The sequence below is a fragment of the Neophocaena asiaeorientalis genome, unplaced genomic scaffold, assembly GCF_003031525.2.
Source record: "Neophocaena asiaeorientalis asiaeorientalis breed wild unplaced genomic scaffold, Neophocaena_asiaeorientalis_V1.1 scaffold417, whole genome shotgun sequence".
NCBI lineage: Eukaryota > Metazoa > Chordata > Mammalia > Artiodactyla > Phocoenidae > Neophocaena > Neophocaena asiaeorientalis.
In genome coordinates, this window is record NW_020175387.1 from 2,633,358 (window position 1) to 2,705,446 (window position 72,089).

Below are 72,089 nucleotides of genomic sequence, written 5' to 3' on the forward strand. Positions count from 1 at the left end.
ATTTTAATATTTTCTCTTTGCCCCTTTTAGCAAATTTATCAATTACATATTCCCTCCTTCCTCAACAAAGCCTTTGAATTTTGTGAACTGTTGTATTTATATTTATAAGGATGTGCTATTAATAATTTATAATTGAAAGATGTATGAAATACCATGGGAAAAAGAACATACTATCAAAACTAACATGTAAAGTCTGTTACTTCTTCAAAAATAATCTTATATTTAAATCTATTTTTAATATTATAATTATATGCAGAAAATTTGGAAAGTACCGAAAATTATTACAAGATAAAACAAAATCTACAATAAAATCTACTTTTTTTTTTTTCGGTAAAATCTACTTTTTAAAGGTAATTAATATTTTAAAAATATTATTCTGGTCACTGTAAGTCTTTAATCTTTTGCTTTTTTTGTCATGAACTCTACCTGATGTCTATTGGCAGCTTTCTGATAGCTTCTTGAATATATTTTAATATTCTAATTTTTTCAACTTTGTAGATATTACATTACCTTCATAACACTTGAGATATTTTTATTTATATTTCCTGCAGCCTTCAACTTTTAGTTATTCAAACAAAAGTTTGATATTACTATAGTTTTTCTTAGGACATTTTTCAACATCCTAATTATTTTGGGCAGCCTGCACTAGAATTCTCTACCTCATAACATGGGATTTACTCTCAAATGTTAGGATTCTTAAAGACTCCTGGACTTTTTCTTACCACTTAATTTTTATAGGGACCTCTTCTGCAAAATTCAAAAACATGTAACTGGTTTTCTTGAAAGAGTTCACATAAATTTTGGCTTTTGTTCCATGAAAATCAATTGGACTGATGTTACTACAACCAGAAAAGTGGAAAAAAGATGTAGAAAACATAGAAATGATGTCATAGGTGGAAATTATACTACAGTGGAGCAGCATCAGATACATTATTGCTATATGTGTGAACAGCATTAAAATAAGTTTTAATAAAAAGGTTTTGCTATATCTCAGATGACCAACATAAAAATTTTGTGATTATAAGAATTGCAGTTTTAGAGAAAATCAAATGCAGCAGTGTTTACTAGATTTGGAAACATTACTTTATCGACCAAGTATAAATTTTACTGTAGAAAGTGCATGTTCTCAGTTCCATTGACCTGTGATTCAGAAGAGCTTAGTTAAGAAGTTGTCCACAGTCGCTTGCTTCCCACTAGATTTGACTGGGTATATAAATGTTGTGTAGAGAAGTGTTTAATGACTGAGAACCTAACAGAGCTGTGTATTTGTATTTGAATTTACTTTAAAGGCCTTAAGTACATAAACAGCTGTTTTAAAACAGAGTCTGGTCTCTCTGTTGGCAGAAGGAAATGTGTTTGTGTTTGTGCATTGTTAAAGCAAATGTAACTTCATTAAGCAAAGGATATCACATCTGATTCCTTGCCGAAGGGATTCCTAACTGCTGGACATAATAAAGAAATTAAAAGAGATGTAAATCCCAGTAAATTATATATCTAATAAATAACTCACAGAAAAAAAGATAACATTGTTTCCTATAGCTATTGAAGAGGAGCACATCATTATAAATTCAGAGCAGAAAATCTTTATTTCATCTTAAATCTTATTATCAAATCTATTTTCTTCCTGGTTGCTCCCTAATCTTTCCTAGCTGTCTTTGTTTTCTTTACAGTAATGAAAGAAACTCTCTAGATATTTCTGTGTTCCAAGCTTTTGTTACTCTATGAATTTATTCATAGGGTTCCTTGGAATTTTTTTTTTTTAATTAAAAGAAAAGTCTTATGCCATGATATGCCAAATCAATTTAGAAGCTAAACTTAAATTGCATTTAATATTATCTTGGTGTCTCAGTTTTCAGTCATAAAAATTTCAAAAATATGTACAGACACTTTAAAAGTATACCATGCTATTATTAATATAATATACATGTTAATAGAAACCTCACTGAGAATTTTAAAAGAAAATTAAAGTATTTATATTGTAGGCAAACACTGAGACATTTGGGAGCCACATAAAATCCTGTGCTTTCACTGCTGAGGGCCTGGGTTTGATCCCTGGTTGGGGAACTGACATCCCACAAGCCACGTGGCATGGCTAATAAATAAATAAATAAATAATAAATAGATAAATAAAATTTAAGAAAAAGAAGCAATATTAAAAAAAAAAAAGATGTGTTGGAGGACCCATTCTTCTTGACTTCAAAACTTACTACAACTTTTTACAAAGCTGCAGTAATTAAAAATATATGGTACTGGAATAAAAACAGATACATAGAACTGAGAGTCCAGATATAAATCCACACATTTATAATCAACTAATTTTGACAAGAGTACTAAGACTATTCAATATGAAAAGAATGGTCTCTACAACAGATGGTGCTGGGTCATCTGGAAATTCATATGAAAGAGGCTGAAGTTGGACCCCTACCTAACACAATATACAAAAATATACTCAAAATGATCAATGGCCTAAATCTAAGAGCTAAAATTATAAAATCCTTAGAAGAAAACATAGTTTTACATCTTCATGACCTTGGATTAAGCAATGGACTTTTAGATACGATACTAAAAGCACAACTAAGAAAAGGAAAAAACAATTGGACTTATCAAAATTGAAAATTTTTGTGCTTCAAAGGACAATATCAAGAAATTGAAGAGACAGCGAACATAATGGGAGATAATATTTGCAAATCATATATCTGTTAAGGGCCTAGTATCCAGACTATAAAAAGAACTCTAACACTGCAACAATAATATGATATAACCCAATTACAAATGGACAAAGGATTTGAATAGGTGCTTTCATAAAGAAGATACATAAATGGGAAATGCAATTTAGAATGACAATGAAATAAGATTTAACACATCCTATGATGGGTATCATGAAAAAGAGACACAGAAACAAATATTGGCCGGGACACTGAAAAATCGAAACCTCATATACATTATCACAGCTGCTTTGGGAAAATTTTTTGCAGTTTCTCAAAAAGTTAAACATAGAGTAACCATATGATCCAACAATTCTACTTCTAAGTGTATACCTAAGAGAATTTAAAATATATTTTCATACAAAAAACTAGTATACCAATGTTCATAGCAGCGTTATTCATAATAGACAAAAAGTGGAAACAATCCACAATTCCATCAACTGATGAATGGATAAACAAAATGGGGTAGATCTATACAATAGAATATTATTCAAACATAAAAAATGAAGTCCTGATACATGCTATAAGATAGATGAATCATGACAACATTATGTTAAGTGAAAAGAACAAGACAAACTCACACACACACAAAATATCATACAATTCCATTTATATGAAATGTCCAGAATGGGGAAACCTACTAGAGAAAAAACATAGAGTAGTGGTTACTAAGGGCTAGTAATGAGTGGTTTTGGGGCGGGGGCGGAGGGGGGTGATGAAAATGTTCTGGAATTAGAGGTAGCGATGCTGGTTGCACAACCTTTGGAATATTATTAAACAGCTGAATTATAAATAAATATACATACATAAATATATATGTACTCTAAATGTCTATAGTTATATATGTTTATTGTTTGTGTGTGTGTATATAAAACATATATATATATACATATATATAAATGTGTATATATGTATATGTATATTCTGGGAGTAATAGATAACACCAGATTTTAAAACACACTATAAAACCACAGTAATTCTTAAAAAATGGTACATGATAGATCAATAAGATAAAACAGAGTCCAAATGTATTCCTGAATACACTCACACACACACAGCTCTTTTTTGTTTATGTGGAGACTATATCACATGATTGCTAAAAGATGTTTTATTCAATAAACGTGTGTAGACAACAGGCCAGAATTCAATCAGGGAAAAATAAATTACAACTGCATCCCTACTTCATATATCATGACAAAATATATTCCAGATGCATTTTTTTTTTAACCAAACAAATAGTCTCATTTTTTAAATGCAGGTTTTGACTAATAAAAGAAAAAAATGGAGGAAATGGGTTTTGGACAAATTAAGAATTTCATAGTAATAAAAAAAAGTGCTGACAGGATCCATGGGTACATGGAGTCACACTAGCTTTGCTCAAATGTGTGAGTGACAGAGCCTCAGTAACCATGAAGAGAGCACTTGGGGGACTTGTAAACTCTCAAACGGACATAGGCTTTGAGGCTGGGAACTACACATTTTACCGAAGTGTAGTTGATTTACAAAGTTGTGTTAATTTCTGCTATACCCACAAAGTGATTCAGTTATACATATATATATTCTTTTTTTTAAATATTCTTTTCCATTATGGTATATCATAGGATATTGAATATAGTTCTCTGTGCTATAAAATAAGACCTTGTTGTTTATCTCAGATGAAATAAATGTTTAAATGTAAAATATTAGCTGTAAAATTTGTAAGAATATTTTTTCTCTAATTCTAGTGAAAATACCTCTATACAGTAAACACACTAAAGTATACAATACAACAAATAATAAAATTTGACTATGTGAAATTTTTTTAAAAATCTGCATGACAGAAATGGTAGTTTATAACATATTTTAGATGAATATTAATTTTAATATTTAAAGAGCATTTATTAATCAAGAAAGTAGCAACCAGCTTTATAGGCAAAAGGATATTTGCATGTAGCTCAAAGAAAAAAATAAACTTTTAAACATATGGTAAAGTGCCTGGTCTATACAAATAATTAAAGAAATGGAAGTATAAACAACAATGTAATATTTCTACTCTTCATTTTAGCCAAAATAAAAATTTCTTTTAATATTTGGTCTTGATGAGGTTGTGGGAAAACAGGCATTTTATTGCCATATAGTGTTGGTGTATATGTAAATTATTACAATAACTTTGAAGTAATTTGACCCTATCTCTCAAAAAGAAAAAAATATTCATACCTTTTGACTCAGGGATACTGTCTCTAGAAAGACTCATACACTGTTGGCAAAGATGTTTGCAGACTATTCATAATATTGTCTGTAAGAGCAAATGCCTGTAGACAACTTAACTGTCTATTGAGAGAGTGATTGCCCAATATATATGATGATATGGAAACATTTCCTGGGTAGATTCTCAAGCAAACAAAGACATTTGAAGGACATAATGTAGATTTTGATTTATTTGTATTTAAAAAGTACACAAACACACTTACACACATACAGTTTTTTCATGTATAGACTTTCTCTGCACAAACTCGTAATAACTCCAAAATAGTCGTGGTGCCACTAGGAAGGGCAATTTGGAATCTGGAGGGAGAAGGAGATTACTTTCCATATAGAAGACTTCTTAGGCAAATAATTCTCAATATCTGAAGAAATTTCCTGTGGTTAAAAAAAAAAAAAAAAGCGCTGGTTATGAGAACATTAGTTAGCCCTATATTTGTGTTTGATTTTATCGCTTACTGTATTTTGGGCAATTACTTATGCTCTCTAAGCACCATTTTCCTCTCTATAAAATAAAGATTAAAATGGTGGTCACCTACAGAGCTATTGTAAGTGTTAAATAAGATAAAGTATGTAAACTAACATAGGGCCTGACAAAGAGTAATCATCTAATAAATGCCATATATTATTTTTGTTATAATAGAATAGTAGGTCAAGAAAATTCAGCGTACAGTTTTTGGCTTCCAATGATAGATGTTGTCAAGATATTCTTACAATTGCTGCTGGTCTAGATCAGAGGAGCTTCCAGTACACGGTGCCATGACAAGCTGATGTGTGACAATCAATGTTATGTATATTGTGATCTGTTTCTTATAATACTTTATCAAAGTGTGAGGATTGTTTCTTTTATGTTAGAATTGAATCAGCGCTATGCCTATAAAAACTCTCTCTCTCGAATTATGAAATGATTTTTTGAGTAGGAAAAGGATGGAGTTACTCTCAGCCATAATGCAGAGAATTATTGACAACTCTGGACGTGCCAGTGGGAGTGTGCCACATATGAGAAAATTATGTCATCATAAGTTATAATCCTTTGCTATAGATGGGAACTAGTTTAAAGTCAGTAAACACAAAGTTCTAGATGTTCTAAGGACCTAGGAATCATTGTAGACTATTTTGGGAATACACAAGCCTAAAGTTGCCTTCATAATCCTAAAAGCCAGTAAAATTCTGGGCATGATCAGGAAAGAAAACAGAGTTTTACCATTTATATTAAACAATAATACTTCTGCTTTTAATACCAAGTGCCTCTCTGCTTATTAAATCTCAAGAAAGATACCTTCTTAGAAGTAGTATTACTAGGCCAAATGTTATAAGCATTTTAATATCTCTTGATTTATACATATTCATATACATATATACACTTAGGGGAGGGCAGTTTATATTGTTATCAGCATTGTATGAGTGATGTAAGTTATCTGCAGCATATAATGTCATTTACAAAATAAACCAATTTGCTAGGCATAACAGTATGTTTTAAGATTAATGTCCTTTGATTATTACCAAATTTGGATATTTTCTCATAGGTTGTTATTCTATTTTTATTTCCCTTTGTCTAAATTGTATATTTATGTTCCACTTATGATGATTTATTAGATTCTTGATGGTTTTAGTACAAATTAAAATGATCTCTTATTACTTATATATAGGTACTCTGGGATCTTATAACGTGAATTATTAATTGTGGAAACTAGTTCTATCTTCTTACCTGTCTGACTCTAGAATTTGTGATTTTGAATTATACCTATTATATTTGGTGGTCCATGAGTGGAAAGGAGGGTAGATATTTCTTAATTCCCCTCACTCACGTAGGTAATTATAGAAATTTCTACCAGAATCTGGGATGTAGTCACCTCTTAACACTTCTTATGACTATCATTAAGAAATTTTTTTTTCTTTTCAGAAGATTTTATCAGTAGTTTATTAGTGTTTAGAGAGAAGAAGGTCTCTGTTTTTCTATGCTGACATTCTCTAAAAATATGTTAGTTTTTGAGTGTGGGTACGGATTTTTACCCGCTAAATATTTGATTTAGTTACTGATTTGTAAACCCAATTCTTCTGCTGACTTGTTGGTGAACCTTTGACAAGTCATTTAACCTCTTTGCTTCCTCAACCGCAAATGAAGCGTTAGCCTGAGACATCTCTAAATTCCATACTGGCTGTGCCTACTCATTCATTAATACGATGCATTTCTTGCCTGAAAGTACACCTTTGGAATTCCCAGATTCATGTAAGATTGTCTGTGGTCTACACTGAGTTGGATTTTCTCCCAATCTCATTCTTTAATCCTTTTCCAGCACAAGATAAACAGTACAAAGTTTTCAAAAGTTTGAAACTCAAAACCCCAATGTTTTGAAATTATATTCACTTACTAAAATATGGACAAAGATAAGGCAAAATATGTAAGAACATTTGTCTTGTAGTCTTTTTGAGTCAGTTTCACTGTCCTGTCTCATAAACAAATACAAATGTGCTTTATGCTAGAGATAGTTATATTGCAAGCTCCTTAATACAAGTTATAAAAAGTACATAATACAAGAGTTGCAAATATATATATTTGTGAATTCTTGCCACTTTTCCATCTAGTTTAAAAAATCATCTAAGAAAGAATGTGATGAATCCATTTAACTCGCGGTTGCATTTTAAATATTTTGTACATACATGGACTCTGAATAATTAACTCTGCTTACTACTCAGTGATTTAAGTGGAATGACCCTTGACATCTGTTTGTAATAACTAACACATCCACTCTAATTAATTTTTTTAATTAGGAAAGACATCTCCAGATTTTAAGATCCTTGGTGGTAAAATTGCCCTTTTAAAATTGGTTAGTTTAGTGATTTTTCTCTCTTAATGAAAATGAAAGTGTTTTGCATTTTAAAAACCTGGATGTGCTTTTAAAAGTGATTATGTAAGTAATTTAAGATCAGACATTTATCACAGAGAATTGTACGTTTTCTTTCTACCACTGCATACCAATCTTCTAGTGTATTAGAAACTGTGTAGCCTAAAATTTAAGTAACAGAGGTCTGAGAGTAAAAGATTTAGTGATTTTTATAAGAATTTGAGTCTGAAAGCCAAACACTAAACTAATTTTACTAACATAAAAGTTCAGTTTGTGAGATAGCAAAAATGAAATCGATCATAAAATTTACAAGCAGCTTTCATAATTATTAAATTCTAAGCTTAGTAAGCAGGTAACTCTTATCTCCGTTTAAATGGCTGTTTATCTTATACTTGAACTCTTCCCTCATTTTATCCTTTTGAATAATCTTGTGCTAAAGTGAATCTCTGATTAATATTTAAATGCACATGAGGAGAAATAGGTAACCTAATCAGAGAAAATAATTAACAAACAACCTCATTCTCGTATTCCTTAATTCCTACAAGGTAGTGTATATCTTGATTATTAGAATATCATTCTCTTTAACCTTCTTTGTAATTCAAAGCTGTAGATTCCATGATTGAACTGGCTCACTACCACTTCATTATAGTTCCTAAATATTTTTTGAATATGCTGTTTATGCACTGGCTTCTCCTAAATTCCATTTTTCTTCTCCCATATAAAACCAAAATGTACTCTGTAAGGATTACTTTCCCCTTCCAAATTCTTGTGACCTAGGTGGAAACCACTGAAATGTCTTTTGACAAAAAAATAATAATAATAAAAAAAATCCTTTTATGCAGTGACTAGAAATGAGACCTATCTCCATGTATAAAGGTAGAATAATATTCATGTCCTGATGGTTGAACACTACAATTTTATTTGGGCTGAAAATTTCTATAGCCATTTGAAAAGGTTATGTGTATAGAAAATTTTACATGTATATGTGTATATGTGTGAGCATTTATGAAACATATATTTTGTGTATTTATACATAGATTATATATAGGAATTATAGATAGATAATTATCTATTTTTTATATAACCTATCTACTTACCTTCCTACCTATTTTATTACAATCTCTATCTCTATATCCCTATCTCTGGGGAGTGACACTGGGAAGAGGGAGAATTGACTTTCAAATTGTCATTTATTTACTCTGTAAATTTTGTTTTTTTTCAATCAAGCTTACATGACTTTTATAATTAAGTGTGCAAGAGAAATGGTGATGATAAGCATCATTATTCTTTTTACAAAGAACATATTTTGCAAAACTAATATTTATAATAAAGTTACAAAACTGACTCAAAAAGTATTAACTAATTCCATCAAAATTTAGTCATGTGTTTTTAAAAATACATGGTGTTTGGAAAAAAATGTATGCAGAGGCGTGTCAAGTTTAAGACAATTATAAGCTTATTAAGTGATCTGAAGAAAACATAAAAAGGAATAAATGGCATTACCAGGTTCCTGAGTAAGAAAACTAACATATGTTAATAATTCAGAAGCTTTTGAATTAATTTATAGTTTGGGCAAAACTTGTCAAAATGATTCTAAAGTTAATTTTAACATGGTAAAGAGAATAAAGTCCTCATTTTGAAAAAGGATAAAAGTGAAGTCAGTGTGGCAGGAATTGATTATTGTGTAGATGGGAGAGAGGGAGAATTTAATAAAGTTTAGGATTTTATGTTGGTTTTCTGGGCTGGTGATGTTGGTCTTCTGGGCTGGTGATGTTGGTCTTCTGGGCTTATGATGGTGCCAATATAGAGTAAGAGAGTGCTGGAGAATTAGATTTGACTCAGGGGTGTAGTAGGAAGGTTATGAAGGAGATAATTTCCATTTAGGACATGTTAAGTTTGAGATACAAAGATAGTGGTAGATGAGTGGGTCTGGGTTAGCCTAGCAATATCTCTGTTTCTCCCTATCTGTCTCTCTCTTTCTCTATACCTAACACTATTCTATATCTATACATATTTCTGGATGTTTATATATGTGTGTGTATATATATATATATATACATACATGGAAATTATTCATATATACATAATTGTAATTATGTGAGAGAAGATGAGATTGCCAAACTTATGAGTGTAAGAATTGACAGCTAAAAAGCAAAAATCTCACAAAGAGAACTCAGTAGAAGTGACTATAGGGCTAAAAGTCCAGTTGAGAAGATACACAAATAGAAAATTCATAAAGAGTATATTGTCTCATTAGAGAGTGATTACAAGGTACCATGGAGGCAGACATACTTACAGGAATCTACTCAACATAAATCAGCTGAGAGGGCATCACAAGAGAAGCAGAATGAGATATTTGTAGCTAGCATTTTAGGATCTTATTCCCAGTTCTAGTGAGTTCTGTGTAATGAGGAAGTTTTCACTGTGAAGAGCCAAGGACTGAACCAACATGAGAAAGTGGTAAAAAGTGCAAAAGTTTGGGAGTCACACTGGGATCCACATCTGGTGCTGTGGCTCTAAGATTTGACTGAGAGGGGACCTGAGGTTAAGTGGAGGTATTAAGTCAGGATTGGGTAGACTAAAAGGAATTCAGCAATTGAGGGTAAGGGTGAGAAATCTGAGCATTCTAATGCCTATCATATAGTGATATCATAGGACACTGATATATTGACAGGCATTATCATGATTCATTTGGAAATGGTGGCAAGATAAAAGTTATAGATATGGCCCATCGATGAATCTCTCTCTCTTTCTATGTCTCTGTTTCTCTCTTTTCCTCTTTCTCATCTGACTACAGATCTATCATCTATCTATGTGTGTGTATTTGTGTGTGTGTTTTATATAGTTGAAGGCTATGTAACTAAAAATAATTTTGAAATTAAAATTTTATCACAGTATTCTTACATTTTCTTGTAATCACCATTTTATATTGCTGCTTAATGTTTCATCCAGTTAGCACTTCGTCTTTTCATTTTGCTTATGGTATCTTTTTTTGTTTGTTTGCTTTTTTTTTTTTTTTTTTGCGGTACGCGGGCCTCTCACTGTTGTGGCCTCTCCCATTGCGGAGCACAGGCTCCGGACGCGCAGGCTCAGCGGCCATGGCTCACGGGCCCAGCCGCTCCGCGGCATGTGGGATCTTCCCGGACCGGGGCACGAACCCGTGTCCCCTGCATCGGCAGGCGGACTCTCAACCACTGTGCCACCAGGGAAGCCGCTTATGGTATCTTTTGATATTACAAAACAAAAACAAATCAAAAGTTTTTTTTATTTAATGTAATCAGATGTATTTATATTTCCTTCATGCTTTTTTAATCTTTTATTATGATTCCATTTCCTATACTGACACAGTAAATATATTTGATATAATTGATTATTATTTTTTCTAAAAGATTTACTTTTTATATTTAAATCATTTATCTACTTTATGTATCTTTTGTGTTAAGGATTTGACTGTATGATTTCTATAGGTATAATCAGTTGTCTTAGGATCATTTATTAAATAATCCATCATTTATCCATTGGCCTAGAATGGCATTCAGATATCAACTTCTCATCCAGATATAGCTCTATTTTCAGTGCTTTATTCTGTTCTACTTGTCTATTGACGATCTCTATAATGATATCACACTCCCTTCATAATATGCAAGTGTGCCTTTATGTCTAATTGGAGAAGTCCTTTCTGCTGTTCTTCTTCAGAATTATCTGGGATTGCATGGGCTTTTTCCTCTTCTACATCTATTATGCAATCACTTGTTCAAATACAATGAAAACACCACTGGCTATGGGTTAAAGGTTGAGTTAAAGTTGTAGATTAACTTGAGCAGTGTTGATATCCAAGAACATGGTATATGTCTCCATTTATTTAAGTTGATGTTAATGAGTTTCAATAAAGTTTTATAATGTTCTTCATCATTTCTATGTACATTAACTTTTTTGTTCCTCTGGTGCATGGGAGTTTTTTTTTTTCTTTCTTTTAAAAAAAACTCAGTATTTTTTATCAGTTTGTTGCCAGTATAGCATATACAATTGATACTTGTATATGCAGACTGTTTGAATGATTGTATTAATAGTAATAATGTACTTGTAAATTCTTTTGCATTTTCTATTTGAACAATTAACTTGATTGGAATTTTTTATGGAATTTTTACTTATACTCCTCTTCTGGTTAGGGCCTCTAGTACAAGATTGAATAAAAGCAATGCTAGTTGACATCTCATCTCTTTCTTGAGTTTAAAAGCAATGATATTAATCAGTAACTGTTAAGAATAATGTTTGATGTGATTTTTTATTTTAAAAGGTCACTAGCATTTGTAGTTTGCTAAAAGTTTTTATTGTGAATGGATATTGAATATTGTCAAATGACTCCACTTTACATTAACATCTTTATTAATTTAATCTTTAAGTTAAATTAGGATTACATCAATAGAGTTTTAAATATTAAACCATCCAAACATTCCTACAATGTATCCAACTTGATCATATTTTATTATATTTTTATACATTGCTGGATTTAATTTGCTAATTTTTATTTAAGAATTGTAGCTTCTAACCTGTCCTTGCCTGATTTCAGAATTAAGAACGTATTAGTAGAGATTTTTGGTTTATGCTGTAAAATAGTGTATAAAAGATTGAGTTTGTGTGCTTTGTAAGTGTCTGATATAATTTGCTTATAAAACTTGCTGGGCCTGAAATTTTGTTATTGGTAGATTTTAATAAATCAATATAATTTTTAAGATAGTAATGACTTCATTCAGATTTTCTATTTCTTCTGATCAAATTTAGTAAGTTAAATTTGTCTAGGAAAATGCCCATATGGTCTAGATTTTGTAATCAATGCCATCAAGTTGTTCATAATATTCACATATTATTTTAAAATATCTGATGTAACTGCTTTGTTGGTTTTGTAATTCCTAATATTCATTGTGTGTTTTCTCTTTTTTCTTCATAAGACTTGCCAGATGTTTATTTCCAACTTATTATCTACTCAAAAAACAATTGATGACATAGAACCTCTTTGTTTAACCTTTGCTTTATTTCAATAATGGATGTTTCTTTTCACTATTTCATATTTATTATATATTTTTTTCTGCTGCTTGTTTTCTGACTTTTTAAATTGGACACCAAAAGTCTAAACTTTCCTCTGACTATAGCTTAGTTTCACACAAAGTAGGTTTTCCCCCCTACTTTGCTTCATAGTATCAAACTCAAATCCTGAGTTATTTAGAATATTTTTAAAATTTCTGAAATAAAGTGTGTTTTTTATTATTTCTATGATTCTTATATCTAATTTTATTACATATTTTTCAGGGAATATGATCTATTTAATATTACTTTTTATTTTTATTTTGATACTTTTTCTGTGGTCAGATTTTATAAACATTCATGAATGATTGACAAGAACACATATTTTTAATTGTTGGATGATAACATCTGTATATGTTAAAATTTTCCTGCTTCATCTATCAGTTGCAAAAAGATATGCATAAAATATTTTAATAATAGCATTGATTTGTCTTTTTATCGATTTTTGCTCCTTTTTGCCTTATATGTTCAAGTCTATGCCATTAACTCTATGTAAGCTTAGAAATTTTACATATTCCTGTTGAATTGTAGCATTTTTGTATTACATACTGTCCTCGTTCATCTTCATAATGCTTTTTTTTCTTGAAGTTCCTTTTATCTAATATTAGCATAGCCCTCTCTTTTGTTTATGTTGGCTTAGTCTATTTTTTTCATTCTTGCACTTTCAAATTTTCTATGATTAGTGTTTCCTCTTTTAAATAGCCTAAAGCAAGATGTTGTTACTATTGTTTTACTTTAGAAAATTTATCAACTTCTGGATTTTCTCTAAATGACTGTGACATTTATAATGATTACATATATCAATCAGTACATGTCATTGTATTTTGTGATTTGTTTATTCTTTTTTTCCAAATTATTTCTGCGTTCTTTTTACACTTGATCTTAGCCAAAAGGCCGAGAAGCGATATTTCTGCTTTCTTTTTGATCAGTTACTTTCTCTTCTATTTTTTATCCACTTTTTTAGCCTTTGCTATCTTTAAATTAAATATTATATTTATATTATTTTACTTACTAAATTAAAATGTTAACTTGTTTACTGTACTTAAGCTTGAAATTAATATCTACATCTGTCATCTAAATAACATAAGCCTTTAAAATTCTTTAAGAATCACTTCCTCCTTAATTTAAATGTTATTTTTGATTATTACTTTAGTTATTTATCTTAGTTCATGCTTATCAATGTCTATATATTACTTTGCTTACTAGTCTTTTCAGTGTTCCAGTCCTAGTTAAGCATGTCAATTCTGGAGACATACTGACTGAATCTATTAGCTTATTAGCTGAATGAATGACTTCACGCACACTTCTTATTTCACTGCTTTTTTTGTTTGGACTTTGGTCTTTTTTCTATGGTTTTCAGTTTCTACCTAAATGGAGACTTAGGTTACTGATTTTAAATTTTTCTTCTTTTCTAATATATGCACTTAATATTATATAATTTCCTCTAAGTTCTGCTTTAGTTTCATCCCACAGTTTTGATATGTTGTATTTATTTAGCTCAAAAAAATTTCTTTCATAAAGTCTTCTTCTTGGACCTATGGGTTATTTAGGGGTGTTGCTTAATTTCCAACATTAAAGGATTCTTTCTGAGTATCTTTCTATTATTGATTTCTAGTTTAATTCTGTTATGTTTCTAAAGCATACTTTGTATGATTTCTACTCTCTACATGTGTTAAAGTTTATTTTGTGATCCAGAATATTGTCCATCTTGGTGAATATTCCATGTGCACTTGAAAAGAATGTGTTTTCCACTGGGGTTGGATGGAGTATTCAATAAATTCAATTAGGTAGAGTTTGTTGATTGTGTTGTTTAAGTCATCTGTGTTTTATTAAGTTGATGCCCTTTGTTCAACCAATTACAGAGAGAGGAGTGCTGTTGTGGATTTAGCTATTGCTTTATTCAGATTTATGAATTTTGCCTTACGTTTTTGGAGATTTTTAAGTGCATATATATTTAAGATTGTTATGTCTTAGTAAGAATGACCCTTTTATTGTTATATAAAGGCCTTCTTTATCCCTGGTAATATTCCTTGTTCTGAAGTCTCTTTGTCTGAAATTAATACAGTTTTATTTTACTTAGTAATTGCATAATATACCATTTGTCTTTTTTTAACCTCTAACCTATTTATGTTATTATATTTTAAGTAGGTTTCCTGTAGACAGCATATAGTTGTATTTTACTTTCTTATTCAATCCGACAGTCTCTGTATTATAGCTGGTATGTTTAGGCCATTTGTATTTAAAGTGATTATTGATACAACTGTATTAAAATCTACCATTTTTCTAGTTATTTTCTATTTGTTCCATTTATATTTTGTGTCTTTTATTTTCTCTTCCTGTCTTCTCTGTGCTAAATTGGCCATCTTTTATGATTTCATTTTACTTCCTCTATTGGCTTATTTTTTATTCCTCCTTAGATATCAATGTGTCTTTCCATTTTTTTGTTGTTGAATAAATGAATCAATGAGATAATTTAATGTCTCTGGTCTCCATTTTTGTGAAACATGAAAAGTAATAGTACCTACATTTTATAGTTGTTTGGATAGTTTAAAGACTTAGTAAATAGTATAATAAAATAAATAACAAATAGTATAAGTAAAGATATAGTAAGTAGTACAATAATATAATAATCTAGTAATAGTATAATAAGGATTATAATGGTAGTATGATAAATAGTATTAAATATTTGTAATTGATAGATATAAATAAATAGTATAATAGGATAGTAAATAGGGTAATAAACAGCTTAGCAGAGTGCCTGGAATATATAAAGAGCTCAGTTAGTACTAGTTATATAAGAAATAGTCAAAGTCAAATTATGTAAGAAACTCCTTCCACCATTATGATTTCAGGACTATCTATTCCTCTAATGGAAGTCACACAAATATAATAGTAGAAGTTTTTAAGTCTTAGTAAATTTTTAAATGATGACTTTACTTTCACTTAGTGCTCTAAATTTGTGTTCCTTTTTCCTCTTCTACTGTGTCTTTTTGCTTATTTTGTCTGCCAAATATCTTTTCTTGTTTATTTTTCTGCATAACAGAATTTATTTTCCTATAAAAGTAGCTGACTTTTACAAATAACATAAAGTGAGTCTTTTTAATAAAGATTGTAATTAAAAAAATATTTTGATAGTATCTTAGGTAAATTGTTGTATAAATAATTTGGAACAGGAGTGAAGTACTAACATATGGAATGTTAAATGTAAAGAATGCTGAGTTTGCTTCATTTAAATTTACTGTTATCTAACTCTTAAAGTATTATCTCAAGCAGGATGTAATATAAATAAAATATTTTATATATGGATAATTTTCAATGGAAAATAACATAAGAAATAACAGTAAAACATACTCAAATCCAAAAGTATAAATATTTGGTAATGATCAGATCAAATTTTAAAGCTGTTGAAATAACAAATATTTCTTAAGTTTTATAGCTATTAAAATTAAGTTTGGAGTTATTAAAATGAAGTCTTTTCCAAAAAATGCTATATTTTATAAGCTTCATTTCCATGAAAAATAGATTGATTACCATACAGTTTTACCATATAGTTTTTTTATACTTGGTATTCATTTTTACTCATTTCATTTTAAACCTGGGTAGAAGATTCTGCCCAGGAATTGCAATTGTTATGCTAGTATATTAGTTCATTAATTAAACAAACTTTTTTTAATGTGCATAACACTACTTGACTGTGGAGATGCTGGGGTTATGATGAAGTATATAAGAGCTTGTGTCTATGGAGCTTAGATTATATCAGAATATATTTGTAAGAACATTTATTTTATAATATTTCAATAAATAAAGGTTTAAGTAAATAAATAGAGATTAATCCTTTCTTTATAATATCCAAAAGGCTGAAGCATGTTATCACAGTTGAGCCTTACAATTTTCAAAAAGCATGAACATATTTTCACAATTGATTCTCATTTAAAATATGTTGAATTTTAAATGAGGACACATGACCTAGGTCTACCATACGTAGGTCAAGTTTTCTCAACCTGAGCATTATTAACATTTGACATATTTAATTCTTTGCTGTGAGCAATCACTCTGTTGTTGTAAGATGTTTGCAGCAATCCTGGCCTGTACTCACTGTATATCAGCATCACTGCTGTCTCTAAGTTGTCACAACCTAAACGGTCTCCAGACATTTGCAAATTTCTGCCCTGAGGGGAAATTACCCTTCACTGAGAACCACTGCTATAGCTTGATGATTTTCTTAATATGCCACTTAAATTTTGGTGAAGTGATATTTCATACAAGTTAATATAAAGCTGGAATTATGTCATGCCTATATAATGGAAATACTTTCACTAGAATTCGGTTACTTGTCTTTCAGTATCTTGACAAAGTGAGTTGAAGCATACCAGCAAATAGAGGGCATAAGAGAAGAAGCAAAGACTTTGGAACCAGAAAGGCTTGTTTTGAATCTCAGCTCTCTGTAGATAACACAAAGGAATAGTCCTTGAAGCCACAGGATAATGAATTTCTTCTCCTTCATGCTTTTCCTAGATGCTAATTCGACTTCTAGAATCAAGGCATTTGTACATTATATCTCTATCATTATCACATAAGCTCTCTAAGTAGCCCCCATTGCTGCAATGAGGTCTTTATGTAGAAAAAATTTTAATCCTTTATTTCATTTTCTTCTTTCCTCATTCATACAAACACATTGACCTCCCTGCTAGATGTATGATAAACTAATTGTTCCAATATTTTGGACTATAACAATGAACAGTAAATGAAAAAGTGGAGAGTATCTATGTGAGTCTTCTTAGTTTGGGCATGTTGAATGTACCAGGAAGCTGGTATACAGTAGAATGTAAGCATGCGGATGTAATTAGTGAACTATTGCAAATATTTTAGGGTAAAGAGATTCAATGAGTTTTTAAAAAATCTTTCTAAAGTCCATAATAAAAAGAGAGTGTGAAATTTAGTAAAAAAGATTACCAAGACATTTCATTAACACTTAGTTTGATTATAACTGATCAGAAACAAATAATTCTGTATATTTTTGGTCCCTACTTACATTATTGCAGCAAAGTTTTACTGTATGACAAAAATGCATTCCAGAGAGAAAAGGATTAATCAAAAATTGGGGATATAAAATTATATTTTGCAATGGAGTAATCACTACAATAAAAATTTGGATTCATATTTCTAAATAGTGATAGTAATTTTAAATGCATGAGATTCCAAAGGAAAAGAAAATAGCAGCAAGCTAAAGAATGAACATCTATGAGAAGAATGAGGAAAAATGGGGAGGGTGTCACAGAGGTAAAGATGAAATCAGGATTATATAATTTTAAATAAAACCAGTTACTATATTTGGTAAGTCAGAGGTAGATTTCAAGTGAAGCTAATGAAACTTAAATTTCAAGACTCATCAGTTGTCTGAGCCTCTCCTAAGGTCCTGGTTAGGGCAATGTGTTTCTAGTAATTTGTTCCTCTTCAAGAGCCCTCAAAATTGTATAAGCTTCATTTCCATGAAAAATAGATTGGCTACCATACTGTTTTTTTTTCTACTTGGTATTAATTTTTACTCATTTCATTTTGTAAATAGTAGTAATGCTATAAAATTATTCTGATAAGCTCTTAACACTTAAGTAAAACATTTTTGCATTTTGATACAAATACATATTGAATTTATTTAAATTCTGCATATTCATGGCTTACCTAAACTTTTCCAGAGGTTCATGTTTCCGACCTAAGTTGTCATTCTTTTCTTTTCTTTTCTTTTCTTTGCTTTTCTTTTCTCTTTCTTCTATAACTGAAAGGAGAACAGTTAGAAAAACATGATATCTGTTATAATGCATATTTATCACTGAAAAATTAAATTGCCCTAATTGATGTGAATGTGACAGTGCTTGGCTGAACAAGCATTTCATTTACTATCATAACCTAAAATCATAGTGAAATTACCAGCTGAAGCGTTTTTTGGTTTTGTTTTGTTTTTTAATAAAAGATTTGGAAATAGAGTTTTTACTTTTAGGGCCCTGGAACTGAAAACTTATTTAGTTTCCTGTAACAAAAAATAAAGGTAAACATTTAGAGGCTGGTTCAACATAAATGGACAGACTTAAAAGGAATGGGTTTATTAATATATATCAATGTTTTTCTTTACATTTAAAACAAATATTAGGCACAAAAATATATTCACATAACTTTTTTAAAGGTTGGTAACGCCTTAGCAGGTTGATACAGGAATTTAAAAAATAGACTACAAAGGACTTTGTAATTCTCCAAAAGATTTTATTTTGCCTCAAAATAAAATTAACGTTATACAGCCAATGAATAACTTTCTGTTTATTGCATATTGGAAACCTCAGTAATAATGCATATATGTATATACAGTGGATCCTCATTATTCGCAGATTCCATGTTTGTGAATTTGACTACTTGCTAAAATTTATTTCTAACCCCAATATCAATACTTGAAACACTTTTGCAGTGCTGAGTAATGAAAAGTTTGAATTGCTAGATGATGGCGTTCCCAGTTGAGGTCAAATAAGACAACACAGCCTTTTTGTTTCAGTTCTGTTCTGTAAACAAGTGTTCTTTTCACAACATATTTAGTGCCATGTTTCCCTCATTGTTGTGCTTTTTGTTGATTTTTCTGTTTAAAATGACCCCAAAGGTAGTACTGTCTAGTGTTCCTAATTGCTGAAGGCTATGATTTGCCTTACAGAGAAACTATGTGTGTTAGATAAGTGTCATTCAGGCATGAGTTATAATGTTGTTGACAATGAGTTCAATGGTAATGAATCAACAATATAGATATTAAATAAGGGGTCTTTAAACAGAAACCCACGTAAAACAAATTTATGAATTGATCCATTGATGACAATGTTGTGACCAGAAGCTCACAGGAAGGTTACCCTGTGTTTCCCCTAGGAGCAAAAGTTCCATATTTGTTAACACAGTGTTTGCAGCAACTTCCTACTTAAATACCTAAAAATAAAGAACAATGTGAATTAAAGCAGGCATTGAGGAATCAGAGACTAAGGAGGGTTTACACCTCTTTCTATCTACCTACATACCAGTAAGTTTGCTGTTTCAAGGTCTAAATGTATAAGACAGTGAAGTTCTCAATTCAGCTTTGTGAATCCAATGGAAACACAATGGTTCAATTATCCACCTCCTTATAGAGAAATAAATTATTATTATTATTTTATTGTAAGTTTCATGAGGGCAGGAAATTTCTCTATTTGTTCATTTAGAAATACTCAGTCACTGGAAAAGTACGTTACATACAAAATTTACTTCTGTGCTCAATATTAATGCTATACTCTGTCAAAGATAATTATTTGCATATATATTTTATTCACACATTCAATAAGTATCTGTGGAGTGTTTACCATGTGGAAGACACTATTCTAGGCCCTAAAGATATAATAATAAATAGAAAATATAAAATCTTTGCCTTTCTAGAACTTAGCAGCTTAAAGCAATGGTTTCCCAAATTTTCAGCACTTTGGAATCTCCTAAAGAATTTTAAAAACACTGATACCTGACTTCCACCACAGACATTCTAATGTAATTGGTATCTGATGCAACTTGGGCCTTGGGATCTTTAAAAGTTCTCCAGATGATTCTAATGTGCAGCAGAATTTGTGAATCACTGACCTAATGTATGTTACACATTAAGCAATTCCAAATTGCTTACTTGATAGTGGTGATAGCTTCTGATACTTTAATTTTGAAACTTAGCACATTGGCAAAAGCCATGACCTTACCTGTGACATTTGGCTCAAATTAAATTAATATTTGTTTGCTATTAATATCATTTTAATCGTCTATATTCTTAATCCAAAAGACATACTTCATTATGGTATTTTCAAAAAACCAACCAATATTGCGTTTTTCAAAAAGAAATTTACATAAATTGTGATGAAATATTTAACATTTCAGTTGAGTTGACCAAATACCTAACTATATTAAATAGAGATGCAAATCTTAATTAGTTTCATCTAAATCAGTTATCACAGAGACTTCCCTGGTGGCACAGTGGTTAAGAATCCACCTGCCACTGCAGGGGACACGGGTTCAATCCATGGTCCGGGAAGATCCCACATGCTGCAGAGCAACTAAGCCCGTGAGCTACAACTACTGAGACTGCGCTCTAGGACCCGCGTGCCGCAACAACTGAGCCACGTGCTGCAACTACTGAAGCCCGCGCGCCTAGAGCCCGTGCTCCACAACAAGAGAAGCCACCGCAATGAAAAGCCCGTGCACCGCAAGGAAGAGTAGCCCCCGCTTGCCGCAACTAGAGAAAGCCCACGCGCAGCAAGGAAGACCCAACTCAGCCAAATAAATAAAATAATAAAATAAATCAATTATCACATTATTACATACACAGGGAGAACAACAATTATTTTGTTCTCCCTGTGTATGTAAGAAAGCTTTAAGGAGGAATGTTGAGCTATTCTTGACGATATGACTGTGTGTATAATCTACTACTACATTTTTAAAATGAAGAAATCGTAACTCTTATGTGTGTATATGTGTATGTATGTATGCATTGGTCTCCCAGATGCAAAAGTTTATGGTCATTATAATACATTTATTCAAAATGTTCAAGTCAGTGCACTCAGCATAGTAGAACTGCTGCTATTTTTATTAAACATTATACCACTTTAGAACATATTTGAGATAGGTACTGGCTCAAACTGATAACTTTCTTCCCTTCATTTTGCATAATACAGCATCTTTGGTATCAGAGTGCCACAACAGTCTTAAATATTCTGACTAACTTTGCTGAGTTTGCAGTGGCAGCAATGATAATACTGATTGTAAAAACCAAATGCAGAAATAGTGACTGTCGAATCCTAACATGTTGCTTATATCCAGACTCTTTTTAATTTTCCTTACCAGTATAATCTATATTCCAGTTAATAATTTAGTACTAATCAGCTCCTTATCTTCTGGAAAGGAGAGTCTGTTTTGAATCATGAGGCAACTGACCTTGAAGGTAGGTTTAATATATGCAGATTTCTCATATCACCTCTAAGCTTTTACTCAAAGTGTTTTCTTGGTTACATTTAGGTCTCAGCTGCTCAGTCCTCCTTTTGTCTATCTTAACAGTAACTGATTTAATTATGATACCATTTTCACTCTTCTTTAGTTCAGGGTTTTACACTTATTTTATAACCAGTTTTAAATAACAATCTGATGTTTTAATGAGCATATAGAAAGAAATGAGTAGCTGAGGTAAACCATAAATATAAAAAATAGTAACATTTCTAAACTAATTCAGGTATTTCACAAGATGCTGTGTATCTCTGTCCAATTTATTTATTTAGCAATTTTTAGTAGTGATGTGAATTGTTTGCATTGATCAGATAAAAGGTGGATCTAAAATAGGGATGTAAAATTGTTTCCTTAGGGTATAGTCATGAATTGAAAGACAATATGAACTGAGCAATAAGCTATTGAATAATTATAATTATTTCAAAGGAATTAGAAAACTTTGTAAGTAAAATTTATGAACGTGCAGTTTAATTTTAATTTTTTTCCACCAGTTGTAAAACGAGTATATTTCAATAAAAATAATACTGTATATTTTTTAATGTAGGTAATTACTTTAGTTTAAATGACCTAATGAGTTTTGTGGTTCTGCTGGTCATTGCATGATCATCAGCTAGATTGAAGAAGGAAAAAAAGACAAGGAAAAATTATTTTTGTTTATCTAAAAATGATATATAATCCGTGCTTTAAGAAAGAATCTATGAACCACTTTGAAAATAGAATCCTATCATTAGATCCAATTTCAGACTTCTTTCTTTGCATGTCGGTGATAGCAACTTACTTTGAAGATTAAAATGCCTATTTTGATTTGTTTTAATTTTTAAATATGTTTGTTTTCCCTCATCGAAAGTAGAAAGGATAAGAGACAAGATTTCTATTTCGAAAAAGGGCTGATGATTAAGACAGTGGCAGCCAGGAAAATAATGATTTTTTAAATTAACTCTTTTTTTTTTGAGAAATGAAAGGTGTCTTTGCTTTGAATTAATAATCCATTTTATTAGGTGGAGTTCTCCTCTTATTGGTTTCCAGTTTACATTGAAAAATATACTGGGTTGCAGAGATAAACCCATGCACATATGGTCACCTTATCTTTGATAAAGGAGATAAGAATATACAATAGAGAAAAGACAGCCTCTTCAATAAGTGGTGTTGGAAAAACTGGACAGCTACATGTAAAAGAATGAAATTAGAATAATCCCTAAACATAAAGTCACAGACCTACTAGAGAATGGACTTGCGGACATGAGGAGGGGGAAGGGTAAGCTGGGACAAAGTGAGAGAGTGGTAGTGTATATATGTCCGTATATACACTACCAAGTGTAAAATAGACAGCTAGTGGGAAGCAGCCGCATAGCACAGGAAGATCAGCTCAGTGCTTTGTTACCACTTAGAGGGGTGGGATTGGGCAGGTGGGAGGGAGGGAGACACAAGAGGGAAGAGATATGGGGATATATGTATATGTATAACTGATTCACTTTGTTATAAAGCAGAAACTAACACACCATTGTAAAGCAATTATACTCCAATAAAAATGTTAAGGAAAAGCATATATATACTGGGTTGATTTGGATTGCTATTCTTCTTCATCAAACTTTTAGTGGTCACATTTGTGTAATCTTCAGAGTTGAAAAAGTGGAACATGGAAACAAAATAAACTACTTTTGGGATTAGTATAGTACTTTTGGTACTTTTGGTAATGAAAAGTAATCTCAAAGTAATACATTTACAGAACAAATTTTGTTAACTAAAACTTTAAAATAAAATGTTTTAATGTTAATATTCCAAATTATTTTCATGAAAATTCTTTTATGAAAATAACATTGATTTTTACTAGCCTGTTTTCTATTTTGAATCATGCTCTGAAGGAATGATTTAATTAAAGTATAGAACTATTTAACAGGCTTAATAGTCTTACAGATAAGATAGCAATGTTTCTGCTATTATCTTGAATAGTCAGTCAATAGTGAACTGAGTTGTTTTCTTTAAATCCTATGTTGTTTTCATCTCTTGTTATGTTGCTCTAAAGAAATTTAAATATCATATTTCACATGCCAGTTTAAGGAACCATTGCTTTAACATTTTTCAAGAACATTAGTTATGTTATTTAAAACTGACATTTTATCTACAAATAATGTTGTCTTTCTTTCTGAGGTATATGACCTAACTAGGAGTAAGAAGGTATATCTTAGCCTACAAGCCATGAGATCACACTAAAAAACAATAACATTTTGTTCAGCGTACAGAACAGATACTGCAAAGTGACCTCTGTTTAAGGAGCTTTCAGTAGATCATAGTTTACGATGTATATTTATAAATGTAGATTAAGTTTATATATCTCTATTTTAGAAAATGTATGTTAATTTTTACAAATTGCTGTGTTAGGAAGTAGCATGAATATTTGATGATTCTCCCAATTAAACAGTAAGAAGTAAATTTAAAATTACTCATAAGTTTATTATGTTGAAGGTAGGGTTTAACAACATAAGTCCCATTTATTTAAGGACAATCATTTCTGTATTACCTAGGCATAAAATTAATACATTTTTACATAAATTAATAAATTTTTTCTTATGACTACTTAAGCTTTTAATCTAATGTAGCCTTCATGAATTTATCCATAAGAAGTACTTGATGAAGCAATTATGAAAAGCTCCCTGGACTTTTCATCTGTCCCTTTACTGGAAATACCTGAATTTTAATATGAAAATACATAAACAAATACCATAACTGTTTTACACATCTACATTTTATACTGTACAATTAAATGGTATAATTTTCTTTTGTTCAATTGTGCCAAGTTCAAAGTTACTAAGTTATGAAAATGTCACAATCATTATTGAAAGGGAAAACACAAAACACTAAAGAGTGATACTTGCTTGATTATGATATGCATTATTAAAAATCCAAAGTAACCATGACTAAAATTATTTCTCTGTGACATTTTCTTTTTTTGTTATCTCTTTATTTCCTTTCTTTCTCATCCTCCTCATTGTCCTTCCTTACTCCTCTTTAAGCGAACAAAAATATTCTGAATGAAGCCTAATTAATTTTAAAAGTAGAGAGGAGGGATTTGTCTTATGGAGGAATACACGTTAATTTTAAAAAACAAGTTATCTCATGTTAAAATCAATTCAAGAGAAAAATCTAATCTCTACTTAGCCAGCTCCCTGCATTGACTCAGGTTCTCAACTTCCTTTGTAGAAGATACTAATTTAGTTTCCAGGGTAGGCTACTTTCCTTAAGTAGAAGGCATCTTTTTTTTTTTTAACAACATTGTTTTGTTTTACATTTCTCTGATTACTAATAAGGTTGATAATTTTCCCATACTGTAATTCAGTTCATCATAAATCTTTTGATTTTATTGTGCTAAGAACATCTAACACAAGTGCTGCCTTTTTAATAAATTTTTAAGTTGTGTTATACATTATTGTTGGCTGGTACAATGTTGTATGGCAGATCTTTAGAACTTACTCATCTTGCTTCAATAAAATTTTAAACCTTTTAATTAGTAACTTCCCCTTTCTCCCTCCCCCTGGACCCTGGCAACCACCATTCCTCTCTTTGAATCTATAAGGATGACTATTTTAGATTTCTCATATTAGTGCAATCTTGCAGTATTTGTATTTCTGTGATGGGCTTATTCTATTTATCATAATGTTTTTAAGGCTCATCTGTGTTGTAGTATGTATCACTAGTTCATTCCTTTTTAAAGCTGAATAGTTTTCCATTATATATCACATTTTTTTTAATCCATTCATCCATTATGGACATTTGTATTGTTTCCACCTTGGCTATTGTTATTAGTGCCGCAGTGTCCTCTGACCATCTCATCAACTCTATATAGTTACCAAGGATCACTTGTATTTTTTTACCTAGCATGTTAATGCCATTTATTCTTGTTATTTTACTCTATAATTTAGTTAAATATTGCATAATCTAATGAAATATGAGTGTTAAAAGAAAAAAATTTCCCTATAAAAACCAAGGAAAGTACTTTGGAAGTGAATAAAAGCAAGTTGATTAAAATATATTTCAAAAAGTATAAAATTCTAGAAGGCTTCTGTATTCCAGTTGCTTTACAGATACCTTTGACTTTTTTCTCCACTTAAAAAAAAATACAAGAAATCAAAGGTAGTGTATGGGATTTATAAAAATAATAATAAAGAATCCCCAATGTAAATTGGTGTGGCTGCCATGGAGAGCTGTATGGAAGTCCCTTAAAAAACTAAAAATAGTTACCATGTGATCCAGCAATCCCACTCCTGGGCATATATCCAGAGAAAACTCTAATTCAAAAGATACATGCACCCTAATGTTCATAGCAACACTATTTACAATAGCCAAGACATGGAAGAAAACTAAGTGCCCATCGACAGATGAATGGATAAAAAAGATGTGGTACATATATACAATGGAATATTACTCAGCCATAACAAAGAATGAAATAATGCCATTTGCAGCAACATGGATAGACCTAGAGATTATCATACTAAGTGAAGCAAGCCAGACAAAGACAAACATCCTATGATATCACTTACATATGGAATCTTAAAAAAATGATACAAGTGAACTTATTTACAAAACAGAAACAGACTCACAGACATAGAAAAAAAATGTATGGTTACCAAAGGGGAAAGCAGGGTGGGGTGGGAAAGGATAACTTAAGAGTTTGGGATTAACAGGTACATACTACTTTATACAACATAGGTAAGTAACAAGGTTCTACTGTATAGCACAGGAAATTATAGTCAATATCTTACAATAACCTATAATGGAAAAGAATCTGAAAAAGAATATATGTATGTATATTTGATATATACTTCAATTTAAAAAGAAAAAATCCATTTATTTGGATTCTTACTCAAATAAAAGGTCTTGGTTATCCAACAAAACAGTAACAATTATACATATTAAGTATAGATATACCATTTTTATGACTCTTTGTTTCAATTATTTTATTTGCTTAACTAGTTCAGTAAATTACCAGTTCTAGAATTTAAGAAAAGAGGACTTCTACTCTACTTTGTAATGTCTTAGAAGATTAAAAACAAAACAAAAACAAAGAGAATCTTTCCTTCACTAGAGTGAGGCTGACTGAATTCTGTAGGAGTTTCCACATCTGAAGATCATTAAGACAGACTGCCCCCTTTGAAGAGATAGGCCTGCTATTTCAATCCTCTGTATCTTCTGGAAATTCTCAAGTTTTTACTTGATAAAGTGAAGAAAATAATTTACAATAATGTGTTTCATCTTGAAAACCAGCTCTAATTGCCAGTGGCTACTTGAGGATCTGTGCTGAGATGAATTTAAAGCTCCTTCCACTTTTGAGTGCAGTGCCCTGATCCATGGTGATGCCACCCATGGACACAGGATGGAGTAGACCAATAAAACTATGACAGCATTGTTCTCCTGACCTATATCCACATTTCTCTTTTTATCACATTTCTCTTAAGTGTTTTGCAGTCTTATAAATGAATGGTTCTCGACCTTTTTCTTTGCTTCTTTTCCTTCTGTTGGTACACTCCCATTGGTGACATACCTCAGCATCGGTTCATCACTACGTGCATGTGAAAGACCGTGGGCAATGCACAGTGCACTCTTTGTGTTCACACAGGAAACACAACAGGTCTGTGCTACTTCACCACAAATGAGGACCACTTCATGTAAATGAAAACCACAGGATTTTCATGTTGTGCCCTTCAAAAACAACTACTACAGTTAACCTTCTAAACAAAATCAGTCCCTGAAATTTATCCCCCCAATATTATCCTCACAATTAAGAATCCTACAGAATATAAAGGCAAGAGGACTATTCCAGTGATCCCTGTTTGATTTAGTGACACTGGCTGCTGAAATGACTCTGCTATTTTCTTCATATGGCTTTGAGTTTAAGAGGCCAGTCTTCCCTGATGAAAAATATAATAATTTCTAAGATACAGTAGTCACAAAGTCTATGGTGTTAAGAAATTGAATAAGAAATATTACTTTGCAGTAATCGTTAACAAATGTGGAAAATGAAATTCTGACTTTATAATGTAAATGTGGCTGGAATTCTTTCTTGGAAGATAAAATCAATAAACATATTCTCAGAAATAAAATATAATCTTTGAATATTATCTTCTAAATTTCCCCACACTCTAAATGCTTCTTGTCACACATACACATAAAAGATATAGTATGCTTTATAAATGTTATGTATGAGAAAGTTGATGATGGGAATGTGTAAATCTACACATGTTCAGTTTAATGTCTAGAATGTAACTGACATCAGAAGTAAAAATATATGAAACCTTATTCATGTAACATTTATTTATTTATTATTATTTTTGCCTTTTTTGTTGTTTTTATTTTTATTAAAGTTATAAAAGCACATAGATTTAAGAATTAGATAATTCTACAAAGTTGCTCCCAAGAATTCTACAAAACAAAAATCAAACAAAAAAGGTAAACGGACATCGTTCTCAGAAGCACTTATTTTAGCCTTCTTTTTTCTTTCTTTTTTCCCCCCACTATTATCCCATGACTTTAAGTGACATGCTGCTTCTTGTACTTTCGGTTTTAGTGTTCTCCATTGACTCTCCACTATGGAGAATGAGGATTTAGCTTTCTTTCCTACCCTGTCTTCAATGCACACTGGTATTCAGCCTCCTGCACATCTTTTCCAAGGGGCCTCCCTGAAGCAGTTTTTAAGGGCTCTCAGGCTGCATGCCATGGCAAGCTTCCCAGCATCTCACCGTGGTTGTCTAACAATTACTTATTGAATGCCTACAAGATACTAGCAACTGCACTGGTTCTGCCCTTGGAACATTTACAAACATGCAAGGGACACTGACTCATAGATTGATAACTAAAGAGAATGTGTTTCAGGCCATATTAGGGCTATGCCCAGGCTTCTACTGGAATATATCATAAATCCCTGTCATTTCAAATTAAAAATTTGTTTTTCCTCAGCATAAAGTTAGCTAAGGAAACTTGAAATTATTAAGTGCTTATGTTAAGTGTTAGCTTACAGTCTTGACTTAAAGTGATTCTCATTTTTTTAGAACATGGGGCATGAGATTTCAGCCGCTTAAATGGGAGAAATGATGCTATAATGACAGTTCAAAATCAGAGGTATTCTCTTTTCTATTTTTAATCCTCTTAATGACATCATTTATTGTCTACTGGAAATCCATTTAGGAAATCACGTTAGTCCACTAAGCACTTCAGATAAGGTGATTTCATGAAGCATTCCAACATTATCACAATGAATTGCTTTCGTACACCATAAAAGAAAAAGAAGTAAGCAGAATATGGCCTGCTGAAGGAGTTTACAGTTTTACAGCTCCTCCCACTGTAGCACATAAGTCACTCAGTTACAGTTAACTTTGGATTATCCCTCACAGATTGAAAGCCCAACAGCCATCACACACTCTGGGCCTGTGGTGCCACTCGTATGTGTGTATCTAAATCAATGATGAGGGTATCGGAACCGATACTGGACATGGAGATGGCAAATTACAGTGAAGTTTTGGACCCAACTTACACAACTTTGGAGTTTGAAACTATGCAGATTCTGTATAATTCAAATGGTGAGTTCTCATCTGCTTGTAGATAAAAAAGAAAAGTAAGTATAATGAGAGCAGGAAAACTGAGCTTCCCAGGTGGTGGTTCTGTGTGTTTTATTGCTGGAGAATTTGGGGCTTGTTTTTTAAGGCCACAAATCTGAGGCTTTTGCACTTCATCACAAAATTTAAATTAATAATGCTATGGCTATCTTATGTTTGAGATAGAAAAAGCTTAGCTATGCATAATAAAGTAACCTCGGAATTCTGTCATGGGCCACTTAGATACAAAGAGTAGTTTCAGCAGTTATTTTATTTACTGTAAATCACAGTAATGAGTAATATTGGCAGGTTGGCTGTAAAGTATATTTTCTATGCAACATTTAAAATGACATATGGAAAATTGTCCTGAGAACACTGGAGATTTTTACTGGTTGCCTTCTTTCATTATTCCAGTTCTCAACTGCTGCTGATGAGAAACTGTGTTTAACATTACTATCAAGTTTTTGCATTGAACACAAATATGAAAAGAAATAAGGGTTTATATTATAACTGCACTTGACAAGCTAATGTTTAGCCTCACAAAGCTCTTGGTATTTATCTACTGTAACATTTTAACTTTAAATAAGACATGACATGTTTAGGGCTCATGTCTTTATAGAATACAGTTTACTACTGACTTTGAATTTAGATACTTTTTCATGTAAAAATTTTGTCCAAGATCAGTTATAATTGTTAGAACTCATAAAATCTGCAAATTATGTATGCTTTGGAAAATTCTGTGTGTGTGTGTGTGTGTGTGTGTGTGTGTGTGTGTGTTTAGCTCAGGACTGAGAATATATCTTGTACTCAGGATATCTTAACGTTCTACTATGCTGTACAATTTCAGTGACTGCTATAGCTGTAATATTTGCAATAAACAACAATAATTTATTAGTGGGAAGATTTCTAAACATTTTCAGAAGATGAATTCTGAAATTTTAACACAAAGGGGTTAAAATCAATTGACAGTGCCTCTATCAGGAAGTCACTATTTTTAATCCTTATGTTTAGATTTGACTAAGGTATTTAATAAAGTATTTACCTCAATAGACTCATGAATTTTTTAAAGGCTATAGATTACTAAATAGTAGGGACAGATTTATCATAAATATTTACTAAAACAACTGACTTATATGGCTATTTCCAAAGTGTTGTCTAACTTGTTTTCTTGTAATAATATGTAAATTCTTGTTAATAATATGTAAGTATGACATTAAACTGGAAGCAAGAGTTGAATATTTTTTTTGTTTCCATATAATCTTCCAGAACACAGTCAATCCTTAACACTTCTGCCATATTTCTAATATCTATTTTGTTTATGTTATCAAAAGAAAAATTACTAGCATTTAAATTCTAAAATGTCACATGATTACCCTTAAGCATATTCTCACTGAAGATTTTTGTAACTTTATGAAGTTATATATGACAATATTTGTCAACTCAGAAGTATTAGTAAGTAGAATACATATATTGTCACAGAATGTAATTTGGACATAACAGTCTTTGATTTTATCCTTTTTATATTGGAAATATAATTAATTGTTATTATATTTACATTATTATATAATTTATTATTAATTAAAGTGTATAATATATTCTTATTTATTTAATATCTTTTGAGTACATAGATAATTGTAAAGGTGTAGTAAACAATATTAACTAATTTAAGAAATATTTAAGTAAAAATATCGATGTGGATTTTTTGAAGCGTCTTTCTTCAAAACAATTACTTCTCACTTTATGGAAGGCGTAGTTCTAAGAGCTGGAAGGCAGAGGGGTGACTAAGACAGATAAATCCTCTGACATCATGAAGTTTTTATTCTATGTGGAAAGATGGATAATAAATGAACAGACCAAAGCATATTATAATTTTAGAAAATGAAGTGGTTAGTTTAAAATATAAGCAGGGTACTAGGTTCTACTTGAAGGGCAAATGAGAGATGACTCTTTTGGATGTGTGTTTACAGAATGTTTCACAGAAAATGTGAGATTTGAGCAGAAACTGGGTAGCCAGCTCATAGAAATTCTTGAGGAAGAGCTTCCCTTCCAGGCAGAAGGGTTAGCAAGTATAAAGGCTCTGAGATGGGAACAGAATTCAAGGAGAAAAAAAAAAAAAAAAGAGGCAACATTACTAGAGACTAGTGAACAGGATGAAAAGTAGTGCCAGATAATGGGATCAGAGAGATGGGAGGGGAACCTTTTCACTCTGGGCTCTACAGGCCATGGGAATATGTGTAGGCTTTATTTTGTATCTAAGGGTTGGATGCAGAAGGCTAATGTGATGTGAATTTCTTATGCCAAGAGCACATTGCCGGCTTTCTGATAATAAACAGTAGGGGAACCAGGGTGGAAGTATTCGAGAAATTAGGTAGGAAGCTATTGCAATAATCCAGGGAAAAGATTATGTTCGATTGGATAAGGGTGGCCATGGTAAAAGGCTGAAAAGGTGTGGATTCGTTATGTATTTTAAATACAACTCGTGGATTGGATGTGAGCAACGAAGGCGAGAATTCAGTAAAGGCCAGATTATTGGCCTTAGGTACCAGATGGTACCACTGACTGACTAGGGAAGACTGAAGGAAGAACAAGTTCTAGGAGAAAAAAAAAAAAAAATCAGAGTTCTATTTTTGATACATTAATTTGAAATTCTTATTAAACTCCAAAGTGAAGTTGTTCAGTAGGTATTTGGGCATTTCAGACTGATACCCGTGGGAGACATCGGGCCTAGAAATATATGTATTTTAAATACAACTCGTGGATGGGATGTGAGCAACGAAGGCGAGAATTCAGTGAAGGCCAGATTATTGGCCTTAGGTACCAGATGGTACCACTGACTGACTAGGGAAGACTGAAGGAAGAACAAGTTCTAGGAGAAAAAAAAAAAAATCAGAGTTCTATTTTTGATACATTAATTTGAAATTCTTATTAAACTCCAAAGTGAAGTTGTTCAGTAGGTATTTGGGCATTTCAGACTGATACCCGTGGGAGACATCGGGCCTAGAAATAAAATGTGGGGATTTTTCATTATACAGATGATATTTAATATCATGGGACTGGATGAGCTTCCCTAGGGAAAGGGTATAGTTGAGGGACTGAGCCCTATGGTATACCAAATTTTAATCCTCCAAAATACGAGTGGGGAGTTTGGAACGGAGACTGGCAGAAACAGCCAGTGGATAAAAAGAGAGCACTGGTGTGGAGCTTCCAAGAAGCTGAGGAAGGGACTATTTCCCTCCCATGAATAATTAGTAGGCCAATTTATGTAAGAAATACTCCGTACTAACTTGCACTCTACCACTTTGTCTTTCTTTAACAGATAGTTCTGTCCCAGAGACAACAAGTATGAATACCACAGATAATGGTGTCAACTGTCTATGTGCTATATGTGGGGACAGAGCGACAGGAAAGCACTATGGCGCCTCCAGCTGTGACGGGTGCAAGGGCTTCTTCAGACGCAGTATCCGCAAGAGTCACGTTTATTCCTGCAGGTACTTGAAATGCTCCTTCCCAGAAGGAGATCTTTAGAGGTGTTTCAAAATGCCATGCAAGAAGTACGGGCGTAAAATTCAGAGCTTTCAAATTTCTGTAACTCTAAGAACAAAATTTATAAGCGACATGAAAAGTGAGGATGTGTGGGTGTGTATACACATGCAGTCACACGGGTGGTTCTTTTTTATGAAACATCTTAGACTTATAAAATGTATACTAAAAAATCCCCATGCTTACCACCCTGTTTAGACCAATATAATTGAAGCCTCCAGTGAACACCTCCCCTATCACTTTCTCTTTCTCCCCTCTCTCCCAGAGGTAAATACCATCTGAAATTTGGTGTTTGTCTTTTCCTTGTGTTTCTTTATCGTTTCTCCACGTGTTCATATACCAAGAGCCATATGTAAATCTGTATTTAAATGGTTTCACAATGCGTTTACGTTTCTGCATATTGCTTATCTTTTTAGCGTCATCACATCCTGAGTCTTGGAACAAAATTATAAAAAGGCAGATGATTTTGGTAGCTTGTTGATGTTACTGAATAAAATGAAATTTTCAGCTCTAAAGTTTTAGATGTATTTCTCGTGCCACAATTTTGTAATTGAATTTAATGTTTGTCTAAAATGTATTTATATTTTATGTATCACACGTTTCTAGTAGGCTTTTTAAAAAAAAAGTCAACATCATAGCATGATTTAGGGTTAGATATTTCCCTTTGAGTGTTCAGAATGACAGTTCTTGAATACAGATTATATCTGTGTTAAATATGGGTTATTAAAAAATGGCTGACTTTAACAGAAAAATATCTGTGTGTGCTCTGTCTCTGAAAGTCATGTGTAGGATTGTTAAGGTGTTTTAGGTACAAGATGGATGTTTGGGAAGAAGTTAACTCTCTTACAATATGATGCCATTTGACTTCTAGGGATGTGGGAAAAGTTAAGCTAGTGTTCTCTAGTAATTTTTTTAGGAGAGCTTAAAGTAGGTATAAAAATCTAAATCATCCACTTTAAAACCTTCTTGGTAAACGAAAAAGAGCATGTTCTTGCTTTTATATACAGCCAGACTTGAGAGGTGTAAAGTAATCAAGCAGATTTCCTTCATCCAAAGCATTTTCTCTATGATTACATCAAATATTGAGTGCTTCTAAAAGATTAATAACTAAAATACATACAAAATAACACGTAAACAATACTTTTTACAATTTTTAAGTTATGTGAAGTAAAACTTATATGTATATGAAAAATGACCATCCAAGCAACTAAATCCAACAGCAACTTTTTTTTAATTTAATTTTTTACTTTATGTTGGACCATAGTCGATTTACAATGTTGTGTTAGTTTCAGGTGTACAGAAAAGTGAATCAGTTATACATATACATATACCTATTCTTTTTCAGATTCTTTTTCCATAGAGGTTATTACAGAATATTGAGTTGAACACCCCAAGAAGAACTTTTAAGAGTCAGAGAATGTCAGCACACAGAGCTTTCAAGATTTCCACCCTTCCTGTATGAGAAAAGTGGGAAAGAAACGTTCCCATAACAAATTTTGGAAATGTAAAAACTATTCCAACGACATGTATGGCTTTACTCCTCCCACCTTCCCATCATGAATACTGCTGCCAACTTAGCTTTCTTTACATGTATTGGTATTAAGCAAATGCCATGATTTTCCATTTGGAAAATATTATATTGATGTAAGTTTAGGGGCAAAAAGGTTTTTTAAGCTCAGGTTTTGCTGATCTCATAGTCTTTTAAGTATGCTCAGTTAACAGCCTGTGACGGCAAGTTTTCCCTATTTTACAATTGTGGGTTAACTTGGAAAGTTAAATAACATTTTCAAGTTCTATAGACAGTGAATGTTGACCTGGGAATCAAGGTCAGGTCTAATTCCAGAGACTGTACTTTTTTTTTTTCTTTTAGTATGCAATTCATTTTTTTATTATATTCACAGAGTTGTACAATCATCACTACGTTCAATTCAGAATATTTCACCATCCTATAAAGAAACCTCTTAGTACCCTTTAGTAGTCACTCCTCATTCCCCCCAACTCCCTCCCCACCAATATAAGGTAACTACTAATCTACTTTCTGTCTCTATAGATTTGCCTTTTTTTTTTCTTTTTTTTTGCGGTACGCGGGCCTCTCACCGTTGTGGCCTCTCCCCCGTTGAGGAGCACAGGCTCCGGACGCGCAGGCTCAGCAGCCATGGCTCACAGGCCCAGCGGCTCCACGGCGTGTGTGATCTTCCCGGACCGGGGCACGAACCCGTGTCCCCTGCATCGGCAGGAGAACTCTCAACCCCTGCGCCACCAGGGAAGCCCAGATTTGCCTCTTTTGCACATTTGACATAAACGAAATTACACAATATGTGACCTTTTTTGTCTGACTTCTTTCACTTAGAATAGTGTTTTCAAGGTTCATCCATGTTGTAGCATGTATCAGCGCCTCATTCTTATTTATTGCCAGGTGTAATATTCCATTGTGTGGGTACACCACACTTTGTTTATCTGTTCATCAGCTGATGGGCATTTGGGTTGTCCCCACTTTTTGGCTATTATGAATAATGCTGCTATGGACATTTGTGTATAAGTGTTTGTGTGAATATATGTTTTCATTTCTCTTGGCTGTATACCTAGGAGTGGAATTGCTGGGTCATTTGGTAACTCTTGTTTAACTTTGTGAAAAACTACGAAACTGTTTTCCTAAGCAGCCACATCATTTTGTATTATAAATAACAGTGTGTGAGAGGTCCAGTTTTTCCACAACCTCATCATTTGCTGTTGTCTGTTTTTTCTGATTATAGCCACTGTAGTGGGTGTGAAGTGGTACCTAATTTTTCAGAGACTCTACTCTTTATACTTTATTCAATTGCCTCTTGATATGTAATTTGGAATTCCGAGTAAACTCCAATTGGATATGATGTGAAATTAATAGAAAAATTTTTAAATAGAGAAAAGCATGAAAGTTCAGAAGAGTGAAGTTCCCCGTCACACTGAAATCATTTAGCAGTAAGCATTAGAATTTGTATGCCACAATTTTTAAACTAGGTTTGGCTTTCATGGCTCAAGATAGAAATGATCATGGATACTGGCCAAAAGTGAGATATCATTCAGTATTGTTTTATTAGAAAGACTGCATGAGAAGTGAGGCTTGTATTTTCATGTCGATCATGAGATTAGAAAAGTCATAGTTAATTGTTCTTATACATTCTTTCTGTTGATCTAAATTTGACTATACTTTTTAAAGTCTGTCTGCTTTTTTTGATAAATAACAGTTTTCTGCAAACTAATATATTTTTTTGGTGTTGTAGGTTCAGTCGGCAATGTGTTGTTGACAAAGACAAAAGGAATCAATGTAGATACTGTCGATTAAGAAAGTGCTTTAGAGCAGGAATGAAAAAAGAAGGTAATAATATATAACATAATGATTATTAACATTATTGATGAAAAGTGTTATACACACATGTTCTCATTTAATCACAATAACCTTTACATGAGTTCTGATTATCCTCAGTGAAGAATCTGTGGTTCCTCGAGTTTAAGAATTTACTCAAGGACACTGATACCCACTGGTGAGTGGTAGAGCCAGTCTTTACCTGCTGACCGATCTGACATGTTCTATCCACTACTGCATAATCCCTGGCAAGAAAATTATTGTCTGAAAAAATATTCCAACGTCTTGTTCAAAAGCTAAATGGCAAACTATATTAATAGGATGCAATTATAAATGAATTTTAAATGGATTTTTCATTCTCAATAACAATTGAATATCTTCATTTCATAAACATTAACTGAACATTGACTTTTCATGCATTCATTTATTTATTTAACAAATTTGTTGAGCACTGCTGCTCTCCAGACACTGTTGTGGGTGCTGAGGTTTCAGGAGTGAACATACTGAACAAAAAAATCCCCCGTCAGGGAGCTTCTATTCTATTCAAAGACAGAGACAGTGGACTAGATGCTCTATTTTAATGTGCACTAATTCCATTTTGAACATGTTAAATAATCTAATTATATTATCCTACGTTCTAACTATGGTTAATTTAGCAAAACAAACGTGCTCAGCACATTTAAGTGTTTGGCGGGGAAGAGCTGCTATACAATTTTCTGTTTATCATTTTGCCACATGCTTATCCCTATCACTATCACATACAAAGAGATATTTTTCAGAACTGTTGCATATATTATTATTATTTTTTTTTTTGCGGTACGCGGGCCTCCCACTGCCGCGGCCCCTCCCGTTGCGGAGCACAGGCTCCGGACGCGCAGGCCCAGCGGCCATGGCCCACGGGCCCAGTCGCTCCGTGGCATGTGGGATCTTCCCGGACCGGGCCACGAACCCGCGCCCCCTGCATCGGCAGGCGGACTCCCAACCACTGCGCCACCAGGGAAGCCCGCATATATTATTAAAACATTAAATTAGATATGTGAAAAATATCAAACCGATCTTAAACATAGTTTTCTTCTTTGTCACTCAGTATTTTCAAGAGACAAAAATTCCATTCATTTCGTTCAGTTGCTAGTCTCAGAAAAGAAGGCAAAATAAAGTTCACAAAGTTAAAGGACAAACACTTTCATTTCAACATGACTTATTTCTAGTGGCCTATTTGGTAGCTTATGGGATTAATTACATGCTTTGTCAATTATCTTCATTCATTTCTACTTGAACCTCTGCTTCACTCCTACCAATGTAAAAGCAAACTGTGATTCTACAATTCCGTTAAGAGTTTTACAGTCTGCTAAATAAAATTATTTTCAAAAACAGTGAAAGTATATCTTATAGTGTTCATAGGATAATGTATTAATTTTTCCTAACTAGATTAGGAAGTAACTTTTAGCTTTCAAAGTAGATATATTTTTCTTATTTACACTAATAGCATAATATTAAGGTTAGTTAGATGGAAACGTATATAAATATGGTTTTATGTCAATAAAGGTAGCTGCAAGATAATTACAAATGTTCACAATATCTTTTAGCATTTTTCTGAAGATTGGTCATGTAAACGAAATTCATAAAAGCATAACTTACATTTTAATTTTTTTACCTCCATGTATACCTTTCCAAATGAGTCATTTTAGTCTGAAAAGTCAATTTGCTAAAAAAAAAAAAAAAAAAAAGGAGAGAGAGGAAGTAAGCTACCAGTAAATATGATTTAAAAATAAAATATTAATGATTCACTCTAACTAAAGATTACTCACTCTTAAAGGCAAGAAGTTTAATATTTTCTCTTTCAAATTAGTGGAGTTGATAGTTAATAGTAAGTTTGGTTAGATAGCAGATTTTGGCATAGAAATTGGTGAATTTCTTTAATAAAAGAATAATTACAGAAAAAAATTCTGATAGTTTAATGTCTTATCTTTCCAGCAGAATTGGATAGAGCATTAGTGTAAATAATTTAGGGGCTACAGATTTTGTTTCCATTCTTTTTGGTTAAGAGAAGATAATTTTACCTTTTAAGGTTTGAAATCCAACTTTGATATCTGACTTCTATTCTATGTATTACAAGTATACAAATTCATACTAACCCTCTCCCTCTTCCTTATTTTTAAAAATTTAGTTTTCAATAAAAAATTTGGGGATACACTTTATTCTTTTTTTTCCTTTCTGAAACAAAGAAATCTCTTTCTTAGAAGACTTTCATATAAATACTTAATATTTCTTCATTGTTCCAAAATGCTGATATTCTAATCTCAATGTTCTCAAGAGAGACCCCTACATGCTGCAATTTTTGCCTTATTAATGTTTGTAAACTGTCCTGAGGACATTGTTTCATAAGAGATCATAGGATTGTGATCTGAAAATCACCTTAACTAAAATAAATTTACTTTCCATTTTTTCTAGTGTTTTAAAAGAAAAAGAAAAATGGGAGTTTCAAAATGTATGACTCATATTTTCTGACAGTGAATACACTCTTATCTTTGACCTGGTCAATCTCACAGGTTGTACTCTTCCTCTAGTTATCTTATGGTTTTATTAACTTTGAGAGAATGGAAAACTAACCTCGTAAAAATACAGCATGGCTGAACTGGCTGACCCAACACTTTCTAACATGAGTGCCATCATGAAGTCCCAAAAGGCAGTATTTTATGAACTGTAGTGACAAGCCTGGCTCTTTCTACTTTAAAAATGGTACAGAATGAAACATACCTTCAGTCATACTTTTCTCCCTGCCTCAAGCACCCCCCTCCAAGGTCTTTTAGAGGCATCCCATTTCTCTTTTTTTTTTTTTTTTCCCCATTTCTCCTTTTATAGTAACGTTGTTTTTACTTCAAACCGTATATTCTGAGATATATCGAAGAAAACCGACCAGTAAATACTGTGATTTTCTCCCCTAGCTGTGCAAAACGAACGTGATAGAATAAGCACCAGAAGAAGCACATTTGATGGCAGCAACATCCCCTCCATTAACACACTGGCACAAGCAGAAGTTCGGTCTCGCCAGGTACTGCTGCATTACTGCTGCACCAGCATCCAGCCCTGTTTAATAGAGTCAGATGTTTATTTAGGCATAATACTAAAATGATTTAAGTTCATTCAAATGTGCTCATTACTATAATAAATTACACCTATGCAAATTGAAGAATTTTACTTTGAAAATATTAGTTGGACTGTTGACTCAATTTTAACTTTTCTTGGGCAAGTTCCTACTTTTTAAATGGAAAAATTAAACGCACTTCAGTCTGAGTGTTAAAAGTTTGTTTGCAAGGTTGATTTAAAATACTTAATGCATAGCACAATGCCCTGGGAGCAGTATCTTGTTTTACTGATTGAATCTGGAAATCAATTATCACAGCTTTGGGGGTGTTTAGTTGAGGCCTATCATTAGAGCTTCCTTCCTTGAAAATGACTTCTAGATTCAAGAACTCACCTTAACATCTGCTTTGGAAACAGGTATTTAAGGGAAGAACCAGAATTTAGAAAACACAGGAGAAACTTTATTATTTGAAATTTCTAGAATGAGGATATCAGTTCTAAAGTTAAAAATATAAGTGATTAGTTATATAAATAAAAGTAAATCACTTAAGAATCAAATAAAGAAACCTTTTGAAGAAAGTTTGTTTTACCATTGCCCATATTAGAAATGTTAATGGTATTTTTCTATTATAAAGCAAACGATGAAATAGCTATTAATCAGGTTCTATAACGAGTCAACGCAACTACTTTCATTTTTGATAACACAAGGGTAAATGATGAAGTTAACATCACCTTTATCATCATCATTACTTGAAGATTACTTGATGATCCTATAAAGTATTTCGAGAATGGCCTGAAAGGAACTGTGAGGAAATAGACATACACTGCAGAAAGACATGTACACACACACACACACACATGTTCAAAAATTAAGTTTAGAAGAACTTTTAGAAAGTGATTTTTTTCAGCAGAAAGGCATTTGAACACTACTTATATCTTAGATAGTTCAAAATTATATATCATTTAAAAAATTTATCATTATACATTAAGATTTTCAACTTGCTGAGTCCAAGATTGGTTTCTTAACTTTATTTGGGTGGGCTTCCATTAAATGCAGCAACTTCTCATCTAAATCTGTTCTCCTCAGTTGGTAAACTTTATCCAATGGAAACTTTCCTCCCTAAATTACAACAAATTAAAAATGGGCTTTCTTAATGGAACTATCATCTTCAATTAAAAATAAAATCATACAACATAGTTCATGTGGATACTCCATAGCTCTTTGTATAGTCATTTTGAATTATGAAACTCCCTGAAAGTTGTGGTAACTTATTTTACAGGTTTGGCCAGAAAATAAGATAGTACTCCCAGACCATGGTGCTGTGCAGTGAATGTTGTCAATTTAACTTGAATTGATAGGTATTTGATTTCTCAATTTTAAATGTTTAGTATATTTCAAGATACTGTGACAATGATAGTGCCCACTTCAATGGGGCTTACCTATTGCAGTTGTGGAAAAAAGAGAAATAGTGGTCTTGTGTTATGTTCAGTGATGAATTAATATAATGTTCTTCTTAATGCTAGATCTCAGTCTCAAGCCCTGGTGTGAGCACTGACATAAATATTAAGAAAATTGCCAGTATTGGTGATGTCTGTGAATCCATGAAACAGCAGCTCTTAGTCTTGGTGGAATGGGCTAAATATATTCCTGCCTTTTGTGAGTTACCACTGGATGATCAGGTATAATTTAAAGAGATTATGAATGTTTTAAAAAAATGTTTTTTGAACTTTGCTAAGTTTTTCAGTTCTTTTAATTATATTTATAGTAGATTTACTATATTGGACAAAGGTTAAATTATTTGAGAGAAAGATTGGTTTTCTTGTTCATTCTCCTTGAAGTTAAACAGTCTACTGAGAGACAGACTGTTTAAATGGGATTTTAGGGATCTTACAAATTTATTGATAGGATGAGGGTTGATCAAGCCTATGTTCTTCCCTCCTGAGGTTTAAAAAGCTTAAGTAAGGGAGAAAGACAGGTAGTAGATAACTGCCACTGTGAGATAAAGTATTGGAAGAATAAATGTCTGGAAGGCAAATGGTACCCCACTGTGTGTTAGTGTTTACTAAACGTGCATATAAAATTCTTCAGAAATACCAGGCCACTTCTAGACAGAAACCACACAGGTTGTGTTGGTGTCTTTGTAGGCACTTTTATGCACTTAACATATAAAATTGTGCCTTTCATGTTGTCAGCTTTATTCTAGCATTTACTGTATAAAAAGTATAAATCTGGTAAAAAAAAAAACTCTGTAGAATTGTGTTCTGAAATCTACTGAAAATAGAATTCAGAGGTAGTGATCTTTTCCTAATATAGACATTTTCATACTTTGTCATATGTATATTAAGATATTTTAGTTAATAGTTAAAAGTTCACTTTCCAATATGTTTAAAGAAGTAGCTAAGATACTTGTCTCTACCTTTCACAGTTTATGAACTCTAATTTTCCCCAGACTTTCTGCAAGGTTATGCACATTGGAGTTTGTCTGATAAATTAACCTGTAAGCAACCTTCAAGTTTATCCGTTTTATATTTATTATTACATTATTTATTGTAAATGTAAACATACTGGAAAGTACTGCCATTTAATCAATGTTAACAGGTCTATAAACCTTGACTATTCTAGAGGGAGGGGGAAACTGCTAGTTACCCATAAAAATGACCAGCAGTAGGGGCACTGATGAGACTTAATCTGACTTTTTCTTTAAACCTGCAGAATTGTAACAGAACTTAGTGGCTAAAATACGACTTGAACGTTAAAAAAATTAGCTGATCTCATTTCTCAAGTGACCTTACACTTCAGATTATCAACATACTATATTCAAATCAGTAAAAAAAAAAAAAGTATATCAATATAATATAATGTTTTAATTACTAGCATCAAATATATAAGTTCTAAAAAATTGAGATATTTGATATTTTGAATTATCTCAAGGAGCTTAACTCACCAGCAGTCTAACGTTTTGATGTCTTGAAGTAAATAAAATATTTAGGTTCTTTAAAATGAACCAAGGGAAAAGGAATGCTGAACACCTTTGTAAAAAGTTTTTACCTGTATAGTCTTGAAATATTTTTAAAGAGTTCTTACCTGAAATCAATCTGCTTTTTATATTCACTGTTTCTAATAAAGCAATCCACTTTCTTAACAAAAAAAAAGTAGTTAAGAAGTTTAATGTTCTAATTAGTCTATAAAGATTAGATTATTAGTTTCAGATTCATTTTTAACTCTTCTAAGTAGTATATAATATTCTGTAGATGTAAATAATTTGAAAATTTCCAGTTCCCCCAGGTTAAATAAACCATGATATATAATATAACCAGTGTCTATTTTTATACCCTCTGACCAATGCTCTTTATCACTGATAAACAAAGGCAAAGAAACAATCAAAGGGAAAAGTACATGATTGTTTAAAAATCAAAGAAGGGCAAAATATATATATAACCAGAAAATAAGTGATCACAGAAAGTTAGCAGTTATATTTCTAGGAGAGCATTTCACCTGGTTACAAAAAGAAAATACTGTGAAATCTGAAATCATTCTTAAAATGTTCTGTAACTCCCTTCCTGGTATGAGTCATGGTTGTGGACATATCATAAAGATAGCTTGGCTCAGAAGGTTATTTCAGAGTGAATAATGCTAAGTTGCTAAAACTTACTTGTCTCACCCCAAGCCATATAAGTAGCGTTATGCTATTTATCAGTTTTATATTTTTATTACCACTCTTTTTTTAAAAAAAGTTGCTGACATGTATTAAGACAATGATTTAAAATTGGGAAATTGAAATCCTGTAACTTGTCAATAATAGTTTTCATTTACTAACTGACACTTTAATATAACATTAATAGCCATGGATTGGTGAATGTCTATTATGGATAAGGCACTCGGGCTTCAAATGCATTATATATTACATTATTTTATTTAATACTCTCGGGAGCTCTGTGGCATAAGTTTTATAATCTCTTTAAAAACTTAACAGCTTTTAAAACTGAACCATATATCAGTTAAATTCACTCAGTGTATTCATCAATACTTCTTAGGATTACTGTTCAGTTTTAGGAACTGCGAGTATCCGGCAGTAAAAATACAGATTACATCACTATTCTCATAAAATTTGCATTCTATTTGGGAGACGCAGACGATAAAAATATACAGATAATGAGTAAGTTAATTCTAGGTGGGGGAGAGTTCTATAAAATGAAATGGGATGAGTTGTTGGAGAATGACTGGGAGTGGAGTGGTAGCAGATCCTTTAAATTGGGGATTAAGGAAGATTTTTCTTGAGACCTGAGTGGCAAGGGGCGAAGCATGTCAAGATCTGAGGAGAAAGCACTCTGGGTACAGGAAAGGCAAGTTCAAAGGCTCTGAGGCAGGCAGGCATAGTGTGCCTGGAGAAAAGTGAGCAAAGGATGTTGTAAGATGAAACCAGGGACGTGGGCAGGGGGGCAAAAGCATTGAGCCATAACCTCATGGTAGGCCATGGTTGAGGTTTTTGGGTTTTATTCTAAGGACAGTAAGAAACCAGTGAAGAGTTTTTAGCAGAGGAGTGATATTAAGTGATTATTATTATTACAAGATATCATCGTAGAAGCTCTGGCAAGAAGGACTTAGGATGGAGGAACCAGAAAGGAAGCAGGAATACCTAGTAGCTCTTTGGAGTGTATTTTGGTGGGCCAGGCGAAGAATGACCAAGGCTTGGCCAGGGGCCGTAGCAATGGAGAAGCAACACTAGGATTTGCTGTACAATGAGAGAGGGATCCAAATAGACCCTTGTTTTTGGTGTGAAAAAGCATTTGGATGATGCTGCCATTTACTAAGGAGATGAAGATGTTGGAGAAGCATTACTTTGATGTATTAAATTTGAAATGCTTCCTAGTCTTCCTACTGGTGATATTCAGCAGGCAATGGTGCTCCTTTGAGAGCTTAGTGCAGAGTTAAAGGTTCAATCTAGAAAGTGTCAGAACCCAGATCCCCCATACTCATTTCGCTATATCACCAATCTTTGTTTTCCTTTTGTTTATTCAGTTGATTATGTATAAGAGATCTTGTTTTACGTATATTTTCTCCTTTAGTCCTCATAGCTACACTTTCAGATTTTTATCACTATCTCCATTTGATAGATGAAAACAAATGAGTCCCAAACATACTGGTGGTCAGCTAACCCAAGGTTAAAGAGGAGTAAGTGGCCAAGCCGGAATTTGAACTCTGGTTTGTTTGACTCTATGCCCAAACATCATTCACTCCCAAACACTAAACTGTTCTGCTTTTCTTTTTCTTTTTCTGTTTTTTTTGCTGCCATTGTATTGACCTGTTAGTTTTAGAAATTTTGAAAAGTAAAACTCTGTTGATATGCTAAAAGTAGAAAAATGGAAGCCTTAATCATGGCAAGAATCTATGAATACTGTAGTTGTTAAAACAAAAAAAGTCCCAGTCTTAAAGAATACTAAGTTAATCAGGCTTATATAATCTTTTAATCATTATATTTTATAATTAATTGTTAAACTTGGAATTTTTCATTAAGGTGGCACTGTTGAGAGCTCACGCAGGGGAACATTTACTGCTTGGAGCTACAAAGAGATCCATGGTGTATAAAGATATTTTGCTTTTGGGTAAGGTTTTTTTTTTAATTTGAGAAAAAATTATGCATGCTTCATACTTCCATGGGGCCTATTCTGTATGTACCAGGCATTCATAGACACTGCCAAATGGTTCTGTCACTTCACAAATTGGACTTAGTTGGTCAGGTCCTCACTCAAGCCCTGTTTTTCCTTGCCGTTAATTCAGGGAAGTTCAGAGTGGATGTTCAGGGTGCACTAAGATTTAAAAATAAAAGATGTTGCTCAATAAGCATAACATTGAGGTATGTTTAAATCATATCAGGACAAAGAGTTAGTGATTTGTGTCACCATCTTATGGAGTCCCACTGTTGTTTCATACACTCTCAGTATCTACCTAATAATTATAGTATATATTATTTTATACTCTTCTAAGGAACATGTTTATCTCCTATGATCTCATTGTCCATAATATGCTACAGAACCCCAAGTTAAAAAAAAATTTTTGTGACAATGTCTGAAAAATTCTGAGAGTTAAAGAGCAGTGCTATAACACACAAAAGTAGGATGGTAGGTGGGATAAGACACAAAGGAAAAGCTTGTGTCTTCATTAAGGAAGTACCCTGATCCCCTACTTAACGTATAAAGTTAGGTTTCCTGTTGGGATATTTGAGATCCCTCTAATGTTTATAAGCTCTACCTCCCTCTGGCTGTGTGAAATGATGATTAAATTGTCTTATTCCATTTTTGTGATAGATATTTTGTCCCAAATATAAACAAATTGAACATAATATCACAATAGCTAATATTTACTGAGGACTTAGTAGGTACGATGCATTGCTTTAAGTGCTTTACATGTTTATATATACACTCTCTCATTTAATCTTCACAATAACCCTGAGGGATATGTACTATTATTTTCAGCCTCTTTCGTAGGTGAAGAAATGAAGGCCAAGAAAACTTACCTAAGGTCACAAAGCAAGTAAGGGATAGAGCCAGGATTCTAAACCACATGATATGACTGCTTTTAAATTCTGTTAAACTTTCTCTTGCATTTTTAGTTCCCCTGCAATAGTGTTCTCATTATAAATCTGAATACAATATACATAGAAATCAAAACAGTTTTACTACATAGTTCTAAATTATTTTACCCTAAATAATTAGGTACTTTAACTTTTCATAAGAAGAGCAGGGCTACACTTTTTGAATAATTTTTACATTATTATTATTACACATTATTATTTATACTGAAGATTGTCTTTGCCTGCAGTGAAAGAAGTCAGAATATTCTGGTTTGTTGACTCTCAACCATTGCGCCACCAGGGAAGCCCTATTCTGTTTTTTATAAAACCAGAAAATAAAAATTTAGCAGCTATTTTAGGGGCTAAAATAAGCTTCCAATTTTCTAATGTTTTAGAAGCTATAATAGTATCATATTATAGCCCGAGACTTTCTAAGGTAGAATGCCTTTAGGGATTAGGTGGTCCAGTTCTCTGTCCAGTTTCTGAACTCCTTTGAATACAGCCCTGTAAAGTGATCATCCCGCCTCTACTTAAACAAGTCCAGGAAGAGAGAATTTACTATTTAATGAGGCAACTCATGAGAATATACATGCTAATTTTCAAAAATCAGCCTCGTCTACTTAGGCTTATTAAAATTGTGTCTCAGTAGTTGTTACATGTATATACACCTAGACCACTAAAGGAATGCCATTTTTAGTTCACTGTAAGCAAGAGAGATTCTTTAGGTTTTGTAATATGCTCATTAATGAGTAAAACACTAATAGATAACTGATATAGTGGAAAGCTAATCATTATATCTTGTTTCTCCCTTGTCAATAATTAGCTTGCTATTAGTCTGTACTTTAGTATTATCACAAGTGACCGAGGCTGTTAAAATGCATGTGATCATATTATCAATGTCATTGATCCTGTAAGTGTTCTAAAGTTTTTCTAACATAATTAACAATGTTCTTGAAAGAGGAAGTCCTATTCCTGTTTCTTCAAGGGAAGACCATTTAAAATATTGGTTTGTAAAAAATTAAGCAAAGTCTGACGATTTTGTGTGTGTGAGGAGGGTGATTATTTTATTTTATTTTTTTTTACCTAGGAAACAATTACATTATTCACCGCAACAGCAGTGAAGTTGAGATTAGCCGTGTGGCCAACCGGGTTCTAGACGAGCTGGTCCGACCATTTCAAGAAATTCAGATTGATGACAATGAATATGCTTGTTTGAAGGCAATTGTATTTTTTGATCCAGGTTTGTTTCCAAAGATCCATTAAAAATAATTGCAGTGAAAATTAAACTACTTTTTAAATACTAGAATATTTTCTGTTACACTCTAGTAAGGTTAAGTATTTAGATTGCCCTCTTTATTCCTTTATTAGATGCAAAAGGGCTAAGTGATCCAGTAAAGATTAAGAACATGCGGTTCCAAGTGCAGCTGAGTTTGGAGGACTACATCAACGACAGGCAGTACGACTCCCGGGGCAGGTTTGGGGAACTGCTTCTACTCCTGCCCACGCTTCAGAGCATCACTTGGCAAATGATTGAGCAGATACAATTCATTAAACTTTTTGGGATGGTTAAAATCGACAACTTACTTCAGGAGATGTTACTGGGTGGTGAGTATATTTAAGAATTTCTATTTTATTTATTAACATCATACTACAGTACTTTAGAGCAACTTGACCTGTTTACCTTTTGTCCATGATGTAATGAACTCAGTATTTTATATTTAGAAAGTCTGCAAAACCCATTGGATGGGAACAGAAATACTTGAACACATTCAAACCTCCCCTCCATTTGTATTCACCTCCACCATCTTTACTCTACCCTGTCCCTCTTTCCTCAATTTTCAGATCCTCCCAAATATGGTAAATAGAACTATATCTCCTATTGTTAGTACTTCTTGGAGTATATTATATTTTTCTATGCCTTGACTCCTCTAAAAGCTCAAGGATATCGGAATTGCAACAAAACCAAAAAATAGATATAGTAAATACTTTAAAAATAAACAATGTGCTCCTGAAGTAATTAACTGACACAACAGAATGAAAAGGGAAAAACGAGATTTCATTGCTGCAGTAGATGTCAGGAATAACCTAAGAAATCATTTATCTGTATTCTGATCTAGATTAAATTTCCTTATAAAATCACTTTATTTTAATTTAGTATAATTTTAGTTTTCTAGTGCTTAATGTGTTTCTAATGATATCTTTCTGAAATAAAAGTTGTTTATGCTAGTAGGGTGATCCCAAATACTGTAAACTTAAGGTAAGTGATTCTTGGAATTGACTTAACAACAGGCAGCAAACCTAATGATTCCAGGAAACTGCACAGAAGGTCCATTATTAATATACAACATAATATGACACAACATTAATCTAACCAATGTACAGTGAAAGCTGACATTGTCTTTAACATGGCAGTGGCTCTATTAATTTATTTTTGAACTTCCAAAAAGCACTTTGCAAAAATAGCAATATTCAAGCTGTCAATCAAAACAATTGTTCCAAGGTAAACTTGCTGTTCCTGATTAAATATCACTAATGCAAGCATCTTTTTATCTTCTGTAGGTACTTCCAGTGAGGCTAACCATCTCCATCATCCAATGCACCCACATTTATCTCAAGATCCATTAACTGGACAAACTATACTTTTGGGTCCAATGTCAACACTGGTTCATACAGACCAGATCTGTAAGTATCTGGGCTACTTTTTTTTTTAAGCAGTACGCAGACCTCTCACTGTTGCGGCCTCTCCTGTTGCGGAGCACAGGCTCCGGACGCGCAGGCTCAGCCGCCATGGCTCACAGGCCTAGCCGCTCCGCGACATATGGGATCTTCCGTGACTGGGGCACGAACCCGTGTCCCCTGCATCGGCAGGCGGACTCTCAACCACTGCGCCACCAGGGAAGCCCCCTGGGCTACTTTTGAAACATAGTATTTCTTAAACTTAATTACCTGAGAAAAGGTGGGATTTGGGGAAAGAATCTATTTGTGCCCAGAAATTATAAAATTGGATATAATTTCTTCTCCAAGATTTAATTGTGGGAGATTGTGAAGCAAGTCATTTATTCTTCTTAGGTATGAGTTTTCTCCCTAAAATGGAGATGTGAGTACTAAATCTTTCTTATTCATAGGTTTAGGAGCACAAAAGAACATACAGGATGTCCTAGCTTTGCCTGGTAGTACAGGACCATAAAAATGACTATACAAGGTGGAACCATGCAAAGGAATCTTAATAATCAACAGGAAAATTATGATTGCTTGTGACCTTTAAATACATTTGTCAAAACATCAAGAACTCTTTTAGCTATAGGTTATAAATGTATAGGGAAACTAAAAAAAATAGTAGTTTTAACTCTTAGTGTACCATAATTTAAAATATTAATAACACTGAGGATTAATGTGTTTTATTTTTTTGTAAAAAAATATGAAGAGTAGTTTAAACACTGCTTGCCATGTTCTCTTCTAATGACTTACAAGAGAAAGTGACCATCTTTGATGGATTTTACTCTTTTGGAAGTTTGGGTCAGTTTCCAACATTTTATCCTTTGCATTTTTAATGTCCTAAAATATCTCTGAGAATCCATTTGATGTGAAGTTTTTTGCCAGTTTCACTCCCTTTGGGACCTCTTCAACCTTTTCAGTGCAACTAGTTCCTCATTTCTGTTGACAAGCTTTCCTTCACTAAGTTCTTGGCTGAACTTTTAGGGACTCAAACAATGGTAGTGTCAACATTTCCATCGTCAGCTCTTTCTTCTATAACTCCCATTTATGTTTGATTTGAATTTCATTTCCAACATTATCACTTTTTGTTTCTTTACTGCACATTCTCCCCTTTTGGCCAATTCTCTTTTCAGTTGTCCATTTTTGCAAATTGTCATGTGGATTTGTTACTGAGAGGGAGACGAGGAGGCAACACAACTACACAGTTTGTTGTCAGTGTATGAACTGAAGGAAATATGTTCATTGAATAATCATGGACAGAATGAAGGATGTGATGTGATTGGTCACTGATCAAAATGCACATCTAATATTTTAGGTAATTATTTGTAGACTGAAGAGTTATCAGTGAAGTTTGTAACACAGTGAAGTTTGTGAGTTTATGCAATACTCACAGTTAATTAGAGTTAGCATGCTAATTGAAATTTGAATCATGTTTTCGAAAGACTGGTGCTATTTAACTAAGCTGTGATAACTGACGTTCGTGTATATCATAATTGTGCCAAACGTGGGCTGCTTTGGAACTTTGGAACTAAAATGACTATATAAATACTAGGGATTGCTAGTAGATAGTTAATCTGATATTATTGCAAATTTAACACAAATTTTATTTTTATATGTCACATTGGAGATTTAAAAAAATCTCTATTTGACAAAAATATCTAGAATTAATTGCTTCTGAATTCATACTAATTAATTCCAGATTTACTTTTGATCTATTGCCTCTGAACACTAAACCAGCTACCTCACTGAGATGCCTTCAGTTATTGTCATATAATTATTATGGGTACCAGCATTGCCTACTGAATTTACAATTGCCCTTAATAACTAGCTACAATGTTGTTTTACCCAAATGTTCAGTGCAATGCAACAAAATTAAGTGAGTACCATTCCATCTGACTGCTACCTAGTGGTAGGGAGAGTAGAATCCACAGAAATGCATGCTATCTGCTGTTCTTTAGATACACACACTGGTAGATCTATGTGTAAATAGTGTATGAAACACAAAGTTCTTTGAGTATACGACAGAGACAGAAATTAAATTGTTAGAAAAAAATACAAATGATGTATACTATAGCACATTTAATCTGTGGGTCCCAATGTAGTTGAAAGACATTACTTTGGGAACATTCTCTTCTGTTTTTTCCGTGAAGTACAGTTGATTTATGATGGTATATTGGTTTCAGGTGTACAACATATTGATTCAATATTTTTATAGATTATATTCCGTTTAAAGTTATTGGTTATATTCCCTGTGTTGTACATCACATCCTTGTATCTTATACCTAGTAGTTTGTGCCTCTCAATCCCCTTCTTGTGTCTTCCCCTTCCCTCTCCCCAACTTCTTACAGGTAACCACTAGTTTGTTCTCTGTATCTATGAGTCTATTTCTGTTTTGTTATATTTATTCATTTGTTTTATTGTTTAGTTTCCACATACAAGTGAAAACATACAGTATTTGTCTTTCTCTGTTTGACTTATTTCACTATGCATAATACCCTACAGGTCCATCCAAGTTGTTGCAAGTGGCAAAATTCCATTCTGTTTTATGGCTGAGTAATATTCATATATATATAAATGATATATATATATATATTATATATATACTATTCAATATATATATAAATATATCTCTATATATTTTTTTCACATCTTCCTTGTCCATTCATCTGTTAATGGACACTTAGGTGGTTTCCATATCTTGGCTATTGTAAATAAAGCTGCTATGAACATTGAGGTACATGTATCTTTTCAAATTAGCGTTTCTGTTTTCTTCAGATATATACCCAGGAGTGGAATTGCTGGATACTATGGAAGTTCTGGTTTTAATTTTTTGAGCAACCATACTGGGACCATTCTTGCAAAGCAGATGTTACCACTTTCATTTAATTAATAGTCTAGAGCAGAGAGAGGCAAGCCCAATACCATACCAAAGAGTCTATGAAGTTGTGTCTCTTAGAGATCAGTTATTCATAAACTTGGAAAATAAAACACATTAGCAACATATTGAACATTGTAGGTATCAACTGACAAGAAAGTTTAACAATTCTGCTGGTGGTTAAATCATTTACTTTTATTTATTTTTTTTTTTTGGCGGTATGTGGGCCTCTCACTGCTGTGACCTCTCCCGTCGTGGAGCACAGGCTCCGGACGCGCAGGCTCACCGGCCACGGCTCATGGGCCCAGCCGCTCTGCAGCATGTGGGATCTTCCTGGACTGGGGCACGAACCCGTGTCCCCTGCGTTAGCAGGCAGACTCTCAACCACTGCGCCACCAGGGAAGCCCCGAATCGTTTACTTTTTAAATGCTAGCTTTGTAGTATTTTAAAAGCATGTTTGCTGACCCTAACCTTTTTAGAATCACATCATCACACTTTTTATTTTTATTTTCCCTCTCTCAACATAATATTTAAGAAATTCATTTGTAAGGGAAAATTTTGCTTTGCTTGTGCTCATTTGGAACAGTTTATATTTTACACAAAGCAAAATATTAAACACAAGCATACACATTTACATTATATGTGTATGTGTTATATATATAACACATTTATATTATGCATATACATATTTAAGTTCATGCATATTTTCTTGGTCTTTTAGAGCAGACTACTTGAGTGTTAGATCCATCCTAAATATCCAGGAATAATTTTTAAAGCAAATTTGGTAATTCTTTTGTCAATTAAATTATATCTAAAGACATTGTTTCTAAGTAACTGCTAATTCACACTTAATAATATAAAGTTAATATATTAAAGAAAACCAGGCAAAAAGGGACTGTTCTCATTTTGTATGGAATTTTTAAAAACTGTTTGGGAAAAAAAAATCTAAGAAGTTTGCAATGCCTCAGTCTGATCATTAAACATTTTCTATTTGTTCTGTTAAATATACGGAATAATAATGTGAGTGCTAAAATATTTCAAGCTTTTAAAAATTATAGAATGGCTTCTAGATTATTTTGTAATATGGTTAAAATTTGTCAATAGAAAGAAATACTGTTATCGACAATGAAGTATTCAAACTGTAACTTATTTTTTTAAAATACTCAGTGCTCTTTGCATTGACAGGGAAGGGACCGCCAAGTGTATTTGTAATAGAATAACTTGGAAGTGACAAAGCAGTATTTTTTAGATGCTTTTAACTACAACATAGATTTCAAAGCACTTGAAAAGTTATCTTACCTTAATTTTTTTATGTCATCTAATGTTTGAATTAGTAAAATCTAAACCAAATATGTTTTATTTTATGTGCTTTTTTGATTGCAATTTTGATTTACAATATAAAATTTATATTGTATAAAAAATATACAAAAACTAGCTTTCTGTTAATTCTTTTCATTTTAACTTTTTTTCTGCTGGGTTTATGAGAGAATCAGAGTTCATAAATGCTATTAAGAAAGTCAGAAGACACCTTAAAGTGACTGTCAAGATTTTTAAGTATGATTTAGTTTAATGCTAATTGGGACAGTAATATGGGAGTGCATCTCCAATAGTATGTCAATGACCTGATAATGTATTATAATCACTACTTTATATATGATCTTTTAAAAACATATCCAAAATAAAGTAATGCATATTGGTGTCATGAAGGACTTAATGGGATGGGCCAAGGTGACTGTCACCATTACATACAATTCTCTGATTCTTTTTTTAGCAACTCCAGAAACCCCACTTCCTTCCCCACCCCAAGGCTCTGGACAAGAACCGTACAAAATAGCTGCAAATCAAGCTTCAGTCATTTCACACCAGCCTCTCTCCAAACAGAAGCAATTGTGAGAATATGTTTACTTCTGAACGGCACTGCATAAATGTGAAAAGCTGTTGGTCTTGAAATATCTCAGGATAGCACTTTTGGCAAACTCTTAGCCAAGGCTTCTTCATGGTGCTGTTATAAGATGGTATCCTGTTTTCTTGTTTATATGCTCATTTTGTTTGTTGTTGCTATTGTTTAAAACCTTTAGATGCAACCAATGTATATCTGAGCTTCAATATGTTTATATAGTATAAACTTGTACTGTGCATGAACCAGTTGAATCTTATGTACTACTTTCATTTGTTGTCTTATTATTAATTTAAATCTGTAAATAATTGCTTATGGTGATGTGATGCAGAGCTAAGTATTCTTTTTTGACTGTGAACAGTAGATCAGAAATCCCAGATTAATATTAAATGAACCAAGTTTTTAAATAAATTTTAAACTTGCAAATTCAAAAAATAAATCAGTCAGTGTAGAATAGGGTATATTTCTTTGAAGAAAAATCACTTATGGGTATCCCGTGGCTAAGAAGTATCTTTTTGGCCCACAGTTAAATATGCCTATATAAAGTTTAGAAAATTATAAATAGGCACTCCATAGATGACTGGGTATTCCTTGAAATCTGCCTATATTTGAAGATGTATGTTAAAATAAAACATGTTAGTTTTATCAGTTAGGATACAGGTTAAACTGTAAAAAAGAAACTCTTAAAAGAGTGGCTCAACCAAGACAGACATTTATTTCCCTCTCCTAAAACAATCTAGAAGCAGACATCCATTGACTAGAACTTAGCCCATGCCTCCATCTTGTTGTCGGGAGGCTGGGAGTGTTAGGTAGAAAGCCTTGTGCCAACAAAAACTGTATATCACTGGGCTTCTGCTATCGGGAGACAAAGTAGCCATCTGTCACACACGTGTTGCCTCATTTAATCCTCAGAGCAACCCTGTAAGAGAGGTATTATTATCTTTCTCTTGTAAAGGGAAGAAACCTTTAGCTTAGAGGGTTTCAATAATGTAACCAAAGTTCATTAACCTAAAAAGTAGGAGAGCCATATTCAAGTCCAGGTCTGGTTTAAGGAGATTAAATCTTTGGTATAGAATGAAAATGTGAGCTTCTTACTGTGGTTTTTAAATATATGCAATTGAATGATGATTGAATATTATCCATTGTGTTACCTGTTGACACATATTTACATGTAAATAAGTATAAATTTGTTGCAACATGAATAAGAAACCACTTTTGTACTTTTAACGAATCTAAAATGTATAACAGGTAGGTTATGATGAAAGCAAAGACAAATTTAAATCAGTGGCTCAGCACATTTTCAAAAAATCCAGTGGACTGAGGAATGTAGTTCATTGGAGCCCAAAACTATATGACAATTTGATATTATCTAAATCTGGAGCTCATTTAAAACAATTGACAGGCTGCCTCAAGAAACAGTGACGCCTCCCTCTCTCTTTCTCATTCACACACACACACACACACACACACATACACACACACACACACACACTTCATTTGCTGAAGCAGGGGAAAACTGATTTAGTAATTATTAATGACATAAAAAGGGTTCTCCAAGCTGCAAGAGGCTGAATTAAATGATTTTTACAGAACCTTTCAAAATTTCTATGATTATGATTTCATAGCCCCCCACTTACCCTGCAAATAAAAAGCTTGTGTTAACTGTAACTAACTTATTAACTCTTAAAAAGGAAAAATGATTACTTAGAAGCTATCATTGATTTAATAGAATCAATAAAATTCCTTGCAGAGCTGGTACCTGGAAACTGAAAAATATATCTTTGAGAGAGAGTGAGGACAGAAAAAAGAATTAACTCATTTTTAAAAAAAATTACGCTAGTATCTCTATTTCATGAATAAGAATGCTTTTGATTTTTATAAATGGAAATATATTTTGTAGTTTTCTGTTTAATTTTTTGTGTTGTTCTCTCAGAAGACATTAAAAAAATCTTTAGAATGTAAAACATATAATTCATTTTTAGTGAACCTTCTAACTTATCTGCATGTATTTACTAAACAGCCATGTTTTAGAAATTATTGCTAACAAATTTGTTTTAAATACTGTGGTCAGGGAATGTGTAATATAATATTTTTGTATACTTAACTGCCAAAAATGCTGGACAAAGGGGAACTGAAGTTTTCAGCATATCTTCAAAATGTCGATAAGCAAAGTTATTGCTTTTATATAGCACAAACTTTTTTTCAGGTAATAAAAAAGAATAATTTATTGTGAAATAATGATTCATTTTATAAATGTAAAATTATTTTTATAAATTTCATTGTTGAAAATCAAAAATTACTAGTTTTTTTAATGTTAAATTATAGTGAGATTAAAATATTTCTAAACTGTGATACCATATTGTTTCACTGAACTTTCTAAATAAAAATTGAGAAAAAAAAAAAAAACCTAAAATGTGGTCCTTCCTTAGTGTTCAAAAATGATTTCATAATTTTAGAGATACTGATAGTGTCTTTTATATTGTCACTTAAATTTACATAGAGTGTGCAAAATACTGGTCTTTAGAGGCCAGAGCGAAATTAATTAGCACATCTTCAAATAATTGTAGAGTGGGACACTGATTGAAGGAAGAGCCTCATATTTGAACTTTAATTATGTAGTTTTGCTTGAAAGTTTTGTCCCAATAATTAAAACAGATGCCCTAGGCTGACTTAAACACTGTACATAAATTTGGCATGTAAATTTTTAATTTTTTTATTTCAGTACGCGGACCTCTCACTGTTGTGGCCTCTCCTGTTGCGGAGCCCAGGCTCCAGACGTGCAGGCTCGGCGGCCATGGCTCACGGGCCCAGCCGCTCCGCGGCATGTGGGATCTTCCCGGACCGGGGCACGAACCCGCGTCCCCCGTATCGGCAGGCGGACTCTCAACCACTGCACCACCAGGGAAGCCCTGGCATGTAAACTTTTAACCTAAATGTTTTAATTTCTGGTATCCTTCGTTCACATTTAAAGCTTCTTTGTACCATTTCTTATATTATTAAGACCAGTGATTTTATTTTTATAGAATTCTACTAGGTTTTATTTTATTTTCACTCTTATCAGGGTAACATGTATACGTCATTTAAAACACAAATTATACTTAAGGTGTAAATTGAAATCCTGCTGTCCTCCATCCCATCACTCCCCTGCTCTGCATGTACTGCTCTTTAGTAACGTTATTCAATTATTGCAGCTATTTTCGCTGATATTTTTCCCTAAGATTTGAAAGCACATGTTTTTTAAATCATATTTTGCAATTTTTTTTCATTTTTAGAGTCTCTTTGTATACAGACACTTCATCCTCACCACATTCTCCCGATTTCTTAAAAAAAAATCAATATTTTTACTTAGTAGTCACGATTTAAATAATTTTCAAACCATCGTTTAAAATGTGAAACAGGTAATTTTTATATCTCTGTGGAGAATAGAAGATATATACCCTAATCTTATAGCAGAAGTAAGAATAGTCCTAGCTCCAGTTCACAGAATGAATGTGACTTAGAAAAAAGAAAACACATCAAATATATTAATAGTGAAGTTTATCATAACCCCATGTTTGAGTGTGATATGACATCCATTTCAGCTTGATTATTTGAGATGATTTTTTTAACTTATGTCTCTTCTTTCCCTCCAATCCCACTGAATTGCCCAGAGAAACACTTCTCAAAAATAAGAAAAATCTATACAGGTACTGAAACTTAAAAAAAATTTTTTTCCTGAAAAATATGGGGTGATGACATCAGAGTAAAGGAAATGTAGACCAGTCTATGATTAAGCACAGGTACAATGGTGCTTCTGGGAAAGTAATGTGAAATTCCACAAATAGAGACCTCAGAATCTTCAATGATTTAACACTAGAGGCTGAGACCAAGGAAGAGCATGTAGTTAATGAAGGTCAAATCAAAGAACATAAGGGGCTATGGCAGTGACCCAGTATAGAGGGCTCCTAGTGAGATTCATCTGATTTCCCTTGAGGCAGAAATGTTGATCAATGAAGGAGGGTCAGGGCCACAGCAATTTCCAAGTGAGAGGAGTTGCATTCAGTCACAGAAGGGATGGAGAAATCTTAACTTCAGAGTACTATAATAGTCGGGCAGACAGAGAAGGTTTAAGCCATGCCCACGATTTAGTCAAAGGTGTAAGCAGAGTTCCCATAGAGGTTAAATTCTCAAACGAGGCAAGTCAGCTACACCAGGGTAAGGGCCCTGATTGGGAAAAATGGGACCTTGAAATTGAGATAGGAACTTCTATAGAAAATTTTGAATTCCCAGATACTCTGGAACTCTTTGCAGAAATACCTTACTCTTGCTGTTAAGGGTAAGAATCTAGGGCTTCCCTGGTGGTGCAGTGGTTGAGAGTCCGCCTGCCGATGCAGGGGACACGGGTTCGTGCCCCGGTCCGGGAAGATCCCACATGCTGTGGAGCGGCTGGGCCTGTGAGCCATGGCCGCTGAGCCTGCACGTTCGGAGCCTGGGCTCCGCAATGGGAGAGGCCACAACAGTGAGAGGCCCACGTACCGCAAAAAAAAAAGAGTAAGACTCTTTCTAGTAAGGAGAAGTCACTGCTTGAGGACAAGCAAAGGCCTTTTCTCCAGACGAGACATATGCCCCTCAGGACATATCCCCTCCTCCTCTCCTGTTGACTAAACCAATATTGAGGGTTAAGTCACAACATTGCCAGGTCTTGGAAGTGCTAGACTTGCTGAGAGAATAAGGGGGAATTATATCTCCAACATAATGAGATATGCAGTTAGGAAGTTGGTTCTGTTAGAACTGGATTCCAGGGAGTAGGATCCAGGAGGGACATAACAAAAAGCTGAATAAGGGAGATTATATTAATATGGAAACAACCTACTAGGATACAGAGTTTAGCCTCCTGGCAAGAACCGTAAAATCATGGAGGCTGAGTGGTGATGCAGACAAGCACAAGCATTTTAATGAGCACCAAGTTTACAGTAGTACCTAAAGGGGCTTGATGTGCAAAGAGCTATGGAGATGGTGACTAGACCCAAAGAGACCATAGCGGTAACAAGTTAAATAGCCAACAAGGGTATTTTTCAATCTATGCCACCATAAAGAAAGAATGAAGGAACTGCAAAGAGCTATGGAGATGGTGACTAGACCCAGAGACCATAGCGGTAACAAGTTAAATAGCCAACAAGGGTATTTTTCAATCTATGCCACCATAAAGAAAGAATGAAGGAACAGAGGAAGGCAGGGTGAGAAGGAGGGAGGGAGGGAGGGAGGGAAGGAAAGAAAGAAGAAAGGAAGGAAAGAAGGAGGAGAAAAATGAGATAGAATGAAGGAGGAAGGAAGGAAGAAACAAGGATGATGAGCTGAGGGTTGCCAAACAAATTTTTTAAATTGCAGTATCTTGCCAAGTTCCCAAACTTAGGTCTATTTTCTAACCCAGAATTCATTGACTGAAAAAGGGCCTCCAGGACAGACAGGCCCTATATCTCTATAGCAGGTATATATTTTAAGGATTCCCCCAGTCCTTTTCCAAACAGACCTATGGCCATTTACTCAGATAAACATTCCCTGGAGGAAGGAAAATAAATAGCATTTTGGAATTGTTGCAAGAGGTTCTTGCTTGACACTGATACCTGGAAACCTGCAGCATCTTCATGGACCCCTGTTAGAATGGTAGCATAAGGAAGCTAGATAATAAACAGAGTCATGGCCTAGGATCAGCCCACAATGAGTGTGGTGGATTTGTTTCAAAATAACTAACTGAAATTATGTTACAAAAATTCCTTTCCCTGAATTTCTGGGTTAGTTCAGGCCACAAGAGAAAATTTGTTTGTGTGAATTGGGAAAGCATAAGTGAAGGAGCAGCCATGTCCTTCTATGCTCAGAAGATTAGTACAAGGTACCAGGTGCATTTGCAGCTCATACATCTGTCACTTAATTGCTGGCTGCCCTTGTTTGTGTGGGGAAGTAGTCATTTTCACTTCCCTCAGTTCTGGCTAATTTTGCTGCCATTGTTTCTCTGACTCCCAGGCCATGAGCAAGGTTAGCTCCTTGAGAAATGACACGAGATCCTCAGGCACGTCATTCACTTGATTGCAGTTGGATTCTTAGAGGCAAAGAGTCATCAGTAAGAGTTCTGATGTGCCCTTGTGGATTCCAACTCATCTTCACACACTCCAGTCTGTCCTTGCTTTTACCCATTATGTCCATATTTCCTTTTCAACTAGTACCTTGTTGACTTCAGGCCACAGAACTATTTACAGAAGCAGCAATTTTATGTAGAGTATTAAACCAGCCCTAAAACTATGTAATATCAAAGTCTTAAAATAAGTTCATAATTGTATATAACTTCTTGTGTTTCTGTTTTTATGATTGAATCTTAACTGATACAGTGATTTTGCTGAGTCCAAAAGTCAATCTGATAATCATTTCTCTAGTACCTCAGTGGGTTGGACATACTTTGAGGTTGTCGGAATCCAAACATCTGTTCCTTGTCCTGCTGGATAAAAACTATCTTAGTGGTGAATGCCAAGAGGAAGCCTAGAAAAGTGTTCCCACTCTCCAGAAAACGTCAGTAACTAAAAGAATATCATATTTGAAGCTGGTGTGGGAGAGGGGGAGGAAACAAATATTATTATCCCTTAAAAACCTATAGAATGCAAGAATAGTAGTCTCTGTTATATCTCAATTTAATTCATCAAAATGGATTCTAAAAAGACAGAGAAATCCTGGAGAATAAGAGTAGACTGCCACAAATTTCAACCAAGTAGAGTAGTAGCCTTAATTGCAGTGGATTAACATGGCTACAGGTATGAGGTACATGGCTACTGATCTAATGAATGCATTCTTTTTCATTCTGGTCAAAAATGGATCGGGGGACTTCCCTGGTGGCGCAGTGGTTGAGAGTCCGCCTGCCGATGCAGAGGACACGGGTTCGTGCCCCAGTCCGGGAAGATTCCACATGCCGCGGAGCGGCTAGGCCCGTGAGACATGGCCGCTGAGCCTGCGCGTCCGGAGCCTGTGCTCCGCAACGGGAGAAGCCACAGCAGTGAGAGGCCCGCATACCGCAAAAAAAAAAAAAAAAAAAAAAAAAAAAAAGGATCAGGGGAGGAAGGAGGTGGTGCTGCAGTCCCTGGTCCGAGGATCTGTGTGTCTGTCCACCTGCCCAGCCCCGCCCGGCTCCTGGGGCAGGTTGGCTCCAAGCTGCAGCAGGATGCCAGATCAGAAGGAGTTTAGTACTATCATTTGGAACAGCCAACGATCTACATTGACAGAGTTGATCCAAGGCTATGTTGACTTTCCTGCCTCTTGCCATAATATAGTCAGAAGATATCTCGATCAGTCTGATATCTTATCAAACATGATACTGGCTCCTATTCAGCCAGAAGCTGCTGAGTTTACGGAGAGAAGAAATGGCTTCTTGAATATCCATCAGAGGAAACAGCTTGCAGATAATAAATGTTGAGGATAGGAGTCTATCCTTCAGGACACATTACATGTTCTAACTGTATCTCCAGAAGGTAAAATAATTAGATCTGGAAATCAAATGGTAGAAAAATGATTCCCAGCCCATTTGGGGAATTTGTGCTCTCTGTGCCCATAACTCTGGGCTCTCAGTGATTAGAAGTATTGGCTCTAAAGAGGTAATTCTGAAGAAGACTTCCATTTACAAATATTTTCTATTTATACGGTTTCCAAGAGACCAGGACACTAAAAGAAGAATCACTATCTGAGCAGGGGTAGTTGCCCCTGATTATCAGGAAGTAGGGTTGCTGCTACACAGTGGGAGCAGAGAGCAGGTGATCCTTTGGGCATCTCTTGGTGCCCCGTTGCCCATCTGTGAATGAAAATGGACAAGTTCCGCAGCCAGTGCCTGAGAAGAGCTTGGTAATTAGAGACTCAGATCCCTGAGATGAAGGTCTGGATCACGCCAGCCATGCAAGCCACTGAGACTACAGAGGTTCAGCCGAAGGTGAGGAGACTCTAGGTAGTAGAAGAAGGGGGCAATAATGATCAGCTGCAGCCTTAAGAACATCTTCATTGGTGGGTTATTGAAGCTGAATCTGGCACCTGTAATCCAACACCGAATTAATTCTCAGAGACAGAGTTTTGGGTGAAGTGGAAAATAGCTTTATTGCTTTGCCAGGCATTAGGGAACCATAGCAGGTTTATGCCCTCACAAGTATGTGTCCTGACCTGGAAGGAGTGGTGAGGAGTTTTATAGTAATGGTTCAAAGAAGAGGGCATTGTCAGCTCAGGGACATTTTTCTGACTGGTTGTTGGTGAGGTATGTGGGAGTCGGCATCATCAACCTTCTGGTTCCAACTGGTCTACGCGCTTGTGGACAACACACCGTTAACTTCTCCCACCTGGTGGGAGTTTCAGTATCTGCAAAACCGCTCAAAGGTATTGTTACGTGTATCCCTTGAGGGGGAACCGGGACCCTGCCCCAAGGCTGTACTATTGTTTCTTCTGACTGTTCCTCCCTTGTCTCACATCCCCTCCCTTCCCTAATCAGCAAATGTTTGAACCTGCTCTTTGGAACTCAGGGAAGGTCACGGAGGCTGAATGAAGCCTATTTCCTGTAATGAAGAAATGGGGGACACAGAAAGACTTTTGTGCCCAGGACCCCCAGAAGGTCCTGCTTGGTATCGTTATCAAATCTATTCCACTTACCTTTCTTTGTTAATTTTCCCCCAGAAAAGGGGCTCTCCAGAATCACAGAGGAGCTGCTAACTAAATTTAGAGGAAGATATGCACCAGAGAGGCACAAGGTACACCGTAGACTGAAGGACTTATTTTGCCAGTTGCTGGAATGCAGCTGGCTAGGAACAATCAGTGGGCAGATATCTCTGAAAATTACCGAAAGTCACCTCATTCATCACCATACCTTCTTCCTCGGGAGCAGCCTGCATCCAAGGATTGGTCAGTGCAGGGGCATAGAAGCCTAGCCCTCCTCCCCCAACTTAGGAAAACTCTGGACAGCTGTCCAGTTTCAAAGCTCATTATGGGATTGACTGAGGTCTTTTTTGAGTCTGCATCACAGCTTCTTCTTTCCCAAAATTTGCCTCTATCCTCTTTTTTTTTTTTTTTTTCCGGTACGCGGCCTCTCACTGCTGTGGCCTCTCCCATTGCTGAGCACAGGCTCTGGACGCGCAGACCCAGTGGCCATGGCCCACGGGCCCAGCCGCTCCGTGGCGCGTGGGATCCTCCCGGACTGGGGCACGAACCCGCGTCCCCTGCATCGGCAGGCGGACTCTCAACCACTGCGCCACCAGGGAAGCCCGCCTCTATCCTCTTTAAGAGTGTAGATCTGAAACCCCACAACTCAGGGAACTTGAACCCACTGTCTTTTAATTGAGATCACACCCCTGGTCTGAGGATTTAATGAAGCCCAGGTTCGTTATGTCTCATCACAGAAAGAATTCAGCGAGAGACAAAGTGATAGGTTAAGAAGTGGATTTATTTAGAGAGATGTACATTCCATAGACAGAATGTGGTCTGTCTCAAAAGGTGAGAACAGCCTTGAGAGAAATACACTCCAGAGAGTGTGGACCATCTCAGAAGGTAAGAGGCCCTGAAATATGAGGTGGTTAGTTTTTATGGGCTGGGTAATTTCTTAGGCTAATGAGTGGGAGGATTATTCCAACTATTTCGGGGAAGAGGTGGAGATTTCCAGGAATTGAGCCACCTCCCATTTTTTGACCTTTTATGGTTGGCCTCAGAACTATCCTGGCATCTGTGGGTGTGTCATTTAGCATATGCTAATGTATTACAATGAGTGTATAATGAGGCTCAAGGTTCACTGGAAGTCGAATCTTCCGCCATCTTGGACCTAATTGGTTCTAACCATCTTTTCTCATGTCCTGTGGCTATGTCATTCTTTTAGAGGTTGTGCCCTGTCCCCTTCCCTCCTGTTTCAGATCCTGAAAGCCTTCCCTAATAAATATACTACATGCTAAATTCAGAGTCTGATCCCTAGGGAACCCAATCTGAAACAACATAGAGAATTAATTCATATTTATATACTATCATAGGTAATGGTAAAATAAAATTAATTAACCATATAAATTAAATATTATCATTAAAAATAAAATTTGTAAAAATCAATATAAATTACATCAGAAATCAAATTTATAAAATAATCTAATGAAAAATGTTTGCACTGAAACACTGAAAACTATGAAACATTTCTGAGTTTATTCTATTTTCAGATAAATTAAGGATCAAAAACTAATGCAAAAATCATGATCTAACAGAAATATTAGATATTTGTTTTAAGTATATTTTGGCATTGAGATAGACCTTCCCTTAGTTTCTTAGAACATATTTTGGAGGAATTTATCTTTAAAATATCATTTTAAAAAACAATGAGGTTTTTTGTCAGGCTATTTATGTTAAGTCATCTTAATAATTCTATTAGAACATAGGTGAATAATCCATTTTTTTAACCAATTAAATAAACACTCAGGTTATATTCCTCCTTTAAAAAGTGATCCACATAATCTTGTATTGATCATAACTTGAATATATACAGGAATTTTAAAATATATTGAGTATTCTTTTATAAGTCACTCTAATGTGACAATGCTATGTTCTAGTAAAGCATTGCAATAGAGAGTTATGTAAAATACCCAAGGACCTACTGACCAACATTTTATCAACATGACTACAAACACTATCATTATTGAACTATGAAAAATAAACCCAACAAATATATGTATATGTTGTGTCAAAAAGCTTTTTGAATTTATAAACAATAATTTAAAAAGGATATACAATATCTACTTTAATACATATTTTTATTATTATATAAGAAATGCCTGGCTGGAAAGAGAATGGTAAACATGCAAGGAAGTGGTTAATTCTTATCCAGGAATTGATGGTGCACCTGAACCAGGTATCTAGAATGACCCCAAGGACATAGCCCAGAAGTTCAACTTTTATGTGGCAATGCAGCCTGATCTAGACAGCCTGAGTGCCAGTCTGTGCTCTTGTTCCTCTGTGTGTCATAAATAATTACACAGGTGCAATTGCAAGAGTGCTATAAATGAGACTCACTCTAAGTTAATTCCTATAGGTTGAGAATTTTCTGTAATTACAGAAAGCTCAAAGTGCTAGTCACACATGGATTTTGAGATCCAGCCAAGTATTCACAGCAGTTCATTCTGGGGCCAAGACTGTCTCCTGACTCCCAGGTGGATTCAGATAAGATCAGATACAAAAACAAGCTTTCCCTAGAAAACTCTTTGAACAACTACAAAACAATTTCTTCAACTTGTGCATTTTTAACAGCTAAAAAATAATAAAATTTTAGTAGCAATAAATATAAAAAGGAAGTTATTTACTTAAAGGTATATTTTAATAAATAAAATTACAATTAATACACATGAAAATATTTTGGTTTGTTCAAAAATATCTTTTGAAAGAGGTAGTCATTTTTTTTCTCTGATAATTTAGCACAGAAAGATGCCTTGGTAAATTGTAAAATCGAATGTTAGGCTAAATGAGAAAGGCATTATGTTGGAAGTTCGGATTTGTGTGCCATAATTAAACATAAATAATCATGGCAGTACCCCTTTGAAACCTCTAATGGTTTCCCACTACTCTTTGAGTAAAATTTCAATTCCATGCCATGCCCCCACCAAGCTCTAGGTAATTTACACGCCCTAGCTCTTCGACATAATCATTTCCCATTCAATCCTCTTCACTTGGTACACTGGACTTACATCATCATCATCATCATCATTATCTATTTTAGTGTAATTTAGGGCTTTTTTTCTATTCAGAATACTCTTCATATGGTTAATACATTGTTAACAGTTCGTGTTTCAGCTCATGTGTTACCTCTTCAGAGAATCTTTACTCTGTCCCCTGAGGTACTGTTTTCCTCATTACCATAATGAATGCCTTTAAACATGTATCTCAACGAACAATCTTTTTATTATGTTGTTTGTTCATTTGCCTACTCTTTCTCCCCCCACCAGCCCATTTAGAATTTAAGCTATTGGGATAAGAAATCATGTTGAATTTATTTATCGTTGTACTCCTAGTAGAATAACATAGAATGTAGCTTGCATAACAAATATTTGTTTAATTAAAAGGCAGAGACATTCAACTTCAGAGACAAAGTTGTAGACCTAGTTTGCAAGACATGCTAAAAGAAGTTATTTAGAAAGAGGGAAAACGAATATAGGTCAGAAACTCAGATCTACATAAAGGATGAGCATCAGAGAAGTAATAAATGAAGGTAAAATAAAAATTTTTATTCTTTTTATTCTTAATTGATATAATACTTAACTGTTTGTTCAAAATAGTAGTAACAACACAGTATTCCCTGAGTGTACCTAAATGATAAGTTAAATGAATTGAGAGCGATGATATAAGAGACAGGAGAGAGGAATTAGGAAAATTTTGGTTACTATAAGGTACTTGCAATGGTATAGTGTTACTTGAGAGTTGACTTAGATTGGTTTTAAATGCATACTGAAAACACTAAGGCAACCTCTGAAAAAATGTAAATGAAATTATAACATATGCTGAGATAGTAAAGAAAATGGAATCACATAAATTGCTCATTAAAACCACAAAATGGGACTTCCCTGGTGGCCCAGTGGTGAAGAATCCACCTGCCAGCGCAGGGACATGGGTTCGAGCCCTGGTCCGGGAAGATCCCACATTCCACGGAGCAACTAAGCCTGTGTGCCACAACTACTGAGCCTGAACTCTAAAGCCCGCGAGCCACAACTACTTAAGCCCACACACCCTAGAGGCCCGTGCTCCGCAACAAGAGTAGCCACGACAATGAGAAGCCCGTGCACTGCAAGGAAGAATAGCCCCCATTCTCCGCAGCTAGAGAAAGCCCTCACACAGCAAAGGAGATCCAACACAGCCAAAAATAAAAAAAAAAAAAATAATAATAAATTAAAAAAAAAAATAAATAAATAAAACCACAAAATGCAGAAAAAAAGACAACCAAATCCAATTATATCAATAACCACTTTAAATGTCAATGGTCTAAATAACGCCAATTAAAAGACAGAAATCGTTAAAGTAGATCAAAAACCAAAGCTCAGCTATATGTTGTCTTCAAGAAAACTATGTTAAATATAAAGTCTCACATAGATCAAAAGTAAAGGGATGGAGAAAGATATACTATGCTAATACTAATCAAAATAAAGCAAGAATAGCTATATTAATTTCAGACAGTGTATGTATACTACAGAGCAAGGGAAATTATAAGCCATAAATAGGGGCACTACATAATGATAAAGGGGACAATTCTCCAAGAACATATAACAATCCTTAATGTGTATTTGCCTAACTACAGAGCATCAAAATGCATATGGTAGAAACCTCTAGAACTGCAAGGGGAAATAGATGAATGTACTGTTATATTGGAGACTTCAATACTCCCCTATCAGATGTGGACAGATCCAGCAGGCAGAAAATAAGTAAGGACATAATTGAAGTCAACAACATCATTGATCAACTGGATATAATTGATATCTATAGAGCACTTCATCCAATAACAGTAGAATACACACTTTTCTCAAGCTCACATAGAACATTCACCAAGACAGACAACATTCTGGGCCAACACAATACAGTGTATTGAAAGAGAAAAACAAAAAGTTGGAGGAACGACACTACCCAACTTCAAGACTTGCTGCAAAGCTACAGTAATCAAGAGAGTGTCATGTTGGTGAAAGAATTGACAGATCAGGGAAAAGTAATAGAGATTCCAGAAATAGACCCACATAAATATAGTCAGCTGGTCTTTGACAAAGTTCCCAAAGCCAATACAATGGAGAAAAGATAATCTTTTCAACCAACGATGCTGGAACAACTGGACATCCACATGTGAAAATATGAATTTAGACACAGATCTCACACCCTTCACAAAAATCAATTCAAAATGGATCATAGACCTATATGTAAAACTCAAAACTATAAATTTTGAGATGATAATGTCGGAGAAAATCTAGATGACTTTGGGTATGTTAATGACTTTTTGAATACAAAACAAATAGCATAATCCATGGCAGCAATAGTTGATAAGCTAGATTTAATTAAATTTTAAAACTTTTGTGCAAGATACTGTCAAGAGAATAGAAAGACAAGTTACAGACTAGGAAAAAATAATTGTAAAACATAGTGATAAAGGACTCATCAAAAATAGAGACAAAGATTCTTAAAATTCAACACCTCCCCCCAGTAACCCAATTAAAAATGAGCAACAGTCCTGGAGAGATACCTCACCAAAGAAAATATGTGAATGATAAATAAGCATATGGTGATGATAAGCAATGATAAACATATGGCGCTTTTCCCTAACGATATATCTTTCGTGTGTCATCAGGGAAAGGCGTTTCAAAACAACAATTAAATATCACGATATACCTATTAAAGTGTCCAAAATCTGGAACACTGACAATACCAAATACTGACAAGGATGGAAAGCAAAGGGAACTCTCATTCATTGTGGTAGTATATACACTTACACAGCCAGTTGTAAAAACAGGTTGGCAGTTTCTTACAAAACCAAACATACTCTTACCATGTGATCCAGCAATCACGCTCTTTGGTATTTACCCAAAGGAGTTGAAAATTTTTGTCCACACAGCCATCTGCACACAGATGTTCACAGCAGCTTTATTCATAATTTCCAAAATTTGGAAGCAACCAAGATGTCCTTCAAGTAGGTGAATGAATGAACTTTGGTACATCCAAGCAGTGGGATATTATTCAGCGCTAGGAAGAAATGAACTATCAGGCTATGAAAGGACACAGAGGAATTTTAAATGCACATTACTAAGTGAAAGAAACCAATATGAAATGGCTACATACTGTACATTTACAGCTATATGACATTCTGGAAAAGGCAAAATGTATTATGGAAACAGAAAAAAGATGAGGGGTTGCCAGGAGTTGGTAGGAGAAAGGGATGAATAGGCAAAGCACGAAGGATTTTGGAGCAGGGAGGATTTTTAGGGCATTGAAACTATTCTGTATGATACTATGATTGTGGATACGTTTCATTCCACATTTGTGAAAACCCACAGAATATACCAAGAGTGATCCCTAATGTAAAATATGGACTTTGGGTGATAATGATGTATCAACATAGGTTCATTGATTGTACCAAATCAATGAACCATTGCAGTGGGAGACATTAAAAAGGGATGGGGGTTTTTCAGAGTGGGGGTAAGGGGTATATGGGAACTCTCTGTACTTTCTGTTCCACCTTTCTGTGAATCTAATATTGCACTAAAAAATAAAGTTGATTTAATCCTTTAAAATACAATAAAATAAAAACTTTTAAAAAATGTATAATGATGGAGGTTTCCATGATGGAAACATGCAGGTAAAAAAGCAAATAATAATTGGCTAGTTTTCTGCCAGTGTGCTTCCAGTAACTCAGTTCAAGACCATAGTAAGGCAATATCTTCATTCCCACTGTACTCCTAGCTGTAGTTTGATTTCAGTTCATATATTGTGTGTCATCATTGACCAGCTATTTTTAAAGAAAATCAACTGAAAGGAACACGTAAAATCTTGTTCAGTTTTGTGGTCTACATCACTTACACTAATGCTTATGATAAAAATGTTAATTGTAAAAGCTGATTTGTTGACAATGTCTTTTAAAATGTCATTTTGTAATTTTTATACTTTCCAATAGGTGAAAACATAAAAACGTGACATTGTGGATCACTTCCTCTTTCTGGTATCTATTTTTATGTAAATACTAAATGTATTGTCATTAATTTTAAAAATACACTGATTTTGATTGTTTTATTACAGCATATACACACCAACAGGAAGTCTTGTTAGTTCAAGTGTGAAAATTTTGGAAACTTCTTAAATAAAGCTGATGAAACAGATATTGAAAATCAGATTCACATTCTATGATTCTTTGTTCTTTTATTAATTATAGGAAAAAGTACTCTAAGGAATTTGGGAATACTAGTAAATTTAAGTTTAAATTTCCAGGAATTGCATTAATAGTTACTCATTCCTTTACTGGCACAGAATTGTATTTCTCAGATGAACATATTTTAAAGAAGCATAATGCTGAAAATAATATATCAGATCATCTTCCACCTTGAGTAATTTCATCCCATGTAAGCAATGTGTTCATAACACTATTTTAGTGTTGGCAGCCATGGAAGTTGCAACAAGACTCCTGGATGTACACACTCAAAACTATGAAGGTATTTAACAAATCACAATAAAACTGGCTCTCAAGCATTAAGGAGAAAAAAAAAAGTAGTCTTTGAATTTGGCAGTCTTTCATCTTGGAAGTGTTTTGATACTTCCAAGTTCAGTGTGAATTTTACTGAATGGCAGTGGTTATACATTGAAATTAGGAAACAATGAAATCATAATGGCTTGAAGTAACTCCAAATGTTAAACCATATCTCACTGGAAAAACTAGGGATGTACAATTAAGAAAGAAAATTTATTCTTATTAGCATTCTAAAAAATAATTCTTAAAGTTATTGACTGGCAGTAGTTCTTTTTTTAGCTAATTAAGAAGTTGTGAGATGTTATCCTTTTGTTTTTCCAAGACTATATCTTAAATTTATAATTTTCTCTCTTTTACTATTATCCAGCTTTCACTGTCAGGTGTATCTTGTATTTTCATCATTGAATGAAGTACAGAGTCATACACTCATATCCAACTGACTGTTAAAGTACACTCTAGGTCTTCTGTAGCTCCAGTAAGATGTTTTCGAGCTCTTTATACTTATACATAAATCTTCTCCTTTTTTGAACTTTAGGCTAAACCTTTCATACCAATAGTCTGATCAAGAGAGTTATCAATGTTTGTTCTTATAATACTGTATGCTGAAGAAATCTCTGTTAGTATCTAATTCCCAGTAGGAGATTTTCTAATTTGGAGAGTAAAAGTTAACAGAAACCAAGAACAGGAAGGGAAGTGATCTGAGATGGGTGGAAGGGACTCTACAGAGTTGAAACTGGATGTCTAATTAGGTAAAACTATTAGAAAACCTAGATAATCACTGCAGCAATTCAACCTTGTAATTGCCTTTATTGAAAATAGCTACACAAATAAATCAAAAGTATTTTCCTTTATTAATCAGATGCTTGCTTTAGTTTAATGTATAGACATAATCATTTTAAGCAGTGAATTTACTATTTTAGAATAAAAATAGGAGGACTAATTGGTTTAAAAATAGCTTTCTGACAATATTACTTGGTATCCAGTTGTGACTCACTTGCAGATTTGGACTTTGGGCTTGGGAGTGCCCAGTCCTGAAAACATTGGGATGCATAGTGTTCAATTAAGTTAAGGTTTTATATATGATACTAAATATTGGAGATATCTATAAGCCATATATATGATTATATAAATAATTATATATATTATTTTATTTATACAATTTTATAAATATAATTATATATTATGCGTTTATTATGATCATTTACATGATAACTACAGATGATGTTCCCAATAATGAGGTTATATGCATACATGAAAAGCAAAATAAAAAAGAGAATTGAAGTTAGGGCCTGGATAGGGTGGAGTAAAGGGAAAAGTTTAAGGAGTAGAAATGATCTCCAAATAGACTTAGATTTTTCAAATTCAACTTTGAAACATTTTGAACATTTTCTTCCATAACAAGTGTTAGGCATTTAGATCCCACTAATAAAATCCTGCAACATAGTTAATCTTTAAGCTTTGTACCAGTGTTCTTCATAATTCTGTTACTTTGAATTATATTAGGAAGAAGAATGACTGAAAGCCAAATATGCAAAAGCAGTTGCATATTAATCGCAGTTTCAAAATCACTGTGTGACAAAATCTATTTTATTTTTGCGCACTGAAGTAGGCTGTTACAACTTTGCGAGGTTCCTCAACCCTATGATAATATACGTGCCCTTTTTTTTGGCCTCCTAACAAGTACTTCAACAAGCTTTTAATTTTACATCCTTCGAGCAAAATTGACAAAAATGAACAAGCCTGCTAGCTTGAAACCACACAAATGAATTCCAAAATAACATTAACCCAATAGTAGATGAAGGCCAATTGAAAAGTAGTCTAGTTACCCTTGTGGCTGGAGTGAATAAACTTCAAGGTCTCAGTGGAACTCCTAGAGTATTTTCCTGGACCCCTCTTGCTTGTAGGGCCCTGAACTCAATTTTCAGTCTCCACTGTCTGTGAATCTAACAAAAATTCTGCTTAGCTTCTCAGCTTCTCAGCCACCACCTCTGGAATTAGTAATTACCTGGAGGGAAAAGGTGGTCTCTCTTTGGCTTCCCTTCTCTCAGCTTGTAGTCATACAATTCCTCACTATTTTAATGCCTTAAAATAAATATTTAAAAGTGTTTTTTCTTCCCTCTCTTTTTTCTAGTGTTGTTAGTGGAAGATTTGGTTTGCAAATATCTAATGCACTATTGCCAAAAATAGACACTCTAGGTACATTTTTCTTAAAATAAATTTATTTGTTATTTATTTATTTATTTTTGGCTGCATTGGATCTTCGGTGCTGCGTGGGCTTTCTCTAGTTGCGAAGAGCAGAGGCTACTCTTCGCTGTGGTGCGCGGGCTTCTCATTGTGATGGCTTCTCTTGTTGT

At 33.7% G+C, this 72,089-nt stretch overlaps 1 protein-coding gene across 1 annotated transcript; it reads left to right on the forward strand.

The window, feature by feature from the left end:
- The first annotated feature begins 29,372 nt into the window (after positions 1-29,372).
- On the forward strand, positions 29,373-53,512 carry HNF4G (hepatocyte nuclear factor 4 gamma). Its single transcript, XM_024765763.1, has 10 exons — positions 29,373-29,475; positions 32,807-32,978; positions 36,291-36,385; positions 39,319-39,425; positions 40,982-41,137; positions 44,974-45,061; positions 47,117-47,269; positions 47,398-47,634; positions 48,589-48,711; positions 53,391-53,512. The coding sequence occupies exons 1-10, from the start codon at positions 29,388-29,390 to the stop codon at positions 53,510-53,512; spliced, it is 1,341 nt and encodes a 446-aa protein (XP_024621531.1). The 5' UTR covers positions 29,373-29,387.
- Positions 53,513-72,089: the final 18,577 nt, after the last annotated feature.

Excerpts from the sequence above, each read along its gene's own strand:
- HNF4G (XM_024765763.1), top strand. The coding sequence starts at position 29,388 with ATGGAGATGGCAAATTACAGTGAAGTTTTGGACCCAACTTACACAACT. Across the intron at positions 29,476-32,806 it reads GATTCTGTATAATTCAAATG|ATAGTTCTGTCCCAGAGACA; the intron begins GTGAGTTCTCAT and ends TTTCTTTAACAG. Across the intron at positions 47,635-48,588 it reads TCAGGAGATGTTACTGGGTG|GTACTTCCAGTGAGGCTAAC; the intron begins GTGAGTATATTT and ends TATCTTCTGTAG.